The 72,089-nt window shown below is 45.2% G+C and overlaps 1 protein-coding gene across 1 annotated transcript; it reads right to left on the bottom strand.

The window, feature by feature from the left end:
- Nucleotides 1–12,364: 12,364 nt before the first annotated feature.
- Nucleotides 12,365–66,136, bottom strand: Cmtm7 (CKLF like MARVEL transmembrane domain containing 7). The gene is made up of 5 exons (XM_026406189.2): nt 65,771–66,136; nt 22,260–22,433; nt 18,185–18,283; nt 14,913–14,994; nt 12,365–13,005 (listed from the first exon to the last, which is right to left on the bottom strand). Exons 1-5 carry the CDS (start codon nt 65,915–65,917, stop codon nt 12,992–12,994), a joined length of 516 nt encoding a protein of 171 aa, XP_026261974.1. The 5' UTR covers nt 65,918–66,136; the 3' UTR covers nt 12,365–12,991.
- Nucleotides 66,137–72,089: the final 5,953 nt, after the last annotated feature.

Below are 72,089 nucleotides of genomic sequence, written 5' to 3'. Positions count from 1 at the left end.
TGTCAAGTTAAACTGTTTAGATTTGGACTCAGTATTGTTAGCAGTTGCCTGTCAGAACAGGAGAGGCAATGGCTCAAGGACCCAGAAAGACCTTCTGCCAGACCCTGATGAGCTATGCAACCAGTCACAGACACCTGAAGGAAATAGAAGGTCTAGAGCAAGGCTGTTTATGCTGCCTGGACTACTGATAAGATAATTTGTGATTATGGCCCTCACTCAGATTGACCATGTCTGATTAGTTGGGGTGGAGGCTGTATGGATAGTCCCAGGTTTGGGGTATACTGTGTTCAGTAAGCAGCTAGTTTTGCTGTGGGACCACGTTTTCTATAGTTGATGGTACTACCAAGTTTTACCTCATTTGATTATGAAATATCTCTTTGAGCTGTGACATAGCTCCCAAGATGGTCACTTGGAAGGCAGAACACTTAGATTTTGTCCTTGTTCAGGGTCATCTGTCATTAGCTATGCTTGAGTGACAAGTAACACAGTAGAGGCCTGCATTCTCTGTGCAACCTTTGTGTAAATGCCTGAACTTCCACCAATAGTTCACCTTGTGCTAGGTTTGCCCTGCCCATTGATGCTGTTGTCACTGGAGAATTTAGGATAATAAGAGTGTACTTAGTAGGCTGTGCCAAACTAATTTCTCATCCCTAGGGTAATTAAAAAAAGGGGGGGGGGCACAAAGATATTACAGCAATATCTTAGACTTCAAACCCGGTACCAGATATGATTTGTGTAGCCATCATATGTTTTGTAGAATTGAAGCCAGACCAGCAGATAGACAAGGGTCAGATCCAGAGAATGGAAGAAGTGCAATATTAATTCCTTCGGAGCCTTTTCTCCACCCTTATCAGGATAACCTGTCCCTGCTCCAATCTGTTGCTAAGGTAACCTGTCCCAGGGATTGTCCCTCCCTACCGGGAGTTGTTAGTCCCGGTGTGGATCACTCCTCCCAGGGCCCCTCCAATCTACTTGTTTCCCACCTTTTGGCCATCCCACTGAGCATTTCCTGGGCAGGAAGGAGAGAGAAGGGGGAAGAGAGCAAGAGAACAGAGAAAGCCTAGGACATATAAAAAGGCAGAACACCTTCACCTTCCTGGGATATCAGGATATCAACAATGGCCCCCTTCTCCCTCCCAGGAGAAGCCTATATTACCCCTTTTTAAATAAACCCTGCTTTATATGCTTGCCTCAGCGAGTTTCTCTAATGTTATATTTCAACATGTGAGGGAACAGGACACATGACCTGCTGTATCACATTCATTCCTTTGCAGAAACATTCATTCACTTTTATGATGTCAGTCACTATCAAAATGTAGCTAAAAGTTTGGTCCCTGTCCCCAATGCCAATTTAATAATGAGGACACAGTTTTGAGAAAAAAGAAAAAGAAGGTTTATTGCTTTGCTAGCAAAGGAGAAACACAGGGGACTCCTGTCCCAAAGACTGTGACTCTCCCCATCAAGGGGGGGGGGTGGCAGGAGGGAGTAGGGTGTTGTGGCGTGGCGTTAAAGGAACTGTTCAAGGGTTACATGCCAGGTGTGTTCCAGTGGGGGATTCACTTATTAATTTGGGAAGTGAATTTGTTAATTCACTTCCTAGATTCTCAGCAGGCATCTGCTTCCTGTAGTGGGTGTGTTCCAGGGCAATTAACTAGGGAAAGAAAAGATAACACTGGCTCCATAAGCTTGTTAGGGAGGGTGAGAGGGGAGAAGAGAGAAAAAAACATTAAAAAAAAAAAATTCTGGGGATGTGGCTCAAGCGGTAGCGCGCTCGCCTGGCATGCGTGCGGCCCGGGTTCGATCCTCAGCACCACATACCAACAAAGATGTTGTGTCTGCCGAAAACTAAAAAATAAATATTAAAAAATTAATCTCTCTCTCACACACACACACTCTCTCTAAAAAAAATTTTAAAAAAAAGAGCAATGAGGGCTTATATTCAGAAGATGAAGGGACCCCTGTAACAAAAACAAAGGTCACCGTGTTATTTATGCTTCTACAATGGACAGTAGAACTCCCAGAATCCATTGGCCAGACAGGATGTTCAACTTAAAGGAAGTTTTGCAGAGCGTCTGTGTCAGTTTAATGCCTCACCAGTACTTGTTTTTCTCCCAGGAAGAGGCATTGTTTAAATCTTTACGCTTGGCAAGCTTTATGGGTAAACACAAGCCTTGTCTATGCATCTGACCCCTATATAGAGAGCCACCAATAAGGGGCACGACGAATGTGAACAGATTCTGTTCAGTGAGCAGATTCTTGTCAAACAGCAGCAAGTACAACCCAGGCGACAAAACCCTCACAAAATCACAGCCTGTATCTGGTGAGTTTAGGAATGTTTGGGACTTCCTCCTGTGTGGGACTGAATTCAGGATCCAGTCCCATACCTAGTTCCTTTTTTGGGAGGGGAGGGAAACTAGGGATTGAACTCAGGGGCACTCAATCACTGAGCCACATCCCCAGCCCTATTTTGTATTAGTTGCTTAGCCCCTTACTTTTGCTGAGGCTGGCTTTGAACCCACAATCCTCTGGTCTCAGCTTCAGGAGCTGCTGGGATTACAGACTTGTGCTACCACGCCCAGCCCATACCTAGTTCTTATTCTTCTGCTGTAATTTGTCCTAGTCTGCATTGTGTCATTTCAGATTCAGGTCTTTGCTCCAGTAGGGCTGTGGAATCCTGTCCAGGTTTTGCATCAGCTCCATTCAGAGCTCCTCCTCTTAGAGTGTAGTCTGCCCTCCATATCTACCTCCACATCTGCAGCTTCTGCATCCATGGGTTCAGCCAATTGTGAAGGGAAATCATTTGAGGAAAAAAAAACAAAACACTTGTGTCTGTACAGAAGGTGTGTGGATTTTTCGTTCTTATTTTTCCTGGAGCAATACAGCATGATAACTATTTGTGTAATATTTACACATTGTATTAGGTAGTATAAGTAATCTAGAAATGATTTAAAGAATACAGGAGAGCTGCTTTAGCTATACATAAATACCACAGCATTTTACATAAGGGACTTGAGCATCTGTGGGCTTGGGGACATTACAGGGGGGTCATGGAACCAATTCCTTATAGATGTAACCAAAAGCTCAGTCCTTGTCCCTAATGCTAATTAATGCCAACATAATAATGAGGAAACAGTTTTGAGAAAAAGGAAAACGAAGTCTTATTGCTTTGCTAGCAAAGGAGAAACACGGGACTCCTGTGACTTTCCCCATCAGGAGGGACAGGGGGGTTTTAAAGGAACTCTTCAAGGGTTACATTCCACGTGAGCCTTGGTTAGGAGGTCCCAACTTGGGAGATATTCACTTCCTAGATCCTTAGAGGGCACCTCCTTCCTGTAGTGGGCATGTGTAAGGGCAGTTAACTAGGGGAAGGAAATGAACACTGTCTCCCTAATCTTGTTAGGGAGGGGGAGAGGAGAATAGAGAAAAATTATGTTCTTTTAAACAATAGCCTTAGAGGGCTGGGATATAGCTCAGTTGGTAAAGTGCTTGGCTCTCACGCACAGGCCCCAGGATCAATCCCCAGCACCAAAAAAAAAAAAAAAAAAAAAAAAAAAAAAAGCTTTCAGAAGGTGAAGGGACCACTGTCCACTGTTCTGTGGATGCTGAGGGGATGCTGTTGTCAGGGACAAGTCCTGCTTCCCCACATGTTGAAGTTTGAACATTAGAGAAGCAGGCTGAGGCAAGCATATAAAGTAGGGTTTATTTAATAGGATAAACACAGACTTCTCAGTGGGGAGGAGGAGTGAAGGGGGTCATAACTGGTATCATGGTGTCCCATGATACCAGTTTTTTATATGTCCTCGGCTTCCTTTGTTCTCCTGCTCTCTTCCCCTCATCTTTTGCCTTCCTGCTTATATGACTAGGCCCAGGAATGCTTGGTGGGACGGCATTTCTCACTCAAAGGTGAGAAACAGGTGGGCTGAAGGGGGAAGGGCAAGATGGTGCAACCCAGGGCACAATAACAATCTTCTGGCTCTCTATAGGGAGGGGCAAGTCCAGCAACTGGTTGGAGCAGGGGCAGGTTCTTGTTAAGGGTGGAGGAAGGGCTCTGGAGGAATTAACATTTCATTCCCTCAAGAGACAGTCTCCAACTTGTGGACCTACTCAAAATTGGCCTCCTGGATTCGACCTGACTCGATTTACCTATCTATACTGACTGCCTATCTAATTCTGGCTTCAAGGGGACACAAAATTCTGCCTGGGAGATAACTCTCAAACTCCAGAAACATTCAAATTAGTAGGAAAACAGGTTTTGTTCAAAGCAAGCTTTGAAGGAAAATGGAAAAAACTTCAGCCATAGATGTTATAACTACAAAATTCCATCTTTGAAATCCCTGAATGGAAGCAGAACTTTTAAAGGAGGAAAAGGCCAGGAAGTGAAATACACGTAGCTTTAGCTGACCTGTGGAAGGCCTGAGGCCCTGGGCCATCTCTTCCCAGCTGTTTCCGCACCTCTGGGTGGGGGTTTGCAGGCCTTTAGCTTCCCTCTGAGTCTGTATACCCCAAAGGAATTTTTACAGGTTCAGCCTCTTCCTGGACCCTCCTTATCATTCTCAAAGAAGCCTGGACTTCTGGAGCCAGAATCTGCATCAACCTATTTTTAGATGTGCTATGCTTTCAAATTCATTCTGTTTCCGTGACTCTGTATTTCTCTTCCTTACTGTCTTTGAAGGCCACTCCTGAGTAAGACTCTCAGTGCAGCCACTATTTTCAGCTTGTACCCTTGCATCCAATTGAACCTTCCTTGTCAGGAGTGAAAGCAGGGAAGAGGGGAGAGCTGATGAGAGGATGTGCTACTGAGTTGGTTGCCTCTGAGTGACTGCCCTCCAAGAAGCTGTGTAAAATGTGCCTCCATGCGTCAGTCCCAGGACAGAAGGAGGAAAACTACATCTGATGACTTCTGGGTCTCATTGGCCAATATTCTCCCACAGGACCTGCAGGCTGCCGGGTATAGTTCCCTAAACAGTCCACAGGAAGCTCCCAGATGATAGCTGAAAGGGATAACCATACCAGAAGCACAGCTCTCAGGTTACACCAGCATGAAATGGTCATCACCCTTGCAGGGCTGGCACTGCAGTGGTGGCTGAGACCAAGAGGATGGGGAGGGAAAAAAAAAAAAAGTGTGCATAATGGCAAGGGAAGAAAGCCCCCAAAGATTACATACAGGGTGGTACCCTCATTTAAATATAAACTGTCATAATTATTGCATTGTTTTTGTTTTGCAGTGCCGGCAATCAAATCCAGGGCCTGCAAGTGCTCTACCATTGAGCTATATCTCAATCTTAATTATATGAACTCAGGGGTGCTTAACCTCTGAGCTACATGCCCGCTGAGCTGCTCAGGGCCTTACTAAATTGCTGAGGCTGGCTTTGAACTCCGGAGTCTCCTGCCTCGGCCTCCAGAGCCACTGGGATTACAAGCCTGCACCACCATACCCGGCTCTAATTATATGTACATTTAAAGCAACAGATGTTATAACTACAATGAAACTGTAAGAAGAGCAAGCCGCTTGTAATTCCAGCTACTTAGAGGCTGAGGCAGGAGATTGGCCTCAGTAACTTTGAGAAACTGTCTTGGAAAAAAAAAAAAAAAAGGTCTGGGGATGTTGCTGAGTGATAGAGCCTCCCTTGTGTTCAATATCCAGTACCAGGAGGAGGAGGACAGGATAGGATGGGGGTGGGGAGAAAGGAAGGAAAAAAGCAAAAGCAGATACGCTGTGAATGGTGGATTGGGGAGGGGAGAAATGGGGGTGAGGATGGTGAGATGGGGAAGCATATAATTACAGTTAACTGCAGATTATTGTTGTTACTGTAGATTATTGTTATGATTCTTGCTTCAGTGTTAACTACATTATAACAAACTAATCGGAAGAAGGAGGTCATACATCGATCGACCAATAATCAAAGAGTATAAAAATATCATGACCGGAGGATGGCGATTAATTTGTGCACAATTTGTATATAAAACATACAAATTGGTGCTTCTAATCTGAACCCTGGAATCAGAAGAATTTGGCTTTCCAGAGGCGTTTGCTAGACCAAGATCCGGGACGCGGTGCCCCCAGATGGCCGTTAGAGGGCGTGCGCCGCTAGGCGTGGGCGCGTGGCACCGTCTGGGGCTGCCACCTGCGCGGTGGGTTTTTGTTTTTGCAACAGAAGAGTTGTGCCCAGCTGGGAGGTGTGGCCGCGCAGTGAATGGGTGCAGCTGTTGGCAGGGGACCCGAGGGCGGGGCTCCCCGGGGAGAGCCTGTGCCCTTTGCTGCCCCCAGGTTTCTGGAGGAAGCAGCTGGCAGTCAGCCGGGCCTCTGTGGGCCTCTGAGCCTCAGCCCTGACTTTTTTTCTGCCACACTCCCCCAACTTCCCCCAGAACTGCCAGCACTTTGAAGACAAGGGCTTCATGTCCCTCTGGGGCAGGGTCTCAAACTGATGACCCACTGGCTGCTTCTAGGCCCCCCCCACCCCAGACAGGTTTTGTTTGGCCTGAAATGTATCTTTAAAACGTTTCTTTTACAACATTTACAAATCAGAAGATATTTAGCCTGAAAATCCATATTTCCATTTCTCTGGGTCACTAGGGCATCTGGCAAGACCGAGCGGTCGGCCTGGCAGCTCTCCCCAGATGTACCCCACCACGTGCACCACGCCCAGCTGAGTGGTCAAATCAGTATTCAGTGTGACAATTATTCTGGCTGTTATCTCTGTTCAGAGCAGAGCCAAGCAGCAAGTTTTTTTTTTTTTTTTTCCTTTTTTGCACAACTTTATATGGAGTTTTTTTTTTTTCTGCATATATAGAAAATGACAATAAAACTCTACCAATCCACTTTGTCTCAATTTCCTTGCAAGGGCTGGGGCACTTGTTCTCTGGTAATCTTCATAAGAATGCCCCTCTGGGGTTCTGCCTGGTATCAAGTGGTATCCTGGCATCTCCCTACAATTACAGTGGTTTCCAAACTTTTTTTTAAAAAAAATTGTTTTTAAGCAGGATAATCCTCTTTTCAATATAAATCATTCCTGAAACTCTGTTATAGAAAATTCATAACGTTTACTTATTATAAAGTGTGTCCATAAGAACGGTGAGATCATTGTGAAAATCCCACAGTGGAGTAAGAGGTAGAACAGCTGTAGCCCGTCTCTGGATTCCTTCCAGTGCTGTTGGCTGTGTGGCCTGGAGGACTCTGGGCTCACCCAGAGTGGAAGCAGCAGGTTTTCAGGGGTTGGCCTCACACTCTTGGTCAGGGTCCCCTGAAGCCCGCAAGAGGGGAGTGATGGTGTGTGCTTTAAGATGTTAACATCTTTCGCACATGCAGTCTGATTTCTGTGAGCCCTTGGAGCAGCTCTGAGAGTTCACAGGAATCAGTACAGAAACCCTCAGAAGAGGGGAAGTGGTGGTTACCGAGGGGGCCCCAAGAACTTGCTATGTTTCCATGGCTTAGAGGTTTACTCTTCAAGCTAGAAAAAAGGCCTGGGAGTTCTGGGTCTCTCTGCTCCTCCACCTTGGGCCTGTCTGTGGACCTTAAGGCCACTCACTGCTCCTGAAGGAAGACAGCTGGCGCAGTCTAGGTCAAGTCCTGCTTTGTGTCCCAGAGGCTCTAAGTAGGACAGTTCCAGGTCAGGTCCAAGGGACAGCCCAAACTGGGCTCACCCCCGGCTCACCTCCAGTCAGCTAGCTTCTTGGGCCTTTCTGCCACACGGTAGTGCATCAGGGTAGGTGGTTCCCTCACAAGACCCTCTAAGATAGGGGCCACATCCCTCTAGAGAGAGCGTCACAGCCCCCATGTTCCAGCACTGGCCTTGGCAGCAGTCTTTCTGTCCATCTTTCAGGTGGTGAGAAAATAGCTGTGGCAGAGGCTTGCCAGTAATGGCACCACCCTCCACCTCCCATCCCTTTCTTCCAAGGACCAGGCCAGGCTCAGGGAGGCCCTGCTGGCCAGAAGAGGCTGCTTGTGGTGAGGAATGTGGGCAGACAGGTTGTGGCCTCATGTCTCAGTGCCTCTTGTTGCCACAGAAGCCAACACCCTTTCTTTAGACCTCAGGCCGCCATGATAAGCCAGGGAGGGCTCTTGGTCTTTGGGGATGGCTGGCTTCAGACCCCCTACCCCTCTTCCATGGGCCCAACCCTGCCTCTCACATCCTCACAGATCTGCCTGGGAGCTGGGTATAGAGTTTGTGTTCCACAGGGCACCCCAGAGGGTGCAGCTCCAAGAGGGCCTGGTTTACAGACGACAAATGCACCAAGAAGGTCCTATATCACTTTTTTAAGAAACCATGGGCTGGGTGCAGTGGAGCACACCTGTAATCCCATCAGCTTGGGATGCTGAGGCAGGCAGGTCACAAGTTTGAGGACAGCCTTGGCAATTTAGCAAGACCCTGTCTTAAAATAAAAAACAAAAAGGACTGCAGATATAGCTCAGTGGTAAAGTGCCCCTGGGTTTAATCCCAAGTACCATAAATAAATAAATAAATAAATAAATAAATAAATAGGGTTGGCAATGTGGCTCAGTGGGTTTAATCCCCAGAATTGAAAAAAAAGAAAAAAAGAAAAAAAGACACAGTAAAACACATGTGACATAAAATTTGGCATCTTAACCACTTTGGGGTGTACAGTTCAGTGTCCTGAATACATTCACACTGTTGTGCAGACATTGCCATCACCCACCTCCGGAACTCTTAGATCTTCCCAAATTGAAACGGTACCCAGAAGACACTAACTCTCTGTTCCTACTTCCCATAGCTCCTGGTCACCACCCTTTCTTTTGGTGTGTCTGGCTTATTTAAGTTACCATAATAGAGCACACCAGTTTCTTTTTGAAGACTGTATGGCTTTTTTTTTTTTTTTTTCAGTTCCAGGGGTTGAACCCAGGGGTGCTTAACCATTGCACCTTATCCCAGCCCTTTTTAATTTTTATTTTGAGACAGGATCCCACTAGGTTGTTTACAGCCTCGATAAGTTGCTGAGGCTGGCTTCTCACCCATGATCCTCCCGCCTCAGCCTCCTGAGCCGGTGCACCGCCATGCCTGGCTCCCTGGCTTTTGAGTATGGCTTTATGTCTTGTGTGAACAGCACTGGCTTCCACTTTAATGTCGTTCATCTTCTGCTTCCTTTACTCTTCAAACCTTCAGTGGGGTACACAAACTCAGTGGCCCCAGATTGCATCAAGCAGCTCCTTGGCAGCTGGAGCACAGCTGCCCTCTTGCCCACACACTCTTTCTGGTTCACAAAGCTCTGTGACATGTGGCCTCTCATGTGAGGTGGGTGGAACTGGTTAGAATCTCACCTGTCTCCTGGGGCTGGGTGCAGTTGTGCGATTTGCCCTGGGACAGGGCTCCTTGCTCAGCCTGCACAGCAGGCTCCCAGCATCACGGACAGTGCTGCTCCTCACAAGCTTCACCCTATCTTTGCATCCTTACAAGGAACACTGGGGTTCAGAAATGCCAAGGCAAGAAGCAGTAGAATCACCCTTAAAAGAAGTCTTTTTCCTAACATAGCCTTGGATCCAGCAAGCAGAAGTAGATTTTGCTTTAGACATCTGCCAACTGATACCACTTTATCTCTCCCTCCACCAAATCTGCCCCAGCCCAGGGCAGCTGGTTCCAACAGTGCTTCAAAAAGCAGGGACCCAGCTACAATGCAGATGATGATCCTGCTTTGGTGGGCCTCTGTGGGACCTGGAACCTGGGGCCTGCATTTCTAATCTGCTCTAATATCAGCAGATAGACTGCTTTGTGGACAAGGCTGAGAAGATATCTGGCTCCCAGTGCAGAACCATTAGATCTCAATTTCTTGGATGGAGGCATGTCGGCACTTTCAAGTCATGGGGCACAGTGATGAGTCAACATTTGGGTCCAGGGGTTGCATCTCCATGGGACAGCTGAATGTCACTGCCCCGTTGGCTTACACATCCTGGGGTGTGGTCCAGGGACAGTGAGTCACTGCTGGGTTTGTTTCTCCCTACTGTCAATAGCGTCCTCAGTTGCCAACTGAGAGCCAGATACGTACGCAGATTGCCAAGATGTCAAGAACTCTTAAGGCACTGGCTCTGCTGCTAGAATATTCCTGAGTGGTTGGGGAGCCACCAGGGCTCAAAGAACCAGAGGGCAGAATGTCTGAAAATCCCTGCTATCTGTGCTAAGTGAGAGCCAACATTCCTTCACTAGGCTAGGAGGGAGTCAGTGGGCTTTGGGTAGGAGATGACCACAGGACATGCCGAGAGCCTAGCTCCATCACTACCCGTTTTTTTCACCCCCATTCCCACTGCCAGTGCCTCCATGTGCTGAGGACGTGTTAACCCTCTTGGATTCCTGCAAGGGTTTCATTGCTCCCCTCTGTCCACCATGTATTCCAGAGTCCTGCTGAAAATTGCCATAGGCCCCTGGCCCTGACTTTAAAAGAGTTTAAGGTCCAGAAAACTAAAAGTCAGGATGTTTTCCTCTCTCCTCCCTGCACCCCTCCACTCAGTCATTTCTGCAATATCAACCTACTCAGTTTCCTGCCACTCTGGTACCTCTTTGGGGATCAGCATTAGAAGATCACTGTCATATGAGCACACTGCTATGTTGCTGAATTCCCAGAGGGTCACAAGGCAGATGGCACGGGCTTATTCTCTCCATTACACCAACATGGAACTAAGGCTCAGAGAGACTGTCTATGCACTGTCATGGGGCTAGTAAATGGCAGAGGGGACACAAACAGCTCTGACTCCGATCTGTTTTTCTTTCCCTTTACTGTTTGCTTAGACATTTATTCCTTGGTGATTGTGGTGTGGCCACCTTTCAAAGAGTTTATCAGACAGTTTATTGGGTGGCCTTGGAAGCCTGAGTTTCCACAAAGGCCCCATGACCTAAAACCCACCCCTCCTGCCCCTCCAGCCAACACTTGGGGCAGTTTCTTCTCAGCCAAGTCAGGGCCAAATGCACTCACTGCTCTCCTGGTCTGTGGAGATCTCACCCAGCTCTGAGCTTCTCTTTGTGTCTGAGCAGACTCTGGCTCTTGCTGCTTCCCATTCTGACCATCCCTCACCTTCCCTCAGTCTCCCTAAGAGGAGACCCACATGGTCAAACCTGGGTCCTTATTTCTCGGGGAGGCCTGCATTGTCACAACACAGGCAGGAGCTTCCAGGCCCCCCTGCCCCACCCGGACAGTGCCCTCTTGGACCAAGTCACCTCCATCCTGTTGCTCTCGAGGAGCTGACCAATCCAGGGTCGTGAGCTATGACCCTGTTCCAGTCCACCTGAGCCATCGGATGCCCTCTCACGAGCAGCACTGGGCCTAGGGGGAGCTGTTTCCCTTGAAAATCCCAGACAGATCTCAGCGTCCCCAGCTGACCAGCACCGATGAGAGCAGCCCCAGGAGCTGCCTCTGCTTCATCAACACTTTGCACAGGACAGGATGGGGGCCGGGAGGGAGCCAGGCAGAGCTGGAGTGTGAGCCTAGCTCCCTGCTGACTTGCCCTGTGCCATGGGAGAGGAGCGCCACTTTCCTCATCTCTAAAAAGTGGGTGCTCTCGTCATCTCTCGCCTGCATCCTGCATGGGCAGTAGAAATGGGGTTCCCCTCAGTGGAATGGGCTGGTTGAGAATAAAAGCTAGGGAAAAAAAAAACCCACAGAACACAGGAAGGAGTTTCAAAAGCCAGGGCAGGACGGGCAAGCCGATCAGATGGATGGAGCTTCTAGACTCTGGCAAAATGGAGCCCACACCTGCTTTATTTATATCGGGAAACATCAAAGGCCTTCCATAGAATGTTCTTCACCAAAAAAGGTTACAGTTGGGCTGTCCAGTTCCCAACAGGGAGCTACTGTGAGGTATCTTCCTAGCAGAGCAGAGATAAAGGTCATGTGCAATCTATTGCCGAGAGAGAGCTGTGGATAGTTCCCACTGCCAAACCTAAATCTCCCTGGCTACCATACCGAGAGAAGACTCTCAAGTAATTCATGATGGCTTCCTGCGGTAACCTGCCCAGCAGTACTGTAATCGCTCTTCACGATGGCCACCCATGTTCTCTCCTTGCACATAGCACCATTCAACAACTCCCGGGTCCTCTTTCTAGCCAATCAAGCAGCCCAAGCCCAGGGGAGTGGCAAGTTTAGGATCAGTGTCAAGTGTAAACTGGACCCTTAGCTTCCTCCAAAACCCCTTCCAAAATGAGCAGGTGCATGTCACAGAGAAGGAAGCAAATATGAATTTAGAACTGCATATACTTACCTAAAACCCAACTTTATTGCCATTGCCCCACCTCAAAAAAAAAAAAAAACAGTAGAAAATAGAAAAAAAAGATTCTCCTTTTTTTTTTTATGAGAATTTGAGTATATACACAGCACTGGGTTTAGGGTCATGTGCCAGACATAAACTCAAAGGCAAAGGCCTAGCTTTACAGGCTTCTTCTAGTTCAATAAGAAAGTCTTCTGCACTTGGCTAATATTTTATTTAAAAACACACAAGCGCACACACACACACACACACACACACACACAACCGTAACAAAGGCAGAGAGAGGGGAGGGAGGGAGACAACAGGCTGGCCACCTAGTGTTTGTGCAGGCATGTCACCTTAAGAAGGAGGGCATCTTCAAGATCAGATTGACAGGCTAGATAAATTAGGAGGTGGCTTTATTTTTATGAGGATTGAGGCATCTTCGCTCCCCCCCAAGGAATGTGAAGGAGAAGCAGACCTGGGAGCCCACCGTCGTGTTCAGTACCTGAGGTGCTGCTAAAAGCAGGCAGGAGAGACAGGCTGCCCTTGGAGCTGCTTCCTTTCCCAGAGGGGGAGGAAAGTTCTCCAGGGAAGACTGGAGACAGAGGCTCTGGCCAGCCCAGGCGCTGAGTCCTGGTGTCTTGGGGAAGCTGGAGGCCAGGGGGGCCGTCCTGGTGCCTATTAGCCTGCTTGCGACTTTGGCATAGGAACAGTCCAGAAGCCGTGCCTGGGGTCACTGGTCCTCCTGTCTGCCAGGCCCACGTCCTGCAGTTCCTTTTGAGGCACCCAGAGGCTGAGGCCTTGTCAAACAGCTGCATCTTGGGAAGGAAATGGCAAAGTTAGATCAGTTTGTGGGGAGACGGAACTGACCCAAGGGCTTCAACCAGAAGCCACAGCTTGACTCCCCAAGTTTTTCTCTGCGCATTTCTTTCTTCCACCCAGCACCAACTTTCATTGGAATTATTTTATTCTTTTTAAATACATTTTTTTAGAGACAAAAAAAATTACATAGTGTGGAGGGGCCTCTTATTCCTACATCTCCCTCCTCAGTCCTATTCCCTAGAGATAGTAACCCCCTTCGACTCCATTAATGATTTCTTTCAGCAATTCCTCCATGAGCTTTTTTTGTGTGTGTGCATGCTGGTCTTGAGCTCCCAGCCTCAAACAATCCTCCTGCCTCAGCCTCCTGAGAGCAGGGACTACAAGTGCATACCATGATAGCTGTCTCTCCCTGATTTTAAATTATGTATTTATACAAATATTTATAGTTTATGGTTTTAAGGTATCACTTTTCTTATTTATTTTTTATTTACCACATTCGCCACTGTGTTTTTTATTTCTTTAATTCCCCATTCATTTTTTCCCAAACAGCTGTCCTGGGATATAATTCACATGCCACACAATTCACCCATCTAAAGTGAACTACTTCAATAATGGTTTTCAGAATATTCACCGAATTGTGCAACCTCCTCTACAATTTTAGAGCATCTCCATCAGATAGAAACCCCAAGCCATGAGCAGTCACCCTCAAATGCCCCTCCCCTGCATTTCCAGGCACCGACTGGCCTACTCTGCGTCTCTGGATTTGCCTGTTCTGGGCAGCTCTGCACGAGCCCTGCACTGCGTGGGCTTCCATGCCTGGCTCCTTTCACTGGGCGTCCTGTGAACTTCCTGCCAGTGAAGGCTGCAGCAGGTTAAGCTGTGCCATGGCCCCCTTTCTGTAAGGTGCAGGCTTTGATACTTCTAATGTGATTTTTGAAGACGAAAGAAAAAGCATACAGAAAGGAAGGGATGGCTCAAAGAAAGAAGTGTATTAACCAAAAGTTGGGTCAGGTTTATAGTCATCTGTTACTAAGAACTTATTCTAAAGATAAAAAATATTAGGGCTGGGTGTGGTGGTGCACGCCTGTAATTCCAGTGGCTCAGGAGGCTGAGGCAGGAGGTTGGCAAGTTCAAAGCCAGTTTCAGCAACTCAGCGAGACCCTGTCTCAAAATAAAAAAAAAAAAATGGAAAAGGGCAGGATGTAGCTCAGTGGTTGAGAGCCCCTGGATACAATGTGGTGCTAAGGATCGAACCCAGTGCCTTCTACTCTACCACTGAGCTAGAATCCCAGCCCGACAGATAATTTTTATTAAAAAAGAATTCTCACTCAGTGTGGTGGTGCACACCTGTAATCCCAGCTCCTTGAGAGGCTAAGGCAGCTTAGCAAGACCCTATCTCTAAATAAAAAATAAAAAGGGCTGGGGATGTAGCTTGGTGGTATAGCACTCTTGGGTTCAAACAGGAGTACCAAAACAAAAACAAAAACACTTTCATTTGTACTTTCTTTTTTTTTTCTTTTTTAATATATATATTTTAGTTGCGCATGGACTCAATGCCTTTGTTTTTATGTGGTGCTAGGATCGGATCCAGTGCCTCTCATTTGCAAGGCAAGTGCTTTATTTCTGCCATTAGGAAACTTATTTTTAAGAAAATGCTTGCCATCAGAAGCTGAAATGTCAGGGCGCCCCTGGGTGATGGACATGGGAATGACAGCAGGGTCTCTTGGGTTCCCCCCTTCCTTCTGCCAGGCCCTGGGCTCTGATACCACTTCTGAGCTGACATGGGTCATGCATGGCCTCCTCAGCACTGGGGCATTCCCGACTGCCAAAGCCAAGGACAAGCTGTCCTGTTCCTGAGCGGGGGTCTTTCGGAGACCTCTGCATACAGATAATGGGAGCTCACCTGTTGACTGGGTTACACACGAGATCTTGTAGGACAGCCACACGCTTGCCAAGCACAGAAAGGTAGCCAGGAAACCAAATATCTGCAAAGGAGAGAGAGGAAGTTCACAGGCCACAGGCCCATCCCTTGGGCATTCCTGTTTCTTATCTTCCTGCTTGTTCTCCGAACTGTCCACCACTGAAAGGAAGCTTGGGTTATCCTCTGACCTGACCACTTCAGATACAGAGATGAAGCCTGCAGGGGCCAGTCCCTGGCTTTAGTCCTCCTGGGTTCAGCCCCGGTCAGGCCTGACAGCCAGGCCTCTGGGTCTCCACCCTTGGCCCTAAGCAACTCCAGTTCCCAGGCTGGCATTCATATGAACAACCAAGTTGGGGGTCAACCACTGGATTTTGATTACCCTGGACTAATAAAGAAGAAAAAAGTGGAAATTTAATTATTTAAATGTATTATTAATAATTAAATCATTTAAATTTAATTTGGGTTTTACAATTTTTAATGTTCAAATGGATTTGATTGATGTGTTGGCATCGTTTGCCTTTCACTCATACTAGCTTTCTGCTCTGTTGTGGCTTTATTGCTGTGTGTGAGCCAGAAGCTGAGGCCTGTGTACCTGGTTTCACGTGTGCACATATTTAGATAACATTAGATTAAAATAGCTTACGGCAGTCCTCTGTTCTTTTCAGGGACCAGCCAGTGCTCAGGTATGAGCAGGGCAGACCTAGGCCCAGGCTCCTCATTTGCAGGGGGGGAACAGGGTGCCCGGACAGGAAGAGGACCTTGAAAAGGGCTCATGGAATGGTCTAGAGGGTGCAGGCCCCGCCCTGATGTCTTGGACACCACTAGGTCTGCAGTCATGTTCCTGGCTTGTGACCAACCTTGGCAGCTGTGGCAGCTGAAATCCACTGAGCACTAACTATGCAGCTGCTTGGATTTAAGCTCTTAAGCTGAGCAGATTCCTTGCACCTCACAATCCTTCGAGGTGGAGGGTGATATCACATCTCTCATCATTTCACAGCTAAACAAATGGAAGAACGGGGGAGTCAAGGGTTTGCCTAAGGTGTTGCAGAGCAGCCAGAGTCAGGGACAGGGTCTGAGACTTGAGGTCTGACTCTAGAACCCACGCTCTGCCAGTCGGTGGTCTGGGTGTTCTCAGATGCATATTGAGGCCTCCGGGATGCCATGCTACCACTAGTTCACTGCTGAGGTCACCGGCTGATGTCCCACAGGTACTGTCCATGAGCAGCCAGATGAAAGGTAGGCTTTTCAACAAGGTTTGCTTTTCTTTTCTGGACAGCTGCTGGTTGACATAAACAGCTGCCCCCACCAGCCCACTCCCACTTGCACTCCCAGTGCCTTTTCCTTGGCTCCCTTTGTACCAATTGTCTGCACCATATAATTAGCTTATTAGAGCCTGTCCTGGCCTCTCATTGTCTGTTCTGCACAATTAGCACATTATATAGCATCCCGGTCCCCAACTGTCTGCACTGCATAATTGAACAGTTTATTATTATGTCACTACAGAATGCTATTCTAGACGACAATGCCTTGTTTGCTAATTGTTTCATGGGCCCTGTCCCCATCTCTGAAGCTTGATGACCATTTTCTCCTAAGCAGGGACCATATTTTTTACATTTTTTTTTTTTTCTGATTTCTCCATGGTCCAGATTTGGACTTAGGTACAAAGCCAGTGTATGATAAGTATTAGCTCTTGGGACTCCTGAGCTAATGTGGTTCTTTGTGATCTGCTTATAAAGCCCAGCGGGACTGTCCCTGGGTGCACCCTGGAGCACAGTGTGCCTCTCCCACCAGCCTGCACTTGTCGGGCAAATGCTGACCTGCAATGGATGCTGCTCCTCTCCTCAGAGACAGCACAGAAAGGGGCGTGTGGAGGTGTATTAGGGGGCATAGGTGTTTAGGATCTTGGCCACTGTATGCAGTGATGTTGGGTCCCTGTGCTAACCTTCAGAGGAGACCCTCCCTCTCTAGAGTAATTCAGGAACAAACCCAGCCCCGGGCCAGACTCCAGAGAGCCTGGTGATGTGCATAAGTGAAACTCACACACAGAACTTATCTTAGAACTCATTTTTAAAAATTTGCCTTCTTTTTAAAAAAAAAAAAACAAAAAAATGGTGGACACAATATCTTAATTTTATTTTTACGTGGTGCCGAGGATGGAACCCATTGCCTCATGCATGCCAGGTGAGTGCACTACCACTTGAGCCACATCCCCAGCCCCTAAAATATTTGCCTTCTTGCTGAGGGTGGTGATGCATGCCTGTAATCCTAGCAGTTAGGGAGGCTGAGGCAGGAGGATCAAAAGTTCAAAGCCAGCTTCAGTAACTTAGTGAGGCTCTAAACAACTTAGTGAGACCCTATCTCTAAATAAAATATTTAAAAAAGGGGCTGGGGATGTGGCTCAGTAGTTAAGCACTCCGGGGTTCAATCCCCAGTACCCCCTGTGCCTCCCCGAAAAAATTACCTTTTTCATTAGGGAAACACATCTGGTGTTTTTGTCTTTGTTTTTGTTTTTTTGGTAGTGCTGGGGATTGAATTCAGGGCCTTAAGCATGCAAGGCCAGCACTCTACCAAACTGAGCTATATCCCCAGCCCTAGGAAAGCAAATCTATACTGGCCCCTAAGCCACTGAACTATAAAGTTAGTGAAATCATAAGTCAGATGACAGAAATCTATGAATCTTAAAAAAAATCATACCTCCCTATGTATATATCTTCCACTGCACTATAGTTTTTTTTTTTTAACATTTCCAGCTACTTCTACTTAAGGGTATCAGGTGGATCAATTTTTGACTCCAAAAGGTACAGGAGTATTATTTCCTGGCCTGAACGGTGTTAAAAATACAAAATGGCAAAGTTAAGACTCAAGGCAGATATCACTGATGGATCATAGTACTCTTCCTCCTGGATCCAAAAAAGGCCACCAAATCTTTCTCTGCACAGGCAGCCAAAGCAAATGTTCAGAGTGGGCTTGTGAATTAAAACCCTGCCCCTCCATTTAAGTAGTGGCTGTGAGAAAGAGGCCAGGAGTACTGGGGCCATTAGAATTTGCTAACAGCCCTGACAGTCCACTGTCGAGGACCGTGTGCTGTGAGTCCAAGTGTCAGGCTCTTTGGAGACAGCTGCTGGCTGGCTGGAGGCAGTTATCAAGCCTATGAAGGTGGGTCCCAGGAAACCAACTCCTTCTCTGCCCCCATGGGGAAGAAAGGAGCGACTAAGCTATGACTTCATTCCTAAAGGTTCCAAGAGCATCCTCACCGCTCCGGCTACCAGTCCGCTCTGGCTGTAACTCCTGGAGGCCGCCACGATGGAGGCGATGAGGAGGAGCAGGGTACCGATGACATAGTGCAGAAGTTCCTGGGGGCGAAACAGAGGCAAACAGGTGGGTGATGTGCACCACTCCTGGTTCCTGGGGAGCAGCTGGGCCTCAGAAGAGATGACAAGAAGAAGAGAGAGCCATGCTCCCTCTATTCGCTTGCCCTGGCAGGAGTAGTAGCATAGCATGCCAGCAGCCAGCGGGAGGCTGGCCAGGAAGAGGCCAAGTACCAGAGCAACGATGCCCGGCAGGCAGGAGGGGAACAGGACAGAGGAAGGAAGCTTCTCCAGAAAGCAAAGGTATGCACTAAGGATGGTTCCACTCCCGGGGTCCTTTCACAGACAGTACCTTGACCTCTGGCTCAGGCTATTAAAAAGCAAAATGAGTAATCCTGCAACTCCCAGGCTTCAGAGTCTAAACAAAACTCCAGCTCTGAGAAGCAAAGCCCCTTAAAGAGACTTGAGCCTTTCTCTTCTGCTTTGGAGACGTTCTGGGCTAACAATGTGTTGACTTTGTGTGGCTGACCACAGCACTTTCCCACTCTGGATGCTTCCAGGTGTGGACTTGAGGGGTGCTTGTTCCTGGGGATCCCTCAGACTCTGAGTCAAAGGCCAGCATGAGGTCGGCAGCTCTTCTGTGAAGTGTCTGTGGGGGTGTGGTGGCCGCTGGCTTTCTCCCAAGTCCTGCTGGTCTCTCCAGTGTCCCTCTAGCTGAACTCTACCAGGGGGGTCTACTAGAGGGTCTGACTCCACCTTCCCTTCTTGCCTCAGCCCAGGAGGGTCCATTCCATTTCTATTTAAATCAGCACCTTTGCAGGCCCTGGCAGGGGCTGGACCTCTGTCATTCATCAGCACAGGATGAATGACACCTCACCCTTCCTTCCTCCTCCTCATCCAACACCAGCTCAGAGGAGAACGTAAGCATGGGGCCATTTATAGTACTCCTCGAAATCCAGAGTGCCTCCACATTCAGTTCTCTTTGATGAAAATTTAGAAATTATTCCTCAATGAAATTCTGCCCATCAGGGTGACAGTTATTGAATTTTGGAAAACCTTTTCCCCCAATCCACTTTTAAGCTGCAGATCCTCTCAAAATTGTGTAAAATCAAAGACCTGGGTTTCTCCTTAGTGGAGATCCTCCTTAGGAGGATCACAAGGGAGACCACAGAGAATCTACCTAAGAGCAGATGAACAACTGGAAGTTCCCCACCTCCAGGGTTCTCACCCACAGAGGAAGAGGAAGATGGTAAGGGACAGAGAAAATGGACTGGAGAGAATCCTAAGTGCAAGGGACCTCAAAGAGTACGCAGCCAAAAAAGTGTGGTTGAGCCTGTCCTTTCAACATTCCCCTCTCAGCCTTTCTTTGTTCCTGTCCTCTAGCATTTCTTCTCTGCTTTGCTTGTTCACTGTCAGCATCCAGATGCCCGGATAAGCTTGTTCTCAAAAGAAGTGAGAGGGTATCATCACTTGAAAGGGGCTTTATAACGTTTGAGCACAAAGGACTTTCTCTCAAAATAACAGAGTGAATAATCAAGAGGCAGAGGCTGTCAGACTGGATATTTTTTTTTTTTAAAAAAAAGCATGATCTGATACCCTTTCATGATAAAAACACTTAACCAAGTAGAACTAAAAGGGAACTTCCTCAATCTGATAAAGGGCATCTATAAAAACTCACACCTAACATTACATTTAATGATGAAAGATGAAGTCCTTCTCTCCTCAGACCAGGGAAAAGAGAGCGGATGTCTGTTTTTTGCCGCTTCTATCTGACAGTCAATAATTTGTTCGACTACTTTCTTACAAGAAGGCAAGACCATGGAGTAAAAGGCAACTAGTTAGCCAGCAAGCAGTGAAACCGTCTCTATTTGTAGAGGGCATGATCTTGTATAAAGAAAGTCCTAAGGAATCCACTAGAAATCCATTAGAACTAATAAAGGAGTTCAGTTAAGGTTCAGGTTACAAATCAACAGACAAAAAAGTATTTATATACTTGCAACGAACCATCTAAAAATGAAAGTAAGGACATTTGAAATAGCATCAAAAAGAATAAAATACTCAGAAAACTACAAAAACAGTGTTGAAAGAAATGAAGAAGGGAGATCTAAATAAATGAAAAGATCATCCATGTTCTTGGATCCTAAAATTTAGTATTGTTCGGATGGTTGTACTCCCCAAATTGATCTACAGATTCAATGCAATCCCTGTTAGAGTCTCAGCTGATGTCTCTGTAGAAATTGAAAAGCTGATTGTAAAGTTCATATGGAATTACAATGATCCAAAATAATCCTGGAAAAAGAAGAAACTGGGAACACTACATTTCCTAATTTCACAACTTACTACAAAGCTGCAATAATCAAGATAGTGTAATTATGATATAAAGATAGACATACAGACCAACAGAATAGAACTGAGAGTTCAGAAATAAATCCATGAATTTATGGTCAACGGATTTTCAACAAAGGTGGCAAGGCCATTTAATGGGAAAAGAACAATCTTTCTGCCACATAGTTCTGGGAAACTGGATATCTACGGGCAAAATGATGAAGTTGAACATTTACCTCTTGCTAAATGCAAAAATTAACCTAGGGCTGGGGATGTGGCTCAGCAGTACAGCGCTTGCCTAGTGTATGTGAGCCCTGGTTTCGATTTCAAGTACCACACACACACACACACACTCACACAGACACCAAACCAAACCAAACTAAAAAAACCCACTCAAAGTGTAAAAACTAAAACTATAAAAACTTAGAAGAAAACACAGAGGCAAATCTTCATGATCTTGGATTTAGTAACAGTTTCTTTAATATGGTACCAAAACATGAGAAAAAAAAAGACAAATTAGACTAACCAAATTTAAAAACTTGTTCTTTAAAGGACACCAACCAGTAAGTTAAAAAAACAAGCAACAGGATGGGAGGAAATATTTGCAAATAATATATGTATAATAAGGGACTTTTCTCTAGAAATAGAAAAAAAATTCAACTCAATAATAAAAAGATAAATAATTAGAAAATTGACAAATTTTCATGCTTGACAATCAACAAGCATGAAAAAATTGCTGACTTTGTTAGTCAAGAGAAATGCAAATCAAGACTACATGAGGGCTAGGGATATAGCATGCACAAGGTTCAATCCCCAGCACCACACACACACACACACACACACAAAAAAAAAGACTACATGAGGTACCACTTCATACCCATTAGAATGGCTAGAAGCAGAAAATCACAAAAGTTGGCATCAGCAAGGAGAAATTGCTGCACTCACACACTGCTAACAGGAATGTCCAGCAACACAGAGTCTGGCAGTTTGCCAAACTGCCAAACTATTAGCAGCATGACTCCTAATAGCCAAATGGTAAATCTGACCTACCACCAGATGAATGAAAAACAAGATGGTGTATCTAGATGGTGGAAAAAGAATTGATTACAAAGAGAAATGAAATCCTGATAATACTACAATATGGATGGACCCAGAAAACATTCTGCCAAGTGAAAGCAGCCAGCCACATACATTATTCCATGCATGAGAAACATCCAGAATAGGAAAATTGTAGAGACAGAAAGATTAGGGCTGGAGGAGCTGAGAGGTAAGGAGATGGTAGCTAAAGAGGAAGGAATTTCTTTTTGAGACTAAATGTTCTAAAATTGACCATGGTGATGGGTTGCACAACTCTGGAAATATACCCAAGAGCTACAGACTTCTTGTAGCTGGAAAGTTAGTTCTAGAAACCACTAGGACATCAGAGATGTGCATCAAATGGTTGGAAAATCAGGGCTGAAGCAGCAAAGGATGATTCAAGAGGTGGACTAGGACTAGTTACCTACAAAGATAGTGACTCACACCTTATGACGTACTGGTCGGCAGGCACTAAGGGATCATTTACTGATGTGTGACAAACGTGATCGCATTGAGGCTTTGTAGGATCTGCCAGATTGACAAAATCTTGGGTCCCAACGCCCTAGCCGATACCTTGACTGGTGCATGCTGAGGACAGCGCTAGGTCTCTAGCTCTTACCGACAGGGGCCAGCTGATGCAGGTGAGCACACGGTAGAAGCGGAAGAGGTGGACCAGGTAAAAGGCCAGGATCATGATCAAGTCACAAATGGTGACGACTTCAAAGTAGCTGAAGGCACCGTAGTCAATCCACACGGAGCTCCGCACACAGATGAAGGCGATCAGCAGAGTGACCTGAGACACAAACACAGCAAGTGACATCAGAGAAATGCCTGCCCAAGATGGGTACCTGGGGAACAAACAGCAGAACAGCCACCCAAGGCTCCCCTGACAGCCAGAACTGACAGGCTGTTCCAATTCAGGTTATTTCTGCACAATTTGGTGGGAAGGTCAGAAAAGTGCCCTTTCATGTAGTACAATCTTTTAAAAACACATGCTGGTTGTGAGCAAGGATGGCTGCTGCGACAGACTCCGGCCTCTCTGAAGTTTATTATGTTGTGCTGGCAGGATGCCTTCTTCTCAGAAAGAGGAGTATAAGAAAATAAAATAGCAGAATTGTTTCATTCATTTGCTGGACCTTCTCATAAAGCAAAGACTAGAGTGATGTTAGACCTAGGGTTACATGTTGGGTTGAGCTGTACCAAGCTGCCCACATTTGATTGTTTCAGACCTACAAAGATGGTGACTCACACCTTATGACGTACTGGTTGGCAGGTACTAAGGGACCATTTACTGATGTGTGACAAACGTGATCGCATTGAGGCTTTGTAGAATCTGCCAGATTGACAAAATCATTCCTATTTTCATATGGGGGGAAAGGAGGCATGCAAATTCAGTAACCAGTCCAGGTCTACCCAGCTTGTAAGCAGTGGAGCTGGATTTGAATCCAGGTCTGATTCTAGGGGCCATGTTCCTCCATGTTGGATGCTGTTCTGCCTACCCACATCACAAAAGAGGCGTAGCATCAAACAGATGGGAATCCTGTTTAGGAGGCAGTGCTTGCTCAGTCCTAAGTAATAGTGTTGCGTAAATGAATAAGTTATTGTGCAGAATTATTAATGACCTGTTACTGAATTAACAGGTCAGGTAAACGTTGTTACCAGCAACATCTGAACATGTTAGGAGAGTAGACTGGGATGAGGGAAGAGGAGATTCTGAGTTTTTGTGAAGACCAAAGAGATTAAAACCTTGTCCACTCCACACAGGGAACAAACCAAACCACAGATATTAAGTGTACATAAACTGTTAGGTTCTATCTGAAGAGCACAATCAACTTAGTACAGATTCTTTTATACTACCTCTTTCCTATAAAGATGGTGATTCTCAAAGGCTGTGTACACATGTATGTTTGTGGGCCCGTGTGTGATCTCTGTGTCCTCTGAGACATCTGGCAATGTCTGGACACATTTTGGGTTGCTGTAGCAGGTGTGCAGGAGGTTGCTGCTGGTATTTAAAGGGCATGATTTAAAGATGCCAGAGGTTCTGCTAAAAAAAAAACATCACCATGGGTAGGATGGCCCCTATAATCGACAATGGTCTGGCCCCAAATGTGACCCCTTAACTATTGAACTGCTGTTGAAAAACCCTAGTGTAGAAAATGATAGTCTGCAATGAGAATTAGGCCACGAGAATGGATCTAACTCCAGTTCCAGTGGTCAGCACTGCAATCACTTTTATTTTCTAAAGTCCTCGTTCAAAGCACTCCATCAAGATCCTCGGTAATAAGTACAAAGAGGACTCTTGGCTTGAAGCTTGGAGTGGGGCTGAGGAATGCTCTGCTTTAACAGATGAAAAAAAGCAGAGTGTGGCCCTGACATGAAGGCACCCTCAACATTTGCATATTGCAGTTTGCTAATGAGCAACGTGAGTATTTTCATTTTCTCAGTTCCTCTGCAGCCACCCAGCCATGGTAATAGAATGATTCACACCTGGAGGCTGTTTCAAGACTTCGAAGGGAGCCTCTGCTGGATTCGGGTGTGCAGGATTGCCAGGGCTTTGCTGCCTCATCAGTGCCAGTTCCAGGCCTCCCTTACTTGGGGATGTCTATGGGCCTCCCCAGACCTACACTGAGATCCTCATGCGCTGGGTGATTTTTATTCCAAGCCTGCCTTAAAATGCAGATAATCTGGGATGAGGCAGTAAGATGCCTAGATGGAAAGGCAATTTTTGTAACTAATTTCATGCAAAGATTTTTTTTCCAGCTCTTCATGGGAGTAACAGAGTCAGCACTTTTTCATGGAAATACAGGGATGCAGAAGTTTCCCCAAAGACAAAAGAGGCCTGGGAAGGTCTTACTCCTCTAAGCTCCCAGGATCAGAACTGGCAGCACCTTTGGCCTCCTTAATAGATTTTGATTCAAGAGTGTGAGAAATTATTGAAGGGTTTTATGTCTTAGGCCTTTAAGGTGCTTTAAAGTTGATGATTGCTTTGTAGACAGTAGATTGATACAAGCTGGTGTTCACATCAGTAGGGGAAAGGTTGGGTTGTCCAATAAATAATGTTGGTGCAGTTGACTGACTAATTGGATTCAGTTAGAAACCTATTGTGTTCCCCGGGTCATGCCTTCTACAGAAGGAAATCCCAGATGCTTAAGGACTAGAAATGATATATTCAGTTGGCCATCCTGTCTGCTGGTTCTGTATTTGTGGATTCAACCAAAATGGATTGAAATACTTGGAAAAAAAATTGTATCTGTACCAAAAATGTACAGTCTTTCTTAACATTATTCACTAAGAAATACAGTGTAGCGACTATTTACATAGCATTTACATTGTGTTAGGTATGATGAGTCATCTAGAGATGATTTCAAGTATATGGGAAGGGGCTGGAGGTGTAGCTCAGTGGGAGAGCACTTGCCTAGCATGGATTCCATGCCTAGCACTGTGTATTGGGAGGATCTGTGCAGGCCATATGCAAACACTACACCCTTTTGTATAAGCCACTTGAGCATTTTGTGCAGCAGGAAGTACTGACTTCTCTGTAACAAACCATCTCAAGTCTCTCTGGGAAATGTGGTTGTAAAGGGAGACTTCCTGAATTCCGTCCACTTGGCCAAAGGCCACCTACCATGCACCCTTCTCTGGGAAAGCCCACTTTAAGAAAATCTCACTGGCTTTGCACATGATGTGTGCTTACGCATACTCCTAAAAGCTTCCTTTTGGCCAAGGATTTATTTATTTATTTAATTTTTATAGTACTGGGAATTGAACCCAGGTACACTCTACCCCTTAGCTATATCCCCAGCCCTTTTTAAACAATTTTTAAAAATTTGATAAAAAGGTCTCACTAAATTGTCCAGGCTGGCCTCAAACTTGTGATCCTTCTGCCTCATCCTCCTGCGTCACTGGGATTACTGAGGTGTGCCCATTATGCCTGGCCCAAGGATTTATTGATCCCAGCTTTAAGCAGCCAGTGGCTTAGCTAGTGCACTAAAGCAAAAACAAACAAACCCCAAAATGATTTGATTGACATCAAACTTTTTAGAAATTCTAAGGCCAGTAACTTCTGTAAATGCAGGGGACCCTGAATCATTTAGATCAACAGTCAGGATCCAACCAGAAAGATGAAAGAAAAAGACAGTGGTGGAGAAAAGGCTGTTAAATTTCCCCCTCCTTCTCAGCCCTCTCAGGATTCCTGTTTCCAGATAGAAAAGGGAATCAACAAACACACTGAAGTGGGAGATGGCTGAGGCAGGAGTTCTGCACAGGACTGGTGCAGAGGCAGGTGCTCTGGAAGACAGATATGCTTCTGATGGAGCAGCTTCACATGATACTGCCACAGGACTAACTAGTTTCTTCTTTTTTTTTTTTTTTTTTTAAAGAGAGAGTGAGAGAGGAGAGAGAGAGAGAATTTTTAATATTTATTTTTTAGTTCTCGGCGGACACAACATCTTTGTTGGTATGTGGTGCTGAGGATCGAACCCGGGCCGCACGCATGCCACGCGAGCGCGCTACCGCTTGAGCCCCATCCCCAGCCCACTAACTAGTTTCTTAACGAGCTGCCTAGCTCCCCTCATAAAGGTTTGTACTTGTATACTGAACTGTCATGAGAGTTGAAAGTAAAATATCGAACATAGATGTCCAGGGGGTTAATATGCAAAAGCCCTCAAATCAAAGCAAGGTACCAGTGATTTACTTTGATTACTCCTGTAATCCCAGCAACTCGGATGGAGGCAGGAGGATCACAAGTTCAAGGCCAGCATCAGTTTAGTGAGACCCTTAGCAACTGAGTGAGGCCCTGTCTCAAAAAAAAAAAAAAAAAAAATTTAAAAAGGGCTGGGAATTTAGCTTAGTGGTTCAATCCCCAGTCCAAAAAAAAAAAAAAAAAAAAAAAAAATCAAAGCCAGGGTTCCTCAGGCTGGCTGTGACATTGTGTGGAGTCAATAGAGTCACCTCAGATTAGATACATCCATTCTCCTGAACTAATGTCCTTTCCGACTCCATCTTATCTGAATTCTTACTCACGGAAGAGAAGATTTTGTGATGGCACCATGGGTTTCCAATTCACAAGAAAAGGAGGAAATTGACTTTACCTGAGAGACTTCAGAGCCAAGCCAGTCTTTGCCACACTCAGGTGAGCACGTACTGCTGGATGCCGTGCTCTCGCTCAGGCCCTCAGCCTGGGTATCTCTCTCCAGGAAGAAATGGCATTTTGAGGTCTATGGTAAGACATTTCTGGAGAGTTCAGGAAGAAGTGGTCAGATGCCCTATTCTGAGCCGGGCAGAGGAGATGTGGGATGGTCTCGGGGGCCCTGTTCCACACTGACGCATTGACTGCAGCCCTCCCATCCTGGCCAGGCCTGCTCACTGCACCTACCTGTGTCTGGCTGAAGATGGCACCAGATGTCTTTATTTGGGGAGCCACAGGCTAGATGCCAGCAGGTCACCCAACTCCACCCTCCCTGGCCTGACCTTAGAATGATGTTTTAGTGAGACAGACAAACAGGCGTAAGGGGAGGTGGGTGGAACAGATGAAAGCCAGCATCAGAAACTCTCAGACTCGACTCTGAGAGGCTTTTCTAGAAAAGCCCAGGAGATGAAAGCCAGGTTTGTTCCCCAAGTCAGAATGCGGATGATGATTTGGGGACTGGAAACTGCATTCTAATGCAGATAGGCTCACAAATGACTTGCCTTGGCAGTGGGCAGGCACAAGAGGAATTTGATACCTTCCTGACTTTGGCTGAATTTTGCCCTGGTTCCAAGGAAACTAACTGATGCCTCCCTGTTAAGCCCTCCACTGTATCAGCATCTTAGAATAGTTTTAGTTCACGCTCATGAACAGTCATGTAGCTGGGAGCCTCACCCCAAACTCTCAAGGGTTAGTCCCGCCCCACCCCTCCCTCATGCATAATTTAATTTTGTAGCTATAAATTAAAATGCCATAGAGATGCAAGAGAGGAATGGGGTGTGGTGGTGCACATCTGTAATCCCAGCAACTTGGTTTCTGAATCTAATCATGCAGTAAGGTCATGGGTCAGCATAATAAAAGCTAGAGTCTATGTTTGTCCATGCTGGGAGTAGTTCTAGAAGAATTTATAAGAAGCTGGTTACAGTGGTTGCCTCTGGGCAAGGGAAATGATATTTAGCATTTTTAAAAATTCACTTGTTTTCTTTCATTATAAGGATTACATAGTAAGCTTCATAAAAGCAATTTCTTAACGACACATCTTGGAGTTCTTTAGTGTCATATACATAGATCTAACCTTTTCTTTCAATTGGCTGCACGGTATTCCTCAGTATGGTATTCCTCAGTACGTCTGCAGCTTTATTTAACCCCTTCTCCACCTCGGCTCTGTGGACATTGTGAGCTGGTTATTCTCTGTGGTGGCCAGTTGTCCTGCAGGTGGCCTCGTGACAGCATCCTGGCCTACTAGATGCCGTCTCTACCCACTTCTTTTGCCACAATCTAAACTGTCTCCAGCTATTGCCCAAAGCCAGCTGGAGAGAAGACTGCCTCTGGTTGAGATCTGCTACTGACACCATCTTTTCTTGGTGGGCATTTAGTGCATCCCCAGATTTTTTACTAATGCAAATAATCCTGCAAAGAATTGGACGTACTTGTTAGTAGATGTATGATTACTGAGCAGAAGCATATACACGTTTAAGATTTTGTTGTTTGGTGCCAAAATGCTATCCCCCAAATACTTGAGTTTCCCTACACTGGGAAGCTTGCCAACACGGATTATCAGTATTATTGGTATTTGAAAAGGATAGAAATATCTTGTTGCTTTAATTTTCATTTCCCCAATTACTAGTGGGTTGGATATCTCTTCATGTTTTATTGGTTCTGCTTGTTTGTGTTGTTGGTCTATTTTTCTATTGCCTATATTTTTATTGAAAATTTGAAGAATTCTTTGTAGTCTGAACATTAACTTATTGTCTATTACAGATTTGCAAATATATCTCTCCATCTCTAATTTCCCTTATGTTAGACTTTTAACTAAATTTAATTTTTTTATATATTCCAATCTGCATCACTTAAAAATATACTTCTGGGTTTTATTTCTTATTCTCTACCTCAAGATTAATTTCTTTAAAAAAGTCTCCTACAGAAATAAATGTGTTTCCTTTAAAAAACAAAACAAAACAAAACAAAAAAGCAGTTGTCCCTTGGTACCCACAAAGAACAGGATGCCCCATGCATACCAAATTTCGAGGATGCTCAAGTGGCTTACACAAAAGGGTGTAGTGCTTGCATATGGCCTGCACACGTTCTCCCACACACAATGCTAGGGATGGAACCTAGGGCCTCATGCGTGCTAGGCAAGTGCTCTCCCACTGAGCTACACCTCCAACCCCTTCCCATATACTTTGAGTCACCTCTAGATGACTTATCATATCTAACACAATATAAATCCTATGTAAATAGTCGTTATACTGTATTGCTTAGTAAATAATGTCAAGAAAGTCTGTACATATTTGGTACAGATACAATTTTTTTTCCAATTATTTCAATCCATTGTTGGTTGAATCCACAAATGCAGAACCAGCAGACAGGATGGCCAACTGAACGTATCACTTCTAGCTCTTAAGCAACTGGGATTTCCTTTTGTAGAAGGCATGACCTGGGGAACACAATAGGTTTCTAACTGAATCCAATTAGTCAGTCAACTGCAACAACATTATTTATTGGACAACCCAACCTTTCCCCTACTGATGTGAACACAAACTTGTATCAATCTGCTGTCTACAAAGCAATCATCCATTTTGGAGCTCCTTAAAGGCCTAAGACATAAAACCCCTCAATAGTTTCTCATATTCTTGACCTAGAATTTATTCAGAAGGCCCAAGGGAGCTGCAAGCTCTGATCTGATTCCTTTTGCTTCTCTGGGTATACGGGGATCTGGGGTTCCTCACTTAGCCACCTCCCAGCAGGGTCCAATATTCTCTTGGGGCACCTTTCTCACCCACACTGTATCTATATGCGTGTTGCTTAACTCGTTTACCACTGTCCTCTCCAACTGAAATGCAAACTGCCCAGGGACAGGGACCCTTGGGTGTACCTTCCCTGTGCCCTGCACATAACAGGTGCTCGATTCAACACGGGGTGAATGAAGTCACCTGGGTCCTCCTGCCATCCTCTGTGACACTTTCGTGGCACTCTACCATACTTTAAAAACATTTGTCCTTCCCTGACTGGCCTCTATAGCCCTTTGAGGAGAGGACAGTGATATCTGCTGTTGAGCATCACTTTGGGACGGGCATGAAGAAAGGGAGAATGATTTGAAGATGCCTCTGGAAACACCTCCAATCTGGCAGAGTCCTCATCAACCCCCTCTGGAGGCCTGGTGTTGAGGCTGTCCAGGCAGAACATCGTGGTGGGCCTGCGATGGAGCCAGAACACTCTGCTTGGTCCTCAGGTCAGGCCAAACTCCCCGGGTCTCTAGCCATCTTCCCACCCCAGTTGTGGTCCAGAGGATCCATGCAATGATTGTGTCACCTGTTTCAAGACTGCTTCACTGCCAAAAGTCATCAGGATCACATGTAGACAGGCTGGGCTAGAACGCCCAACTTACCAAAAATGTCATCACACCCTCAAGAGCAAGAAACCCCACTGACATTTCATATATAGTTGGTGGTTTCGGGTTTTATGTTGGACCAAACTCAAGTCAAAAGTTTTTATTTGCAAGGAGCAGTGGTTTCTCTCTAGCTTACTTCTCTTTTAGCATCTGACCCAGTTTCTCACTCTTTAGTGGTAACTGAAGTTCAAGGCAATACAACAAAGCATCCTCTGCCTCGCAGTCTTGCTGTACCGTGGTGGGTGGATATTTTTGTATTTGTGCAGAGTGAATGAACAGGGTAAGGACAGTCACCTCTACAAGGAGGCCCTTGGAGGAATGGGTCATCAGAGAGGACCAGGGGCAGCTGGTGCAATGTGGAGACACCCCAGGAGATACTAGGGTAAACCTCATAAAGAGAAGGACATCTGCCATGGATATCAGCATGGCTCCTGGGACGACCCAAAGAGCAAAGGTAGTCTCCACGATCCCTCGAGTGCTCACTGTGCACCAAGCTCTGCTCCTCAGCATTGCACTCTTATTCTGTCCTCACAAGAACCTACGAAATAGGTACTGTCATTTACGCTTTGCAAAAAGGAAGCTGGGGTACAGAGAGATTAAGCGATTTGCACCAAGCACACTAGTGTTGCCAGGGTTGGGACCCTGGTAGCCCGGCGCTAGCAGACTCTCACTTCAGCTGCAGCATCTTGTTGCCATGGTAATGATGGTTCCCCCAAAGGGTTCCACAGTCTCCACACTGGCTACCTGGTGTGTGTGTCAGCAAAAATGGACGGGACTGAGAGGAACAAAGAAAGATGTCTGAGGTCAACCCGTGAGCGGTGAAGGAACTGGCTGGGTAGAGGCTCAAAGAGCAATGTGGGAGCCCATGGGGCGAGGGAGCGAGAAAGGCAGTGGTGAGAACCCTCTACTGAGCACCCACTAGGTCTCGGGCAGCTTGATGCTGGCTCAGTGATTCCTTCCTTCAGCCCTGAGAAAGTGGGGACCCGGATGGGCCATCTGCCCAAAGCAGCTCACACAGATGGTAGACAGAACCTGGAGGCAAAGCCAAGGTCGGACCCTAAGACTCTGGGCAGAGTGAGCATATTCCCACCCAGCTCACCCAGGGCAGGGGCGTCTCCTCCAAAGTCAGCAACAAGAAGAGTCCCACAGGGGCGTGTCAGAAGGTGTGACTAAGGGGCAGCAAGGAACCAGACCCGGGCCTCCAGAACTCCCTTTCTTCTTCCATGGTTCGTATCTGCCCAGCATTTGCCTAGGGGAATCCAAATTGCATTGATGCTTAGCAGGGGGACCCGCCAAAGTGGTGACATCCAGGGAGAAGGGACAAATCCCTGGAGCTTAAGGGGAAGAGGAGAAGGATGTTGCCCAACCAAAGGCTGTGAGGGCTTGCCAGAGGTATGCTGGGTGGCTGCTGCCTCTCCCCTTCTCATTTCCTGGGGGAGTTGCTTTCTTCCATGTTTTCTTTGTTCGGTCACTGATGTCCCACTGGCTCTCCCTGACCCTACGCTCCACCACAGATGGCCGCTTCCTTTTCTGAGCACTGACTAGCTCCCAGGGCCTAGGGTTTGACAGTTTCTAACCAGGTTCATCCTCACAATGGTCCTGGGGACGTAAGTACTACCATCATCTTCCTTTTACGAGGAAACAAAGGCACAGAGAGGTTACATAACTTGCTCAGAGTCACACGCAGCCAGGCTTTGGAGCCAGGCCTGGGACTCTGGATCACTGCCAAGGCTGTAGTCTCAGCTCCTAATCCCTGTGCTACCACTTGTTTCTCTTTAGAGCCCTCTCCCAGCTCTGCTCTTATTTTCGACTAAGGATGGAAATTTCTCTGTCCTGTCCATCCTGGGAATGAGTACTGAGCAGCCCTGAGACTTTGGATGATAGAAGGAGTGTCTGTGGTTTAACCCTGACTCATATTCCCTCCTGCTGGGAAATAGGCTCGGGGTCTCCAACTCAGAAAGGTAGGCCTGATAGAAAAGTGGTTCAGTCTCTTGCTTAAAAAAAAAAAAAAAAGAAAAAGTGTTATTCTAATTATGCAATAAACACTTGTTCATTAAAGAAAACTCATAAGCTCATCCATGCGAGTGTGTCTTTCTATGAAAACAAAAATTACCCATAGTGGTAACCCCACGCCTGGCATCTGGGACATTTCTTTTCATATATATATATATATATATATATATATATATATATATATATATATATGTTTTAAGCAAATATGTATTATTTTTCCTTTTCAAAAATCAGATCACACTGTACATGTAGTTTCATATTCTTTTTAAAAAGCTAAATATTTTATACCTTATAGATGCCACTCATTCAATCATTCTGCTTCAGAGCCCTTATCACTGCCCAGCAAGCTGTATATCACACTTATCTATTTGTTTACTGTCTGAAGCTTCCCGAGTGTGAGGCTCATGATCACGGGGTTTTATCTGTTCTGTTCACTGTTCTTTTCTCAGTGCTGGGATTCCTGAATAGAATCTGGGCTCTCTATAACATTTGTTGAATAAATGAATAGGCAGATGAATGCAGGAATGCAATTTCATATATTTTTTTCTGAGGGCCTTTTACATGCCAGGCCTGAGAGTTTGGATGATCTAGTCCCAGCCCTTGATTAATGCATTCTCCCAATTGTGCACGCAGTTGGCCCTTGTTGTACACACACACAGGGTCCACAATGACTTAAAGGTTGTATCCCTGTGCCCAGTACATAGTAGGCCTTCAATAATCTATGTAAAAGATAATTTGGGGTTAGACTGAATTATCAACAGCTCTCTGACATAAAACTGGCTGGCAGGCCAAGTGCCGGCTCTTTCCTGTGATAATTTCCCCGGGCTATAGCTATGAATACAGGACTGGGTTTTTAGGCATAAGTGGAAGAGGTGGTTCTTGAGAAGAAACCACATGACAAGCCAGCACGATGCCCAGCAATTCGCACACACATGGAAATGTTTGTAGATGAGCTGGAGTACGTATAGGGTCTGCTTCCTAGTACTATAATGGCAAATGGGCACAATGGATTTGGGGGAATGATGGAAATGTCTTACAGCAGCTTGGATTACAGTGATGCGCACAACCATCGATTTACCAAAAATAAAGTTCTGAAAAAATAATATGGTGGCAAGGACCGGAAGTGTGGCAGACAGTTGCAGCAGGGTGACAGGTCAGAAGGCTTGCTGTGTCATGCTCAATAGTATTATCTATGTTTGAAATTTTCCACTAATAAAATACACTGCCCAATAGGTTCAGGGGAAAGAATGGAGACCAGGGAAAAATTAATTGAGTTTTGCAGTCATCGCTCTTCCCCGAAGGGCATGAGAGGAAGATCGGAAACTGTTCTTATTTGTAAAACTAGAAGTAATAATTCCATTTAATAAGCAAACCGGGCAGCATGACAGCGTGGGCCTTCATCCAAGAGTACGTAACGATTTTTGGTTCCCTCTGATAGACTGAAAGTGCAGTAGTTCCCATTCTGACCACAGCCAGACTGAGCGACAAGGTGCTCCATTCACAAAAGTCATCAGTGCAAAGACCGAGGCTCCCGCAGAGCCTTGGCAGGCATGTGTCTGACGCAGTCAAGCAAACCTTGACTGAGGCCAGGTGGGGCGCAGGTGGAATACAGGTGGGCAGCTGGTGTCTGTCGCTTCCCACGGTTCTCAGAAGCAAGGTGGGCTGACACAACTTGTCTGTATCTCTGCAAAGAACAGAAGGAATATTCTGGGGCAATGGAGACCAAGACTGACAGGGAAAACACTGAGCTCTTGGATCATCCTGGCAGGGGGTATGGAGATCATCTCTAAGGAGCCCAGATGTCTAACATGCTATAATTTTATAAGGCAAACAAAGAGCTTATGTGTGCAGAAGGAGCAAGAAACCCCACACTAAGCTGAGATGGAATCGTTACAGCCAAAACCCAAGGCCTCACAGGGTGGCTGCCCCCCAATACCTGCACTTCCCTCCTTTTTAACCCTTCCCTGCCTGCGTCTCAGACACCCTTGACTTCCTGGTCTTTCAAGACTCAGGGCTCATTTAAATCCCTTCCTGACAATTCATCAAAACTCCTGTTTATTTGTTTTGCTCCTCCTCTTTGAGGCACCCAAGGTCAGGCAGTTGAACTCTGGGGTGGCAAACAGCAGGTCACCCCCTTGGGCACCTCAGGTAGTGGGGTAAAGGGCACTTCTCAGGCAGACCATGGGGAGATTGGTGGCCTTTCCTCATAACACAAGGGTACAACCCCTAAGCAGGCATATTTGGGTTATTGGTGCTATAGGAGGCACCAAGGAATAGCTCCAAGAGCCCTTTCCAATATCCTTTGTACACCCCATGTCCAAATTAAAGTGGATTTCTAGCCATTCTTTACCCTTTTCTTCCATTTCCCCTGGCCACACTCCTGCTTCTAGATCAGGTGTCCAATAGACCTCTCTATGATAATAAGCATTCCTCACCCATGTAGTCCATTATGGTGACCAATGGTCACCTGTGGCTATTGAGCACTTGAAACCTGCTGGGTTAACTGAGGGGCTAAATTCTTAATTTAATTTTAATTACTTTAAATTTAAATAGCCACAGGGGTCCAGTGACTGCATTATAGCCACTAGTTAGACCCTCCCTAAAGCACTCTGCCCTCTTGGTCCCCAGACTGCAGAGATATCTCTCTCCAACGCCCATCTTAGCATCTGCCACATCTCCTTCCAGGTCTCATGTTCTTCACTGCAGGTACAAACAGGATCTGGGCTCTGGATTTCCCAAAACAAACCTCTCAGAGAGAGAACTCACTACATGCTTGTCCTATGTAGTTGGACCAGACCCTCATCCCTCCTAGGTTTAAGTACCAGGCTTCTGAGAATGGTCAGAGAGGTGCTGGGTGCAGTGGTGCAAGCCTATAATCCCAGCAACTGGGAAGAGTGAGGCCAGGCTGGGCAACTTAGTGAGACCCTGTCTCAAAATAAGAAATAAAAAAGGGCTGGGAATGTGGCTCAGTAGTAGAGCACCCTTGGATTCCATCCCTCGTACTGCCAAAGAAAGAAAGAATGGCCAGAGAGATTGGCATCTGTCTACAGATACTGGCCAACAGAAGGTTGTTCCATGCCCTGGTTTCCCTTCCACTTCAATGGAGTTTTATTTCGAAATGCAACCAGCTCGGTTCAAAGACTGGTGCCACCTTGGGGTGGCCTTGGTTTTTCATGCCTCAGTTTCTTCATCCGTATCATAATGATGATAATATACCCCACAAGGATGTTATGAGGATAAAAATCACTTAACACATGTAAAGTATTGTGCAGTGAAATAATATTAATGGCAAACTAGCACATAAGCATTGACTGTTGAGTTTGGGTCTAGAAGGTGCCTTTAACTTAACACTAAGCTATCAAATGTCTAAAAAAAACTGAAGGGACTGGGGATGTGGCTCAAGTGGTAGTGTGCTCGCCTGGCATGCGTGCGGCCCGGGTTCGATCCTCAGCACCACATACAAACAAAGATGTTGTGTCTGCCAAAAACTAAAAAATAAATATTAAAAATTCTCTCTCTCTCTTAAAAAAATATAAATAAATAAATAAACCCGAAAACCATGTATCCTTGGACACAATGACATCACCTGTAATAATTCATCCTAGCAAAATTATTCATGGATATAGGCCAAGATTTATTTTAAAAATTAGTCATCCCAAAGTGTTCTAAATGTGGAAAAATTAGAAAACGATAAATATCCAATAGTACACATTGATTAAATAAATTGTAGTTTATCCTTATAACATTATTATCAAAGAAAAAAGTATCAGGCACAAAGTTATAATTCCATCCCCCCTTCCCACCACCCTAATAAGCACAATAGACAATGTATTTCAAGAAAAATACTGCTGGGCTGGGGTTATGGCTCAGCGGTGGAGCACTCGCCTCGCACTTGTGAGGCACTGGGTTCGATCCTCAGCATGGCATAAAAATAAATAAATAAAATAAAGTCATGTGTGGGGCTGGGGTTGTGGTGGCTCAGCGGTAGAGCACTCGCCTCCTATGTGCAAGACCCTGGGTTCGATCCTCAGCACCACAAAAAAAAATAAAATAAAATAAATAAATAAACAAGTGAAATAAAGGTGTTGTGTCCAATTACAACTAAAAAATAAATATTAAAAAAAAATAAAGTCATGTGTCCATCTACAAATAAAGAAAAATATTTAAAAGAAAAATACCGTAGATGAAATGTTAACTATGAATATTTTGTAGTGATGGCATTAAGGTGATTTCTCCCCTTTTTGGGGGGATTTAAAAAACTTTTACATTGAAAATATTTTTACTTTAAAAATCATAGACCACAGCTTTAAACACTCTTGTTGCTATTGGTTACTTGGGAAGATATTCACAACATAGTAATGTATATAAACAAGGCTCCATGGGGCTAGGATTGTGGCTCAGTGGCAAAGCACTTGCCCTGCATGTATGGGGCACTGAGTTCGATCCTCAGCACCACATAAAAATAAAATTAAAAAAAAATTAAAATAAAGGTAAAAAAAATTTAAAAAGCTCCAAAGAAGATTTACAGTGTGAAAATGCCCTTGCATGTATACTGACAGAAAAAATAGAAGCCAAGTCCCCACCAGGGTAACAGGGGTTAAATCTGGTTTAACTCTTTAACTCATGGTTTTAGCTTATGTTCCAGTTTGTTTGGGATAATCCCAAACAAATAATCATGTTTTACCTACATGAACAGCAGGCAGACCTCTGTCCCCCTTGATCTCAAAAGTATCCTACACGTAGCTGGGTGTGGTGGTGCACGCCTATAATCCTAGCAGCTTGGGAGGCTGGGACAGGAGGATCGTGGGTTCAAAGCCAGGCTCCACAATTTAGTAAGGCCCTAAGCAACTCAGTGAGACCCTGTTTCTAAATAAAATACAAAATAGGGCTGGGGATGTGGCTTAGTGGTCAAGTGTGCCTGAGTTCAATTCTTGGTATCTCCCCACAGCCAAAAAAGAAAAAGTATCCTATTCCTGACCTAACCGTAAGAAGCTGTAATTTCCCCATTTGTTTTCTGTATTTCGAAATTCTAACGAACACAACGGGCTTCCTTAATTTTGACTTGTACTCTTCTCTCCTCATGTTTTAATGTTGAGATGAGTTTTAAAGTCAATGGTTACATATAATTGGTGGCATCTTAAAACAGAGGAAACACAGTGTATCAATTTAGAAATGGTGAAAATGTAAACACTAAAATTTTTTGGATAAGATTCTAAGGCCTAGCACACTGGATAAAATCAGACAGATGAGACTCCTACATGCAGCTAGGGTCTTAGTGGGATTAGAGCTAATGCTTCCCAGCAGTTCCCTGATGAGGTGATTAATACAATTAAAGTGTGACTGCAGAGGAATCTTCCAGACGCAGGAGCAAGGCAGGATTTACAGAACATGCTGAGGTGTGAGCTTGAGATTACACTGATAACTGTTTTCATGAATGACTGATATTTATTAGACACTTTCTTTTTTCTTTTTCTTTTTTTTTTTTTTTTGGTACTGGGTATTGAACCCTGGAGTGCTTAATCACTGAGCTACATCACCAGTCCTTTCCATTTTATATTTTGAGACAGGGTCTCACTAAGTTGCTGAGGCTGGCTTTGAACTCCAGATCCTCCTGCCTCTGTCTCTGAAGTCACTGGTATGACAGGCATATGCCACTGTACCAGGCTCTTTTTTTAAAAAAAACAATTAATTAATTATTTCTAATTTGTTATACATGACAGTAGAATGCATTTTGATTCATAGTACACAAATGGAGCACAATCTTTCATTTCTTTGGTTGTACACAAAATACAGTCACACCATTCGTGTCTTCATACATGTACCTAGGGTAATGATGTCCATCTCATTCCACCTCTTTCCTACCCCCATACCCCCCCTTCCCCTTTACCCAATCCAAAGTTCCTTCATTCCTCCTTGCCCCCCAACCCCTGTTATGGATCAGCATCCACTTATCATGGAAAACATTCTGCCTTTGTTTTGGGGGGATTGGCTTACTTCACTTAGCATGATATTCTCCAACTCCATCCATTTACCTGCAAATGCCATGATTTTATTCTCTTTTAAGCTGAGTAATACTCCACTGTGTATTTATAACACAGTTTCTTTATCCATTTATCTATTGGACACCTAGGTCCCACAATTTAGCTATTGTGAATTGTGCAGCTATAAACATTGATGTGGCTGCCTCACTGTAGTATGATGTTTTTAAGTCCTTTGGGTATAAACTGAGAAGTGGGATAGCTGAGTCAAATGGTGGTTCCATTCTAAGTTTTCTAAGGAATCTCCATACTGCTTTCCAAATTGGCTACACCAGTTTGCAGTCCCACCAGCAATGAATGAGTGTGCCTTTTCTCCCACATCCTCGCCAACACTTATTGTTGCTTGTATTCTTAATAACTCCCTTCTGACTGGAGTGAGATGAAATCTTAGAGTAGTTTTTGCATCTCTCTGATTGCTAGAGATGTTGAACATTTTTTTCATATATTGGTTGATTGATTATTTTCTGAGAAGTGACTGTTCAGGTCCTTAGCTCATCTATGGATTGGGTTATTTTTTTAGTTTATGTGTTTTGAACTCTTTATATATCCTGGAGATTAGTGCTCTATCTGATGTGCATGTGGTAAAAATTTGTTTGTACCAGGCTCTTAATGGACACGTCCCATGTGAATCATTGAATCATTACAGCCTTAGGGACTAAATGCTATTATTCTTCTCATTCTACAGATGAGGAAACTGAGGCACAGCCCTAGGCCATTGGGCTGCATGTATAGTGATGGGCTCAGTCCCCTTCATCCACCTCTAGAGTCTGCTTCTTGACCTATGCTTCTGGTCTCTCTTGTGTTTTCTCCAGGTTGTGAACTTGGGCAGATGTGCAAAGCCCTAGCTGGAAAGCCTTCCTGAGGACTCAATGGGATGAGGGGCAATAGGTTAAAACAAGCTTTCTTCAGCCAGGTATTCTGGTTCCTTTGGCCTTGGTAATGAGGCATAAAAAGAACCCCACAGTCTGCTAATGCACTGTGGTTGACCGCGTTTTCCAGAAATGGCCACAGAGACATTTCTAGACTCATATGCTCTTGCAAAACAGTGCTGCTCCCCATCAGGAAGCAGAATCTATTTCCTGTCCTCTTGAACTTGGGCAGGACTTTGTGCCCACTGACCATGTGGCATGACAATGATAAGACTAGGTCAGAGACAGAGACACAAATTCCTTCTGGTCCCCTCTTTTGGGATGCTCACCTTAGGAACCCTGCCACCAAGCGGAGAGGAGGCTTAGATAACTTGGAGAGGCCGCGTGCAGGTGTTCTGACTAACAGCCCCAAGGCCAAGACTCCAGCCAGCATCCGCTGCCACAGGTGAAAGAGCCTGCAGATATTCTGACCCCACCTTTTACATCTTCCCAGCTGAGGCCTCAGCATTGCAGAGCAGAGACAAGCTGTGCCTTCTGAGCCCTGCCCAAACTCCTGCTGCAGAATTTGTGAGAATTTAAGTAGTTGTTTTACACTATTATATTGATCAGTTGTGTACAAAAGTAGCTGGAATAGCCACTTTTAAGAAAGTTCCTGTGTGGCCTGTTTTTTTCGGTACTGGGGATTGAACCCAGGGGTGCTTAAACATGGAGCCACGGTGCTTATACCATTCTATTTTCTATTTTATTTAGAGACAGGGTTTCACTGAGTTGCTTAGTGCCTCATTGTTGCTGAGGCTGGCTTTGACCTCTCGATCCTCCAGCCTCAGCCTCCCTAGCTGCTGGGATTATAGGCGTGCACCACCACACCCAGCATGTATGACCTGTTTTGAAAGTAACATATGAATTGTGCTGGGTTTCATGGTTTGATTCTTTACACAGGGAAGTTGAGAACTGTCCAGAGGACAGTAATGGGCAACAGGTGAGGGAGACCCAACATCTGTGAACTGCACCTGTGTCTCTGGCTTAAAATATCCCCGTAGCAGAGATGCTCTTGGGACAGGCTCAGCTGATAGGCAGCTGTAGCGTCTGAGAACTGTGTCACTGACTATCATACAACAAAACCATGGTGGCTGAGATGATTTGAGAATGGCTTGATAAATCCTCACCTCTGAGCTACGCCACTGAGTGGATGATTATTCTGAATCACCTGCAGACTAGAGGCTCTGATGGGGTCAATACTGCAGGGCCTGGAGGAGCCAAGCTGTGCTCTAGGTAAATGAGGAATGCCAGTGACAGTCAGAGGCAGCTTCTGAAACTCTTGGTGTTGCTCCTTGGTAGCTATGGAAGCCAAGAGGAAGCAGGAGGAAGACACAGAACACCTGTTCCCACCATCCACTTGGACCCCACCCCTGAGAATCATTGATTTATGCTTCCTGCAAGATTCCACTGAAAAGAGGTGTCTACTTCAAATATGTCTACATATTGGTTTTCTTTCATTTAAATATGGTCATTATGGGCTGGGACTGTGACTCAGTGGTATGGTGCTTCCTTTCCATGCCTGAGGCACCAGGTTTGATCTTTAGCACCACATAAAAAAATAAATCGATAAATGTGCCACAGCAGAGACTGACCCTCTTGAGCTTTCGGCTTACACCACCCGAGGTGTGCTTTGTGACAGACAGTGCACTTCTCTTTCACTTTCCTCTCCTCAGGCTACCATCCTGCTGGGCCCAGAAGGATGAAAGACACATGCACAGTGTTGAGCTACTCCAGCTACCCCAGCTGATGCCAGCCAGGGGCAGATGACAGCAGCAACCACTAGACATGGCAGCCATCCTGTTATGATTGGCAGAACCAGCCCTTAGCTAAACCCCGTCACGTGAGCAGTAAAAATATATTGGATAACATCAGGGTTTTGCAACTATTTGTTATGCAGCAAAAGCTAACTGATATACCTGTTTACAGAATATCCCTGGCTTCCTGGTCGGACAACCCCAGTTTAAAAAAAAAAAAAAAACAAGAACAGCTGGGTGTGGTGGTACACACCTGTAACCCCAGTGACTGAGGAGGCTGAGACAGGAGGATTGCAAGTTTAAGGTCAGCCTGGGCAACTTAGCAAGACAATCTCAAAGTAAAAAATGAACTGGGGATAGAATTCAGTGGTAAAGCACTACTGAGTTCAATCTCCATTACTTTCCTGAAAAAAAATTTATTTATGTGATGATTATTTGTTGATAATATTATTATTATTTATACCCATTCCTGTGCTTGTCACTAGGGATACAAGACCACACTGGTTTCCATTTTGCCAAAGAGAATCCTAAAGAAACCTTGACACAGAGGAAATAGTTCTGCCGCTCAGTACTTTGGCCACTATCCTGAGGAAATAACTACTTGAAGAAGCTCTGAGGCCAGACAGTCCCAGCAAGGGGGCTGGCATCCAGCCTTGGGCATGCGCCAGAACCAAGTGCCAGCAGAGTTCCACAATGTGGCCGCAGGATGCCTTGATTAAAAACCCAGGCTGTCTAATGCCAAATCAGCGCCAGCCTGGGGAGAAAGAAATTAGTCTGGGATAAAAAATGTCAAAGCAAGTACACAAGAACCAGCAGGGGACGGTAAGCCTGCCACAGATGGAGACTCACTCTTGTTTAGGATGTGGGATCATCCAGCGAGGAGTGGAGAAGGAGTCTGGGGATTGGAGGAAGGCTGATCGCCCATCAGAATACCTAGAGCACACGGGAGGCCATTAAGCCAGCAACCCCACCGGTGGGACGGTCATCTGACAAGCATCATTACCAATGGGCCAGTAAACCTCCCTGGGCCTCAGTTTCCTTACCTTTTGAATGGGGACAATAATAAAACCTACACACCAGTTAATACAAGGATTAAATGAACTAATTCAGGCAAAAGATTTAGGGCTGAGGTGGTGGCTCGGTGGTGGAGCACTTGCTTAGCGTGTGTGAGGCCCTGGGTTCGACTCAGCACTATATATAAATAAATAAAATAAAGGTCCATGGACAACTAAAAAAATAAAATAAAGAAGATTTAGAATAGCCTGGTACTGCTCAAATAAATGCTCAACAGATCACAAATGCCAGGTGTCAAAACTCCCGTGTGAGGTTTATTGGGAGGAATAGAGGGGATGATGTTTGAGATGCTCTTAGCACAGAACAGCACATAAATGGCAATTCTTCTCAGTGCCATGTGTTGTCACCAGATGAGCACAACAGGGCAGCTTAAACACAGGCTCTGTCCTGAAGGTAGGAGCCTTAAGATGCCAGACCCAAGAAACTACAAGGAATCAGGACACCAGAGGGGTTCCCTTTGTAAGGAAGGAAGCTTGGAGGAGGGAGGTCAGGCTTGTCCTTACGATGAGCAGATTTGGTCACACGAAGAGCAGGTGTGGAATCCACATGAGGATTCAAATGCAGAGAAGGGAGACCGGAAGCTTCTAAGAGGGAGACCAGCAAGGGGCCCTGGAATGGAAAAGCACGAGGCCTGTCCAAGTTAGACAAGCTGCACACTGTGTGTGAAGGAATGTGACCGGAAGCAAAGCTCAGAGGGAAGAGCAGAGCATCAGATTCTAGGCCAAGGAGGCAGACATACCAGTGGGCCTCGTGGAGCCAGTGGAGGTCACAGAGCAGAGGAGAGCCACAGGCAGAAGTGAACTTTAGGAAAACCGACCAAGTGGCAGGTGGACCGGTGGGGAAGAAGAGACACAGATGTCAGCTAGAAGGGGACCCTGCCAGTCCTAGCAAGGTCCTAAGGTTGAGGTCAGTGTGCCCACTAGAGGAAACAGGTGGGAGGAGGGCAGCAGGTGGCCCCTGTGCTGCTGCCCATGGAGACCGCAGGGGGCCATGCTGCGTGGTGATGCAGGGAGCAGCCCCTCACACACACACACAAATGACAGACAGCTGGTGGCCACCCCCGGGAAACTCCCCTGCCAGCTCAGCTGCCTCCATTCCTCAGATTCGGGTGACTGCATCTGTCCACATGCTTCCACATACCAAAACACTGATTAAAGAAAGGAAGCACCAGGCCTCACTCCTGCAGGCCACTAGTTGTTCTCCTCTCCGGCTCCCAGCCCTGCTCTGACGCACAGCTGGGCAGAGGGGGCTCTCCCGGGAGAGCCATGTGGTGGACCGCCCTTCTCACAGGCGGATGGAGGGCCGTGGAGGGGCCCCTCACCCTTTCTTCCTCCCTCTTCTGGCCTTCTTGACCCCAGTCCACAGGCACGATGGTTCAAACCTGCAGCCCAGGTCCCACAGAAGTCATTTCAGGAGGTGACACAGGATGCCAGTGTTCTCCTTTGCTCTCTCATCTGTCACCTGAGTGCCAGGTGAAAACAAAGACCTCCCTTCACAAGTTCTGCACCTCCTGGCCCTCCACTTGCTAAAGACAATCCGGCTCTGAGGTCTCCTTGTCACTGTAAAAGTCACCTGGTAGTTGGACAAAAGGGTCTTTCAGTTCCCAGAGGCAACTCTGCCTGTGTCCTGGGCTTATACCTTAGTGGGCCACAAAGAGACCCAACAAAAGGTTTGTCCTCAACAATACCTCCGCTTGCTCACTTGTTAAGGTGAAACTGGAGTCAAATGAATCAAACATAAACTGTCCTTCTAGGGTGACAAGGGAGGGGGTGGCCATTCAGTAGGAACTCAGTAACTTGAGGCAACTTTAGGTGGACTTGAATCTAGTTTTTGGACTCAAAGCTTCTTCCTAGATTCTGTTTCGGAATTGAGTTGCATAACTTCATGCTTTCCTAACATGTGGACAGAATTGAGAAACAGGCAAAGCCAAAAAGAACAGCCACAGAAAGAAGTAAGCGAGACAAGGATTCAGAATACACTGCACTGGGCTATTAGTATGTGGATGTCTCAATTGGAAGGACTGAACGTGGGTTGAGTTGTTAATGAGCTTATGGATAAAGTGCCCAGTCTTTCAGCCCTCCTCAATGGCCAGGCGTGGTGGTGCACATCTGTAATCCCAGCGACTTGGGAGGCCAAGGCAGGAGGATCCCAAGTTCCCTGCCAGCCTAGGCAACTTAGCAAGACCCTGTTTCAAATAAATAAATAAATAAATAAAAGTGCTGGGGAGTACAGCTCAATGGTAGAGCAGAATAGATTAAAAAAAAAAAGATAGTATGTTTTTGATGAAAGCAAAGACACATAGATCAATGAGTATTGTATAAAAAGATATCCAGGGGAATACCGCAAAGTTCTGGAGCAACTGGACACTCAGAATGGAAACCACAAACCATGAACCATTCTTCACTCCTTATATAAAAATTAATTCAAAATGGATTACAAACCTACTTGAGACTATAAAAATTCTATAAGCAAACAAAGGAGACCCTCTTTGAGACTTGGGTTAGGCAAAAAAATTTTAGAAAAGATACCAAAAGCCCAATCCATAAAAGAAAAAAAAAAAAGATAAATTAGACTTCATCACAATTAACAACTTTTGTCCTGTGAAAGAGATCGTTAAGAGAAAAAAATGAGAAGCCAGGGCATTGGGAAAATTTTGCCAATCACGTTTCTGACAAAGGACCTTTATCCTGCATATATTAAGAATACCCAAAATCCAACAACAAGAAATTCAAAAGCCCATTAAAAAAATCTGAATAGATACTTCATCAAAGAGGCTACACGACTATCACATAAGCACATGAAAAAGATACTCAGGGATATGTAAGTTAAAACCACAATAAGATATCACTCCATAACTGTTTGAATGGCTAAAATTAAACAAAACCCAAACCAAAAATATACAGATAATACTGAATGTTGGTAAGTATGGTGAGCAACTACAACTCTCATACATTGCTGTGGGAATGCAAAATGGTACAGCCACTGTAAATCAAGTTTTTGCAGTCTCTTTATTTTATTTTTTAAAATTTTTTTTGTAGTTGAAGATGGACAGGATGCCTTTATTTGTTTATTTTTATGTAGTGCTGAGGATCAAACCCAGTACCTCACACATGCTAGGCAAGCACTCTACCACTGAGCCACAGCCACAGGCCCTGCAGTCTCTTTTAAATGTGAACATATGCTTAGCATGTGACCCAGTGAAACCACTGCTAGACATTCAAGAGAATAACAATTTACACTTACACACAAGAAGCTGAAGGTGAATGTTTATAGCAGTTTTATTTATAATTGTCGAAGCCTAGAAATAAACATCCTTTCCTTGGTGAATAGATGATCCCATATGACGGAATACTACTCAGTAATAAATAGGAAAAAATTGATTAATTCACGTGACAACGTGGATGAAGAACCCATGTTGCTAAGTGCAAGAAGCCAGTCTGAAGACTGAACACTGTATGAATGATTCTGTTTACAGAACATTCTGGAAACAGCAAAACTATAGGGATGGGACAGTGGTGCCAGAGGTTATGGGGGAGAGAAGAATAACTACAAAGTGGCAGTACAGGGGAATCTGGGGGTGATGGGTGCATTCTGCATCACACTGGGGGATGAATACATGAGTCTGCTTTGCTTAAGGCACAAAGTGAGGGAAGCTAAGCAGGGGACATGTGGTCTGCACGGTAGTGAAGTCCATACCTGCCATTCTCACCCACAGAGAGTGGCCTCTCAGGAGTTTCTGATCTAGTGGGCCTGACCAGGAGCCCAGGAATCTGCATTTCAAATAGGTTCGGTTCCACCTCCAGCCAAAGGGCTGTATCTGTCTCTGGACCCTGGACTACACTGTGGGCAGTTCTGGTCCCCATAGAAGGGAGGCAGAATAATGTGAATTAAGATGTTGGCTTTGGTGTCAAACAAATCCAAGGTCATATTTCCATTGACTTTACTAGCCATGTGACTTAGAAAGGTTATATAACCTCCCAGAGCCTCAGTTTCCCAACTGGGAAGACAGCTCCTCTAAGACCATACCTGAAAGGCCCTCAGCAGAGCACCTGGCCCCTGTTACACATGAAGTCGAAATGCTACACAAACCCCTCACTGGCCCACAGAAGACTCACCTTGAAGTAGACAATCTGCAGGATCCCTATCATAACACTCTGGGGTTATCATTTCCTTTTACTGAATTTTCTGGAAGGAGTGTCCTTTTCACATGAGAACTCAAAATTTAATAGAAGCTATCACTTCCCCGGCCCACGTCCCCTCCCTGTGGAGGGCCTTTCCATTTCTTCACCTCTCCCGGTGCCCCGAGGAAAACAGATTGATATTGACTTGAAGTGGACATCTGTTCGGGGGCAGATGGTCTGTGCAGTTTGAATATTTATTATCTCCCTGATTTGTACTTCACCTCTTCCTAGAGCAGTGAGGCAATAAAAGGAAGTTTAATCAGAAATGTCAGAAATGAAAGGAAGAGCAGAGGCTTGTGCCAAACAGGAACTGGGAGTTCAGGGCTGAAATGTCATTTTGAAGGGCAACGTTCAAAATCAATGGAAAGTTAAGAAAGAAAACTAAACCAACCAAGAAGGCTCAGGTTGGCCATTTGGGGTGGGAGGAGGTGAGAGTTCCTTGGAAATGTACTCTGAGAAAGAGACTGGCTTACAGAAAGTCTTCTGAGAGGTATTCAGTCCTCTCCTGAAAATAACTGCGGGGGCATGAGCAAGGCAGGATGGGACACAGGGAGGAGCTGAGCCCAAAATAGAACAGTCATAGAAGTTGTGGAATCTGTTTTTTTTTTTTTTTTTTTTGGGGGGGGGGGGGTACTAGGGATTAAACTCAGGGGCCCTCAACCACTGAGCCACATCCCCAGCCCTATTTTGTATTTTATTTAGAGATAGGGTCTTAATGAGTTCCTTAGCACCTCGCTTTTGCTGAGGCTGGCTTTGAACTCTCGATCCTCCCGCCTTAGCCTCCCAAGCCGCTGAGATTACAGGCGTGCACCACTGCGCCTGGCTAAAGCTGTGGAATCTTAAGAACTTCTCGACTTAGTTATATTATTGTTTATCTAGTCATATCTGTGGAATAACATTGCAAAAATAAAAATGCTACACCTAAAATTTCCTTCGGTGGAAGACCCAGGTGAGACAGCAGTGAACTTAACCTGCTCATCACTGCATCCCTCATTTCTCCAGCAGTTTCGATGAGACAGAAGCTGACAGCGATGAAGAAATTAAATTAACAATGGAGCTGGGCTGGGGATTCAGCTTGGTGGTAGAGAGCTTGCCTGGCATATGTGAGGCCTTGTGTTCAATCCCTAGCAACACACACACACACACATGCATGCACAGACAGACACACACACACACATACACACCCCAGTGAAGAAGATGGCATCATCTAAGAGAACCACTCCTGGCCTATTTTCACGGCTAGCAGCTCTACCCTCCTTTATCACTTGAAAAGCCCATTTTGTAAACTGATCAAGATTTCAAACCCTGAACCTTCTCTCAACTCTGGGCGTTGGCAAAGGCTATTCTCTCCTCCTTCCCATCTCTTCTTCCTGCCTCGCCCCTTTCCAGGCACTAGGTCTCAGTCTGGCTTTTCCTTCCCCAGGAAAGTCTGACTACCAACTGGGGGCCCTGTTAGCTGAGATCACAGCATCAACTACTTCCCCCTTAGTGGTGTTTCGCACCCCATACTAACCACACTTCACAGATGCTCTTTTCTTTCACATATTTACTTCCCTTGTCAAGTCAGGGGTGTATCTGACAGTTACTGCTGGCCAAAAGCAGTTGTGCAGAAGTTGGCTTTGCCTGTGCACATGCCAATGTCCAATGCGCAGGCATCAAAACTTGTAGAATAGATGCCAGTGGCATGGAAGGAAGTCCCTGAGACAAGAGCAGAGCTCTCGTAACCCCTGGGAACCCAAGGGTTATGGGGCTCAGATGACAGGGATGGTGAATCAGACATATTTTGGACCATTTCCAAAGCGGCAATCAAAAGTCAACTTAGGAACCCAGCACCAATGGCTTCTAGGTCTTTCATGAATTCTAAGAAATGCTGTGTGGTGCTGGGCATGGTGGTGCACACCTTAGATTCAAGCTACTTGGTGGCTGAGGTAGGAGGATTGCAAGTTCGAGGTCAGCCTGGGCAACTTGGACCCTGTCTCAAAATAAAAAATAAGGGGCTGGGAATGTGGCTCAGAGGTCAAGTGAGTGCTTGCCTAGTCTGTACAAGGCTCTGGGTTTGATCCTTAGCACCCAAAAGAAACAACAACAAAAATAAATCAAAATTTAAAAAACAGAAAGGTTTGGGGATGTAGCTCAGTGGCAGAGTGTCCCTGGGTTCAATCCCCAGTACTAAAAAAAAAAAAAAAAAAAAAAAAAAGGAAAGAAAGAAAGAAATACTTCATGGCTCATCTTTTTGGTGGCACAGAGGACAACAGGTCAACAGTGTGGATGAAAATATTCTATAAAAGGGCTTTAGAAGGGGCTGGGGCTGGGGCTCTGTGGTAGAGCGCATGCCTTGTAGGTGTGAGGCCCTGGGTTCCATCCTCAGCACCACATAAAATAAATAAACAAATAAAGATATTGTGTCCATCAACAACTAAAACAATATTTTTGAAAAAGGGGAGGGGGGGCTTTAGAAGAGGAAGGCTCTGACTGCAAAAGCATTTTAGGAATATCTTAACCAATTTATTTTCCTTCACCAATTTTTCTTATTCCCAGGAATATATACAGTTCATATTTAATTTCTAAATGCTTTCAATAGCATAAAATGAAGATGATCTAAATGATATGAAAGATTTGTACCTTTATATAATTCACATTTTGGGGGGGCTGGGGTTGTGGCTCAGTGGTAGCGTGCTTGCCTAGCACATGTGAGGCACTGGGTTCGATCCTCAGCACCACATTAAAAAAAAAATGAAATAAAGATTGTGTGTCTACCTACAACTAAAAAAATAAATTAAAAATAATAATAGTTAGCATTTTAAAAATATCTTAGCTGTGCCTGAAACAATGGTGCATCAGCTGTGCTGAAATACCATAGCTGATTAGTGTCTGGATTTTTAGTCCACAGGGGAAGGGCCAGATTTGCTTCCTTCACCCCTGGGTCCCCAGCAGCTGGCACCCAACTGAGCTAGTGTAGGCATTAAATAAATGTCTACAAAGTAACTTGAAGAGGAGCCCCTGGCAGGCAGAGAGCCACGATGAGGACCATGCCACCGGGCTAAGGCCTGAGCCAGACCTGCAAATTTGAAAGCCAGCTTGCCACTTCCAGCGTTTGACTCTTTTGGCCTTCATGTGACAGCACTGCCACTACTCAGTGTTTCCTCTTATTGCTTCAAATTAGGAAGCCTACTCTGACAAACACACAGGTCCTTTTCTCCCTCCTCTGCCTGTCTCTGCCTCGGTGTAGGGACCCACTGTTTGACGAGGTGAGTCAGTGGAAACCTGTCAAGTCAAAGTCAACTAAATAAGAAAGAAAGGTGTTATCCTAGAAGCCTACAGAAACGGCATGTGTTAGCTTTTCCTCACTGTGACCAAAATACTTGGCATAAACAACTTAATGGAGAAAAGATTTATTTTGGTTCCCGGTTCCAGAGGTCCCACTTGATGATTAGCTGGCTGCACGGCTCTGGGCTGGAGGTAAGACAGAACACCCCAGTGGAAGGGTGTGGCAGAAGACAGCTGCTCAGCTCACAGCAGCCAGGAAGCAGAGACAGTCACAGAGAGAGAAGAGAGGGGAGAGAGGTGAGGGGAGAGGGGCTGGGGACAAGAAACACCCTTCCAGGCATGTCCCCAGTGACCTACTTCCTCCAGCCATATCCCACCTTCAACAGTTTCCACAGCCTAACAGGAGTCCTTTCAGCTGATGAGGTCAGACAGAAACTTCATGATTCAATCATTCCCCCAAATTTCCACCTCTGAGCACCACCTTCAACATATCAGCCTTTGGGTGACACTTTGCACCCAAACCACAACACTGCATCTATCAGAGACCTGGGAGGCTGCTCTAAGACAGGCGTCCAAGCCTCTCCTTACTGGAGTCCCCCTGTGCCTTCTACTTGCTGCAATCCTCAAATTATATGTCCCTGCCCCATGGCCTGGTCTGGGCCCTCAGAGGGGTGCTTCCCACAGCTGGGCCCATTACCCAGCCCTCTCTCTCTGCAGGCTCCCAAAGACATGCATTATTTCATCTCAAGCACTTCTTCTTTTTTTTTTTTTTTGTGCTGGGGATTGAACCAGGGCCTTGTGCATGCAAAGCAAGCACTCTACCAACTGAGCTATATCCCCAGCCCTCATATTTATTTTTGAAAGGAGTTATATTACCAAAACTTTTGTCAAAGAAAATATGCATTTAGTCTCCGGGAAAGAGAGATTGGGAGCACCTTCTAGTTTCAAGTATCACCTTGCAGTTCAGGTCCTGGTGGAGAAAATTCACCATGATGGAGGAGCAAGACGAGAACAAGAGGATTTCAACTGGCAAAGTGCCATGATGAGACCAGAACCAGGCCATGGGATGGGGTGGTGGCTGCAGGGTGGAGTGTTTAGAAGTGGGTCAAGAAAGGCCCTTATGAAGCAGGACAGGATAGAAGCAGCCATGCCCTAGACGTGGGCTTGATGCTCTTTCCTCATCTATAAGGTAATAATACCAAAATGGTCCTAAATGTTTGAAGATTAAATGTAATTCATAGAAGAGGACTTGTTTGGGGATAAGACTTTGATACATTTTAGTCACTATCCCAAGGTCCTAATAGGGTATCTCTCTCTCTCCCCCAGCTCTCTCCTCCATTGTAGTTATAAAATGCTGAGAATGAGAATCAGAAGGTCCCTCCAAGTAGGCTTTAATATCCAACGATGGGGCTGCTGTGTCCTGGACTCTTCACACTTTTCAAGGTCATGAAAGACAACAAACGGTTTCAGATGGAAGGAGATTACAGAGACTTGACCGCTGAATGTACCGCGTGATCCAGGATGGGATCCTAGACCTGAATAGTTAGTGGGTCAATGGTGAAATCCAAGTCAGACCTGTAGATAATAGCACTGGTGTCACTAATTTCCTGATTTAGGTAACTGTTTTGCAGTGATGCAAGAGAAGGTCCTTCTTAGGAAAGACACACTAAAGTACTGATAGACAAATGCATGATGTCAGTCAGGTGGGGTGGTGCACACCTGTAATTCCAGCGTCCTTTATGAGGCTGAGGCAGGAGGGTCACAAATCTGGGGTCTGCCTCAGCAACTTAGTGAGATCCTGTCTCAAAATAAAAAAATAAAAATGTAGTTCAGTGCTACCGTGCCCCTGGGTTCAATCCTCAATGACCCATACCCTCCAAAAAAGAGCATGCATGGTTCAAGCAAAAAACAATATTACATACATAAATTTAAAAGGATTACCCAAATGCAGTAACATGCTAATTAGAGAATCAAGGGAAGAAACTATGGGAAGTTCTTTTTTTTTTTTTTTTTTTTTTTTTTTTTTTAAAGAGAGAGTGAGAGAGGAGAGAGAGAGAGAGAGAATTTTTTTTTTTAATATTTATTTTTTAGTTCTCAGCGGACACAACATCTTTGTTGGTATGTGGTGCTGAGGATCGAACCCGGGCCGCACGCATGCCAGACATGGCGCGTTACCGCTTGAGCCACATCCCCAGCCCCTATGGGAAGTTCTATGTACTTGATTTTTGTAAAATTTCTGGGTATCTAGAATAATTTGTAGATAAAAATTACAGAAGTGGGAGGCTAAGGCAGGAAGATCTCAAGTTCAAAGCCAGCTTCAGCAACTTAAGGAGGCGCTAAGCCACTTATTGAAACCCTGTCTCAAAGTATAAAATAGAAAAGGCTGGATGTGGCTCGGTGGTAAAACACCCCTGGTACCACTGGTACCAAAAAAAAAAAAAAAAAGGAAAGAAAAAAAATCATACACAAATCATCCAGCATGTCTACAAACATTTTTTTTTTAATAGCAAGCATCTCATATATAGTTGATTAAACAGCACTAACTTGACCACCTTCAGACATATGTTTTTGAGCTGTAGTAGCTTATCTTGAAAGATTCCACTAGAATGCTGTGAGATTTATTTGGCATCCTGATGTGTGGAGAATCTGAGGAAACTTCTTTATTCAATGTCTGTGGAAAGCCAGAGCAACACTACTTTGGAATATACTTCTTATCTTTTGCCTTCAGCCTGCTACCTGAGAATCGCTCTCTGATGTTCCATCTTTCTTGTTCTGTTTTTCTCAGCAGAAATTCAAGGACTGCTTCTGTCTTTGAATGAGCTATCAAAGAGAACGATGGACTCAAAGAGTGCTGAGATTTAATTACCACTCAGGGGCAGAGAGGGCGGCCATCACCTCTTTGAAGGTTTATTCCTGGAAATGAGCAAAGGGTATCAAAAAGGAGAAAAATATTAAATGCCTACAGTTTGCACTGCTGAAGATACTTAGACTCTGACCACAATGGAAAGTCTTTAATTGGTTGTATTAGTTTCCTGTGGCTGCTATAACAAATTACCACAAATATGGTGGCTTCGAACAATAGTTATTATTCTCTCACAGTTCTGGAGACCAGAGTCTAATATCAGTGAAGGTGTCAGCAGGATCATGCTTGCTCCAGACCCTACAGCAGCAGAACTTGCTTCTCTTAGTGTCTGGTGGCTGCCTTGGAAAGTCTGGGCTTGTCACAGCCCCTAACTCTTCTCCACATACCTATCACCTTCTCCTCCTCTGTGTGTCTCTTACAAGGACACTTTCATTGGCTCTAGGGCCCACTTAGCTAACACAGGGTAATCTCCTTATTCCAAGATTCTTTTTTTAAAAAAAAACATTTATTTTTTTAGTTGTAGGTGGGCACAATACCTTCATTTTATTTTTATGTGGTGCTGAGGATCCAACCCAGTGCCTCATGCATGCTAGGCCAGCGCTCTTCCTCTGAGCCACAACCCCAGCCCCCCCCCCCCCCCGCAAGATTCTTTTTTTTTTTAATTTTTATTTTTTTAGTTGTAGATGGACACAATAGCTTTATGAATTTATTTTTATATGGTGCTGAGGCTCGAACCCAGTGCCTCACACCTTCGAGGCAAGCGCTCTACCACTGAGCCCCAGCCCCAGCCCCAGCCCCCAAGATTCTTAACTACATGTGAGAAGGCCCTTTTTCCCAACAACGCATCATTCATAGGTTCCAGGATTGGGATGTGGAGGTATATTCTGAGAGCCATTATATCACCTACTGCATCTGGAAAGTGATTTTTCATTCTTTAACCAGAGTAAGTTAAAGTAGCAATCAGCTCTCTCAAAACAGGAATTGATGTCATAATGAACTGGGTGTGAACTGGGTCGGTAGACCAACTGTCAGCAAGGAGACCCCCTTTGGGCCTAGGGGATGTGTGCTATGTTAGAGTTCTTTCCTCTGCCCAGAGTGGCAGCCAGAAAACAGGATGTACTGTTCGATAATAGGAGGAGCCCTTGTAAAACCAACACCACGTTATCAATATGGGAGTCTGTGGTGCCTCTTTTACCTTTGCAAGTGAAACCCACAAGAGTAGGTGTCAATAAGGTCCCCATGCCGGAAATCAAATATCTGCTTTCCAGGAAAATTTGTCTGTGGCTACACACTTAGATCCTTCCAAGGAGTTAAAACTGATACAGTTATTTATATTACCATGTCATTGCTTGCATTTCTCCTTTAAAGGGTAACGGAAATAACTTTCCTACCTATTGAATGGTATTTTTCATTCAGTAAACATTGATGTTTTTCTCTTCCTGTTTCAGATTAAAGTTGAAAAAAAAATAACACAACTCTTTAAGTAGACAGCAAAAAGTAATACCAAAAAAAGTCCTGAAAGGTCTATCAGGCAGCTGCCTGGGACTGAAGATCCAGAGGGACACTTAGGGAGAATATAGACGGGTCAGGATTGCAGGTAGGAGGAAAATGCAGTCAGGTTTGCATGCCTACAAAGAGTATCAGCTTAGAGGCTCAGCAGAGATCAGTTTGATTGGAGATGATTCCAACACACAAGCTGTGACTGCTGCCCAGATCCCCAGGGCTGTCTTTGCCAGGTCAGAGCATCTATCCCCAGCTGCTGAGGTGCTGTGCTAACTCTTCCCCCTGCATCCTTCTGCAAACGATTTCCCTTGGATGATAGGAGCTGTCTGGCTCATGGGTTCTTGGGAAGTTCATCCACCCTCATTCCTGACCTATGGCCAATGAAGAGAGTCTAAAGGCCCAGCTTCTTGCTTCAAATGACAATCTCGGTGGTGCACCTAATTCTCCAGAGTTCCCAGTAAGATCTAGCTGAGGCTAGGTTTCAGAAACTCACCTCTGTCTAGCTACTCTGCCCTGGCTTCCTTTCCTCACTCAATAAACTAGCTGCTCATTCTCCTCCTCCACTCTGTTCTTCCAACTCTCATTGTGATGGAGAAATTCTAAGAAAAACGCTGGCCACACAGGTCTCCTTGTCCCCTACATTTTTCTGGTTCTAATATCTTAAATAAAAGTGGCATTATTAGAAAAATGGATCTCCAAACACATTGGAACGCAAACTAGAGTCCTTTGCAATGACAAAGGACATGGAAGACCCCTGAAACCCTCAGGGGGAAGATCAAAAGGTGATGTTCTAGAATCTGAGTTTCAGGGCAGATGCAAAAAGTTTCTAAGGGCACGTAGCATTTGGTCCAGGAATTTTCCTTTAAGAAGTTTCTTGTATACACACAAAACTATGATATGTACAAAAGCAGCCACTATAGCTCCATTAGATGACAAAAATGGGAATAACCAAATGTCTGCCAATAGGAGACTGGTTAAACTTATCATAGTAAACCCATTCTCTGGAACACAATGCAGCTTCAATGCAGGGAAAGAAGAAAGAGGACACTCTTTATGAATAACTTCTGATAGTCATATAAGAAACCAGCATCACAGGGAGCCTCCAGCAGCCTCCAGGGAGGGAAAATGGGAATTGGGGGATTTGGGTTACTTTCTGAATCTTGGTCACGTAAATGTTATCTATTTCAAAAGATCAAATATAACCTCAACAATGCAAAATCATGGTTACTGTTTGGTTCAGAAATTTTAACACTTTTTAGACTGGACCCACGCGAGGAGAGACTGACAGCTGGGAAATGGAATCAGATTTTACAGCTGAGTGACTGCAGACAAGATATTTAAGCTCCACTCATCAGTTTCCTCATCTATAAAATGGAAATATATACTAACACTTCATAGGGTTGTTACGATGATGGATGAGCTCTTGCATTAAAGTATTCCACACAATGCCCAGATCAAAACTCAAGAAATGGATCTACTCCACAGAAATCCAATGCCATGACCACAGCCCAGTTATACAGATAGCCACTGTAGCTTCTTGCCTCCTGCACTAGTGTTGCTCCCATCTTCCTTTGGTAGGGAACACCCACAGGCACTCTGATGTGGGATACACAGGCTTCTGTGAATGGGTCAGTTATCTACAGAAGCAGTCGATAAATGACCACAAACTTAGGAGCTAAAACAACAGACATCTCAGAGGGGCAAAAGTTCTCTGCTACAGGATCTTGAAGGCTGCAGTCAAGATGCTGGCTGGGCTGCGGTCTCATCGGATGCTTGGAATTCTCTTCCAAGTTCACATGGGTATTGGCAGAATTCAGCTCTTTGCAGCTGTAGCCAAGGTCCTTGCTTTCTTGCTGGCTGTGAGCTGGTGGCTGCTTTTAGCTCCTAGTCACCACCCATTAGTGCTCACTATGAGGACTCTGTACCAGCACCTCCTAATAAGGCAGTTTCCTTCTTCAGAGCCCTCCCTTGGAGAGGACACAGTATTTTAAAAAACTTTTGCCTGATGAAGTCAGGCCCACTTGGGGGAAAAAGCAGCTTTGGATTAACTCAGAATCAACTGATTGGGAATCTTAATTACATCTGTAACAAGGCTTCACCTTGGCATCTGATGTAACATATGAGAGATTGACATCCCATCACCTTTGCCATCTTACATGGTTTAGAATAAAGTAAGAGATTCCAGCCACAATCAAGAGAATGGACTTACATCATGGGGGACGCACAGGGCATCACCCTGGGGTGCTTGCCACAATGGGCTAGGCTGGGAGTCTGTTCACTACACATGGAGAAGTAGCATGCCCTGTGGGAGAAGGTGACCTGACTGGCCCTGGATTCAAAGGCACAGACAGAGTTTAACAGATTTTTTTTTTTTTTTTAACTTTGGGCAAGTTACAAAGTTACTTTGCAGCTTCTGGTCAACCAAAAGAATGGGAAAATAATACACACACACACACACACACACACACACACACACAGAGAGAGAGAGAGAGAGAGAGAGAGACAGAGACAGAGAGAGACAGAGAGAGACAGAGAGAGACAGAGAGAGAGAGATTAGAAGGGTTAAAGAGGAAAACTTCAAGTGACGATGCCTGACATAGAACAGGAACTTAAATCTTTTCTACCCTTCTGGACTCTCTCTCTCTTCCCAACCCTTCCTGGAGGAACTTACAACTCAAAAAGCAAGAATGATAATGGCGGGTATCCTGTGAAAATGCTTTCTAAAACACAAGGCACATTCTGTCTGTTCAGCACCCCAGGGAGGGTTTTTCCACATTCCAGATGACTTCATCTCTGGCCAAAGGCCAGGCCATCATAGCACCTGCTGCCATGTCTCATAGCACCTCCTGCTAGATGGACCACAGCTTGCCCATTTCTGTGGACCACAGTCAGTTATGGTAGACTTGAATGCAGTATCATGACATCATTTTCTCTTTTTTTTAATATTTATTTTTTATTTGTACACAATACATTTATTTTGCTTATTTACTTTTATGTGGTACTGAGGATTGAACCCAGGGCCTCGAACGTGCTAGGCAAGTGCTCTACTGCTGAGCCACAACCTCAGTCCCACGACATCATTTTTCTAATGTTTAATGATTTGGCAAATTTCACAGAGCAATTCATCATGGGGTGGAGGGGAAGACCCTACTTGACCTTTTAAGAGCTCAAGTTCTAAGGCCAGGCAGATAGCCCTGGGTTTAATCTCTAGTGCTGCAAAACAGAAACAAAAAGAGCTCAAGTTCTAGACCCCAACCATCTGGTTCAAAACCAAGTTTTGAACCAAGATTTGCCTTGGATAAATCACCTAAGCTCTCTGTGCCTCAAATTCCTAGTCTGTAAATTAGGGGTTTGGTAGGACCCATCGTGTAATATCATGAAAATCAACCCATGTAAAATATAGTGCCCAACCCTGTTTCAAAAAAAAAAGTGGGTGGTCTGAGGATGTGGTTCAGTGGTTAAGCGCGCCTAGACTCAATCCCTGGTATCAAAAAAAAAAAGAAAGAAAGAAAGAAAGAAAAAGGGTGGAAGGAGTGGGGATAGCTATTATTTAGTTTCTATTTTTTTTAAGATTTGTTTTTTAGTTGTAGTTGGACACAACACCTTTATTTCACTTGATTATTTTTGTATATGGTGCTGAGGATGGAACCCAGGGTCTCGCACGTGGGAGACGAGCGCTCTACCGCTGAGCCACAACCCCAGCCCTAGTTTCTAATTTAAAAGAGAAATATTTTTTTTTAAAAAAAAAAAAGACCATCATGAATAATATTTAGAGTTGTGATTGCCTTCTGGGGGAGGGAGAGATAAAGAAAATATAAATGAAAGAAGGGAATACAAATAAATTGAGGTTATGCTATAGCTAGTATTTCTCTCTGCTGTCCAGAAAGTTCCAATTTACTCCGTACCCAAAACTGATTTAAATAGTCTCTTTTTCCTGTTACCTTTGGAAGAAACTTTATTTTCTCCATGTTAAAAAAAAAAAAAAAGAAAAAAAGAAAAAAAAAAACACTTTCAGAGTAATTCCTGTTTCAGGGACAATTGCTTTCTCTTTATCCATCCATCTATCCTAACTATCCCGCAGGAGTCGCCGTGGTTTCCGCTGGGAGCAGGGCGTGGGGAGCGGGAGCTATTCCGTCCCATCCTTTCCGCTCAGACGCCCCCGGGCGGCAGAGCAGCCAGCCAGCGCCCTCCCGGCTCGGAGCCAGGCCCCCCGCGGCGCCCCGGAGTCACAACAGGCCCCAGGGAGGAATGCCAGGGAGTGAGCCGCCAGCGAGGAAACCTCTGAGCCAAACTGGTGACAATGAAAGCCGGCATGTGGCGGCCGGCGGGTCACCGGGAGACTTCCAGGGATGCAGGCTGGGGCAGCGCTGCACAGCATGGCGGGGCAGATGGCAGGGGAGGAAACAGATGGATGTCCAGTGGGCTGAACTGGAAGCGCCAGGGCTGGGAGGAGGGGGAGAAAGGAGGCCTTCCCTGAAACAAGAATTTAAATAAATATTAGCTCACACACAGAATCCCCCATGCCAGGCACGGGAGAGTCTCTCTGGTGCCCATTACAGTGCCAGAAAACCTGTGGAACTCTCCAGGCTCACAGGGGGTCTCCCCCTCGCCTCCACTTAGGATCCTGCAACCTGGTGGACCCTCCCGGACTGTATTCATCAGTATCAAATCACCTCTGGCCAGTGGTTCCCAACTGGTGGTCATTTGCAGCAGGTGGTCATTTGCGGTGCCCAGGAGGGTAATTCTCACCAGTGATAACAAAAGCCTTTTTGATCTGTAGCCTGCCTATCTAAGGTCTTCCGCCTGTGTGGTACCATCATCCTTCAAATATCTGCAGATGCTATTGACATTACATAATACAAAATGTATTTAAAAACCGGACTGAATTTTCTAGTCTCTGTCTTTATTCTTTTCCCAAATCATCAGACACCAAAAATACTATTATAATTTAAAATTATTATTACTATCACACTTGGCTCCTTGAGTTTCCTGGATGATAAAGGAACATCCACTGATTTGTAGACATTATAGCCTAGAAAATTGTTTAATGCCAACCACCTCAGAAAGGCAAGAAGCACTTCATTTTTCTCTCAGCAAAAAGGTCAATGCCATTTATCCAGAGGAAGTATTTACAGGTTTGTACACCAGAACTTCTCAATGAGGAAATTCATCACAGCCTTGTTTGTACATGAGCTGAACTGGCTGCTCCTGAGCCACAGAGGCTGGGGTGTCGCATAAACCATGGAACCCACATGATTGTACAGACAATATTGCTAAAAATCAAACTGCAGGTGAACACCATGTAATAGGAGAAAATACTCATTACACATCAAGCAAAAATAAACATCTTATAAAACATGTATAGCATCATCCTAATTAAAAACAAGATTACATGTATCCAATATAAAATACTATAGTTACTTTATTTTTTTTTAAATTTTTTTAGTTGTAGATGGACACAATACCTTTGTCTTATCTATTTATTTTTAGATGGTGCTGAGGATCGAACCCAGTGCCTTACACATGCCAGGCAAGCACTCTAGTACTGAGCCATAATTACAGCCCCTAAAGTTACTTTAAATATTAATTTGGGGTTGGGGAAGTAAGGTACTGTGTCCATATTTTTAGTTGTAGATGGACACAATACCTTTATGTATTTATTCATCTACTTTTTTTTATGCGGTGCTGAGGATTGAACCCACTGCCTCACATGTGCGAGGCAACCATTCCACCACTAAGCTACAACCCCAGCTTCTATTTTTATTTTTTATTTGGCCATTGGCAGAAAGTGTTTCTTGTTTTTGGATTCAGGATTGGGTTGGGGGCCAAAGAACCTTGGCAGTGAGGTTCTTTTCTTCAATGAACGCTCTATATTCCAGGAGGTAGGACATGGATGTGCAGATCACACTTAGGAACTATATTAGTGCATTTTTCATTACTATAATAAAATACTGAAGGCAGGCTAACTTTAAAAAGAAGAGGCTTAATTAGTTTTTGGAGGATGAAAGTCCAAACAACATAGTGCAGGCTCTGGCAAGGGCCCCAAGGTGCATAGTAGAGTGTGTGCAAGAGGAAGAAGTCACATCTCAATAAAGGAAACTGAGGCTGGGACCCCATAAACCTTCTGAGGACATGACCCCTCATATCTAAGGCCCACCACCTCCCATTGCCAAACTGAGGACCAAACTTCCAGCACATGAATCTTTGGGGGAAAAATGACAGCCAAACCATAGCCTAAACCAAGCCAGAGCCCCTCCACCCTCTACCATATAGAGTTAAGTCAGAACACAAAGGGGTGGGCCCATTCTGGGTTATATTAGGCCATTTTCCACTCGCAGGTCTATTCACAGCTACACCAGAGGCTGAGATCCCTCATGATATAATTCCATTTGGTACCTGTACTGTGAATTCCTAAAATGAAGACCAGAATTGCCCTGACTTCAGTGTCTTTAGGACTCACCTTTCTGTCAGAAAACTTTGTATACTCTCTCCCCAGACTCACATCCAAGGTGCCATCCAAACTGAGTAATTTCTTTTAATCTTATTTCAGACAAAAGAAATTTTTAGAAAACAAAATATTTTGCAGTATTCAACTACTCTCCTGAAATTAATAACATGTATATGTAACATGACCCTAATATTCCTGTGACAACCAAAAAGTTTCCATAGAATTCCACAATGACCTCTAGGGGGCAGTACAACCACTGATTGAGAACTACATCAAGATTTTCATAGAGTAAGAACAGTATCTTCACCATGATCTGGCAGACCCAGGGTCTGATCTCTGCATACTTCTCCAGGTTCATCCAATCTGACACCATACTCCTTCCTCCAGACTCAGGACCACTGTCCACGCTTTCTTCTTCTTGTAATGCTGTTTCCTCAAATTCACATCAAATATCCCTTCCTCAGAAAAGTATTTCCTGGACTCCTAGAAATACTCTCTACCCACTGAGTAGAGAGCAGCTCTCCTCTCCAACTTTTGTCCCAGCTTGTAATTACAAGGGGTACCTGGTCTCAACTATACTGAACATGAACTAATTTTTTTCTTGTCATTATTCCCTAGACAATACCTAGAACTATTTACATAGCATTTGCATTGTATTAGATATTATAAGTAAGATTTAAAATATCTGAGAGGATGTGTGGAAATTCCTAGTAATTATGTCACTATTTTAATCAAGGGTCTTGAGCATCTGTGTATTTTAGTATCAGAGGTGGGTCCTGGAATCCACCCCCACAGATACCAAGGGATGAATGCATTTGCCTATAGTCATTTGATTAATGTTTGCTTCCTCCATTGCAGTATAAGGAGGGCAGGGGATGATCTGTTTTGTGTAGTCTTCTTTCTATAGCACACAGTAGGTGCTGAATAAATATTTGCTGAATAAATAGATGAACTTCCTAGAAGATACTGAGCTTTTTATCTTTGCTACCTATGAACTACATCCTCATTCTCCTTCCATATTATGATTGTGCAAAAATTGTGCAAAAAAAAAAAAGGCTTTGTTTTCCTACAGAGGTCTACCTTGCTAACAGATATACTGTGCACAATTTGAATAGAGTTAAAGTATAGCAGATGCTCAATGAAATAAAACCAATTTCAAAATGTCTGCAGTGGGAAGATTAAAAATTGTCTCTCAGAAAGAAATGATAGCCAGGCATGGGAGTGCACACCTGTAATTCCACTGGCTTGGGAGGCTGAGGCAAGAGGATTGCAAGTTCAAAGCCAGCCTCAGCAACTTAGGGAGGCCCTAAACAACGTAGCAAGACCCTGTTTCAATCAATCAATCAATCAATTAAAAAAAAAGGCTGGGGATGTTGCTCAGTGGTTAAGCACCCTGGGTTCTAGCCTTGGTACAAAAAAAAAAAAAAGATAAATGTTTGAGGTGATGGATATGCTGATTTGATCAATACACATATGTGTGTATTAAAATATCACTCTATGCCCCACAAATAGGTACAATTATCATGCATCAATTAATAAAAAAAGAATTGACCCAACACTGGCTTGTTTCTTCCTACATTTTTTTCCTTCTCACCACCTCCAACATATCAGAAATCTCCAAATCAAACATACTGTATAAAGAAGTGAATGGGAACTCCCAACATGATCATCTGTCAAGATTTGCCTCTGACCTTCTTCCCTTAGGTGACCAACTATTAAATTTTATCTTCCTGGCCAGCCAAGGGGGTCTCTTCCAGCCCAGGCCTCTTGGTGATAACAGGAGACCTGGTCCTTCAGCCCAGACTCTGTGAGGCCTGCAGTGAACACTCCTTCCTCTAGTGGTAGGTGTAGTGGGGATTCAAAGGGGGTTTCCTCTAATATAGTTGTGCTCCCCACATCTTGTGGTTGCATGTAGAGCACTATGCCCCCCTCAATCTCCTCTCTAGATCTCTTTTTAGTGGCTAAGTAGGACATAATTCAATTACTATACAATTTACCCATTTAAAGTATAAAGTTCAATGATTGTGCAACCATGACTATAATCAATCTTTGAAAATTTTTCATTTTGCCCCTGCAAAATCCTACCTATTAGCAATCACTTCTGCTTTCCTATCACCAACCATGTCCAGCCCTAAGCAACCTCTAATTCATTTTTTTGTGTCTATAAATTTGCCTATTCTCAATCGTTTATACAAGTAGAACCATATAATATGTGGGTTTTTGTGACTGACTTTTTTTTACCTGCACACAATGTTGTCAAAGGTCATCCATTCAATTGCATGTGTTGGTACTTCAGTCTCCACTGTTTGGGGCTCTATAATTTTCCACTGTATGAATGTATCACTTGCCTTATTGTTGGTATTATACATTCATCATTTGATGGACATTGGTGTTGTTTCCACTTTCTGACTATAATGAATAATACTACCGCAAACATATATGAACATATGTCTTTGGGCGTGTGTTCACATCTCCTGGATGTAGCTCACTTTACCTTCCCATCAGCAATATCCCAGAGTTCCAATTTCTTCACATCCTCCCCATTCTTCCCATTTGTTATTATCTGTCTTTTTCAGTTAATGTCATTTTTGTGAGTGTAAAGTTATCTCACTGTGGTTTTGATTTCACTGGATCCCTTAACAAGCAACAAGGCCTGGGTAGGCTCTACTGCTGTTGCTGACTGCTGTGTGGCTTTAGTAAGTCTTAGCCTCCGTTTCCTCATCTGTCAAAGAGGTGACTCCACAGGTTTCTTAAAAACATTTAATGAGAAGATATATACGTGGTGTATAGTACACAATCCCTTGGGCTTTATCAAGAACAATAGTAGGGCTCAAAAAACAGCTATTTTTTTTAAGGTTCCTTTAAGTCAAGAACTGTGACTATGTCTCTGATCTCCTAAGGAAGATGAAAGAAATGAAGCCCTCATGGCCACAGAATTGTAAGAATTATACATGGACAAAGGACATGACAAGTACCACAGTCATTTAGAGAACTGCTTTCTTCCTATTTTCTTCTCTTTTCACTTTCTGGTAGTGGAGGATTCAGAAGAGGCCCACCCAAGGTAGAGGAAGCTGTTCTCTGAAGACCCAGCCTCTGCAATTCCTTCTTCAGGAAACACATGGAAAGGCTGTTGATCATCCCATGATGAAACGACTTCTAGAGAAGCCAAGGACAAAAGGGCCTGCATGCCATTGAGACATCTGCAGTCAAAATGAGAGACCCACCTGGAGTGGTGGTGCATGCCTGTAATCCCAGCAGCTCTGGAGATTGAGGCAGGAAGATTGTGAGTTCAAAGCCAGCCTCGGCAACTTAGGGAGGCTCTAAGCAACTCAGGGAGACCCTATCTTTAAATTAAATATATAAATATTTTAAAAATGGGCTGGAGATGTGGCTCAGTGGTAAGGTCTCTGGGTTCAAGCCCTAGTACAAAGAGAGAGAGAGAGAGAGAGAGAGAGAGAGAGAGAGAGAGAGAGAGAGGGAGAGAGATATCCAGGGATAGAATGTACAAAGGGTGGCACTATTTTAACTGCTTCTGTCTTTCCTCAAAGTTAAAACTTGGCTAATTGAGTGCTGTCCAGAAATGAAGACAAATGAATGTCAAATGCCCGAATAGGAACCCCGGAAAAGAGAAGAACAGCAAGGAGTTAGACAGGAGGCCCCAGCAGACAGTCCTAAGTGGTCTATTATATAATATGACCACCCTGGAAGGGCAACTTCACCCCCACAGGGTTTGATCAAACTAGCCTGTAGCTACCTGACAATCCTGCAGGGGTAGCATGGTTTTAAAGAGAGCACACAGAAAAGCAGAAGCCAGATAAAATAATTGTCCAAGTCTTTGTTCTCTTCTTTGAAGAACAGGCTCCATCATCGATGGTCACCTGCAACCTAGCACAAGGGCCACAGGCAAGAGGCATTTGTAATGAGAGATGGAGGTCTCTCATGCCCCAATACCATTGTTCCTCAAACTCATGGGCCAGCATGACAGCTTCTCACCTCCACTACCTTTGTTACCAAAGTCCAGACCAACAAGGAGTCCCCCCCCCCAACATCTTTTTCCACCAAACATATGGGCCAAAGCTGAAGCTTCTGCTCCCCATCCGTGCCCATCAAACTCATCACTTCCAAAGCTCAGGAAGGGTCTACTCACCCCAGCCTCTTTTAAGGATGGAGGAGGTGGGCTGCCTGCTCCATTTAGCTGATCAAATCTCTTATCAGCTCCCCACCTCCATAATAGAAAGAAGGAAGGAAAAATAAAAATGTTCAACACTGCTCAGCACCAGGCCTTTTTTGGCAGTTGCTAAAACGCCTCTACTTCCTAATTTTGGGTTTAGCTAGGCACTGTCTTAGAGAGGAAGGAACGGAGTCCAGGTCCCTCTAGTCTCCCCAGACAGGGAGCCACTTTAAAAAAAAAAAAAAAAAAAAAACCAAAAAAAAAACCAAAAAAACACATTCAGCATTTGCAATAAGAGCTACGGAAGCACAGAGGATTCCCACCCTGTGTCCAGCTCCGGAGAGACCGCTCCACTTTCGCAGGCCCCAGCTTCTGGTTCCATTAGCCTATACCTCTCCCCACACTTCTTTTCCCACATCTCAAAAAGCTACCACTCCCCTCTTTACAGTTTTTGCTGAGCTCCTTACAGTGAGGGACGAGTCGCGAACAGCCCAACCCAGTTTCAAAACGCATCATACAAACGGAAAGGTGTTTAAGATAAAATATTTTCAAAGAAAAACATGGGAGGGAGAAAAGATCAGGGAACTAGAGAACAGATAGGGCAACTTCCTGGTGCTGCGGTGGTCACTCAGAGAGCCCGCAACTTCGTCCCGCCTGGCTCCAGATGGCTCTATCCAGGAGACTGGCTTCCCCAAACAGGACAAGCCCCTCAGAACCGGTCTTTCCCAAAAGATCCTCTGCCTTCCAGGGCCCTGCTTGGAGCTGGAGAGCGCAGGGGACCCGGAGGCGGTCCCAGGGTCCCCATTCTCCCTGGTCATCCTCACCACCTAAGGGAATGCAAAGCCCTGCGCCCTCATCGTGGGTGACAAACTGCTCTCGGAGCGGGGAAGCCCCGCGGCGACGGCCAGGGAAGGGCCGGCTGCGGGTGGGGAGGTGGGGCTTGGCCGGCTCAGCGCCGCTGGCCGGGAGACTTTTCCTCCCTGGCGCGGGTTCGAAGCGGCGCGGCCCAGAGAAGAGGAAGGAAGGCGACAAGGAACTCGGGCCGAGGTTTCTGTCTGCAGGCGGGTCAGGCCCGCAGAGGGGGTTGGGGAGCCCGGGGGCCCCGAGATCGGGCGGGCGGGCGGCGGCAGGGCAGGCACCGCTGGGGGCCGGGCTAGGCGCGGGCTGCGCCGGCAACTTTCCCGGGGACTCGGCTTCGGCGGCGCGGCCCCCACCCTACCCGCCGCTCGAGGCTGGGGACTCTGGCCAGGTCCAGCGGTCGGCGCGTGCGCTCCCCGGCCCAGTCCTCCCCGGGCGATCGCAGTGACCCCGGCCCCGCGTCCGCCCTCTCTTACCATCTGCGCCACTTTGAGCAGGGCCCCCTGGGTGCGGGGGTAGACGGAGTCCAGCAGCCCCTCCGAGGGCTGGCTCGCGCCCACCCCGGGTCCCAGCGCGCCGCCGCTGCTGCACGTGGTGCGGACGAGCCCCGATCCATGCGACATCGCGTGGCCCCAGCCCGCTGGCCGCCTCCCCGGCCCGGGACCCGGGACCAGATAAGGAGGGGCGGGCCAGGCAGGCGAGCGAGCGGGAGGGCGGGCGGGGCGGGGCCCTGGCGGCGGTCTCCGGCGCTGGGAGGGCGGGGCGCACTCGTCCGCCACCCCTGCGCCCGAGACCCCGGCCAGCTGTGGTGGGACCCAGCGCGGGATCAGCTGGCCGGCGCTCTCCAGGGAGGCTGCAGCGGTCCCGGAGCTCAGAGACGCACGGAAGTTGGACTGGCGCGAGGAGGAAACCGGACGCCTGGGGCCGCGGCCTCTCCCAAGTGGGCAAGACCCGGGTCACAGCTGGCACTGAGCCTCCTGGGCTTTTGTGTGGGTTGAGGCTGCGGATGTGTGCTTCGAGACTTTACTGAAGTTTAACTTACACTCGGCGGAATGTCCAGGCCTTACCATGCAGCTCCATTAAGTTTTATGAATGTGTGCACCTGTGTGACCATCACCCAACGACGAATGGAACATGCCCATCATCTCAGAAAGTTTCCCCGTGCTTCTTTTTTTCCTCTTGCTGCCTCTCCTCAGCACCCTCCTCTGACTTCAGGCAACCCAAGTGGTCTGCTTTCTGTCACTGTTAGATTAGTTTTAGCTGAACTTGGACTTCATACACTTGAAACAATGCAGAATGTTCTCATTTGTGTCCAGTTTCTTTCACTCGAGATAACTCACTTGAGATTCATTCTGTTGGGAATACCAGTGATTCAGATCAGTAGTTCCTTCCTTTTTATTGCTGAGTAAACGTTCTACTGTGTTTTAAAATTTTAATTTACCTGTTGATGAGGACCTGGTTATTTCCTCCCTCTCTCCCTCTCTTCCTCCCTTCTCTCCTTTCCTGGATATTATGAATAAAGCATTGATGAATATTCTGGAACTTTTTCTTTTTTGGTGGCTATAAATTCTCATTTCTCTGGGGTAAACATCTACAAAGAGGTTTGCTGGGCCACAAGGTGAGCAAATGTTTACTTCTATTAGAAATTATCAAATAGTTTCCAAGTGGCAGGACTCTAAATGAGTTAGAGTTTTGAGACACATCTCCAACTCTTTTTTATTTTAGAGACAGGGTCTTGCTGAGTTGTTTAGGGCCTCACTATGTTGCTGAGTCTAGGGTCCTCCTGCCTCAGCCAGTGGATCTTGCTGGGTTGCTCATGCTGGCCTCAAACTTCTGGGCATAAGCAATCCTTCTCCCTTAATCTTCTTAGTAGCTGAGACTCCAGGTGTGTACCACTGCACACAGCTCCAAAGAGTTATGTTATTAATGTTCCCTGGGTTATATTTACTCATATAGAGAAAACAGCAAAAATAATGTATCTTCCTGGGTTCAATACTCAGCAACAGACACGCACAAGTGTTCATACACGCATGCACAAACACGGTAAAAAAAAAAAAAAAAAAAAAAAAGCAAACAAAGATTGCTTCCGTGAGCTTATTAGGTACCAGTACTGTCCTGGCATCAGAAGATTTTCCAACATGGCAAAATCTTAATAATTCTAGAGGGTGGATAATACTCTTTCATTCTCTGTTTTGACAGGTCTCCTAGGTGATTCTGAGGCACATTCAAGTTCAAGAACCACTGTCATGATCAGATACACTAGAGTTGAGACATTACATTACTTTTTTTCTACTTTGATATACACTTGTTTATCTTCAGCATCTGTCTTCTCTTTAAATAACATGCACATCTGCTTGATACCTCTATTTCTTTCTCTGTAAAACAGGTATAATTGCAACTAGGGGCTGCTGCGACAATGTGACAGATATGCAGACGTGCCAAAGCATGAAGTTGGTATTGCTCATCACTTTTCATGTAGATTTACATTTTCACTCCTGCACTTGTCCAAGTCTTTGAAACCCACAACAGAGGTGACAGGAGATCTCTGTTAAAGTGAAGGCTTCAAAGAAGCAGAAAACACAAGCGCTGGATAATTTCTCCTTTGAAGAGTCTTCGTGCAAATCTCTAGGAATCGTCTGGTGATTTTTCAGTTTAATGGCTCTCAGTCCAGAAGCACCGTTATCACCTGTGTGAAATACAAATTCTAGGATGCCATTCTGGTCTGCTGGATCAGAAGCTCTTGGTACGGGGCATGGCAGTCTGTGTTTGAATAAGTCCTCGGCGTTCATCCCCACCCTGCATGCTCCAGGTTGAGAGCTGTTATTACCCAGGAGAGCTTGCTGACACATTACTGGGTTTCTCTGCCTGGTGTTGACCATTGTGCAACCCAACCCTGATTGGAAATAATCACCGATGCTGGCCACTGTGCTAATCATTTTATCATAATCATTTAAGATACTTGCAATGCAAGAGACTTTCACTGGCCTGACGTACAAGAAAGGGCTGCAGAGATCAGATCTTGCCAAGTACAAGGAGATGTCTGCACGGTGCACTGCCTGCTGGGTGTTAATGATTGCCACTTTAGGGAGCAAGGGCTTGGACAAAGGACTTCGTAGTCCTCTAAATATGTCACACTATAAGAGGGAGCCAGATGGGTGGTCCTGAGTAGCTGTTGAGAATTCAGGAATTTCCAAGTTCTCCTTTTCTCTACTCTGAGGGTTTCAGGTGCTTATCAACAGTTCCAAGACTTCAAGTGGAATGTCAGTGACTGCAACTCTTATACCAACACAATTAAGATGATATATCTGGATCAGATATAAGGAAAAAATTAATAAAAACAAGAGTTGGCTCTGTATTTGTCATAGTGATTTTTGTTGCAGAAACAGAAACTTAACTTGAGCAAAAAGAATTCATTGGCTTTGTGTAACTACAATATGCAGAGGTGAATTCCTATATCAGGCATGGTTTGATCCAGGAATTCAAATCAGATCTGGTCAGGGCTTCTATTTCTAGCTTAATAAAGAAATAAAAGATTTTTTTTTTCTGGATTTAGGCAATACAAGAAATTGAGGGAGCATCTGGGGGAAATTTCACTTCTTCAGTGTCTGGGAGGCAGGAAAAGGTGGTTCACCTATGCACTCTTCAGACCAAATAATTCCTGGAAGAGGAACTCCTTCCCCAGGGAGTTTGCAATTTTAGTAATGCAGGGAAATGGAGTTAGGTAGCAGGTAGCTGTGATTGTCATCTGCATGGAGTGGAGTCCAGGTCTGGACTAAAAGTTCCCTGTTCATGCAGTGTTTAACAGAATTCTTGGCCCAAAGTAGTACTCAGTATATATCTGTGGAATTAATGTAGAGTTCCAGGGATAGTCCACAGAGGGGAGTAACCAACTTGTCCTGAACCAGGGGGAAGTTTCGTAGAGGAAGTGGTGTTTGAACTGGGTCTTGAAGAGTGATTAAAACTTATAGTGGTGGGGGATGGGGGTGGGGGCATGGATGTAGCTCAGTGCACTTGCCCAGCAAGCAGGAGGTTCTGGTTCATTTCTCAGTACTTCAAAAGCAACAAAAACAAACAAACTTACTGGGTCGGCAAGAGGGAATGGCCCACCCCAAGGAGGCATAAAATAGCAACCTGGTCCCCAGGTATTACCAGTGGTTTGGGGTGGCTAGAGTGTAAGGATACGTGGAAAACTGACAGGGGCTGGACTGAGAGGTAGTCCTGTGGGGATATTGCAGGATGGTGGATGCCAGTTTTAGGATGGGGTTTTATATAGGTAGTGGAAGCTGAAAGGATCTAATGAGAGTTAAAACATGTCAAGTGCTGAGAACCCCCTTATGATGGAGATGATGATGATGAGTTTATTAAGATGAAGAAAGTTTCATGAGTAGTTTTTTTAATATTTATTTTTTAGTTGTAGTTGGACACAATACTTTTATTTCATTTATTTATTTTTATGTGGTGCTGAGGATCATGCATGTGCTAGGCAAGTACTCGACTGCTGAGCTACAACACTAGCCCTCGTGAGTAGTTTCAATGCCCTCATGAGCCTGGTTGAAAACTACCGACCTGGCAAAGTTCCTGGCAATTTAACTAAGTCCCTTGAAATGTCACTACCTCTGTGAGGCCTTCTTTGAGCAAGAGCAATTCTCCATGCCACGTATTAAGCCAATATTTACTGAGCATCTAGAAAGTGCCAGGCTCTATGTTAGGATTGAGAGCTATGTTCTTTTCCCCTGGGGCTTCCTGACATGAAGGGACCAGACTGTAAAAACTATTTTATTTTATATTTTTTTTTGGGTACCAGGGATTGATCAGGGACACTCAACTACTGAGCCACATCCCCAGCCCTATTTTGTATTTTACTTATAGAGACAGTGTCTCACTGAGTTGCTTAGTGCCTCACTTTTTGCTGAGGCTGGTTTTGAACTTGTGATCCTCCTGCCTCGGTCTCTGGGATTACAGGTGATGCTTCACGACTGGCCCCAAAAATGGCAATTTTAATACAGTATGAAAACTAAAAGTAGGGTTAAAGTGAAGTGCTAGGGGGGCCCCAGGGAGCACCTCACCTTGTAAGGGAAGTAATGGGAACGTCTGGGAAGGCTAAAAAGCTATTAATCAGCCTCAGGTGGGTGGAGAAGAATGTTTTAGGCAAGTGATAGATGAGGCTGGAAAGGTGGCAAGACAACATGGCAAATATGGTCCCCTCACTCCTGTATGTGCATCCACCCTGCACCCATGCTGGAAGTATGTGGCCTCTCACACTTTAGCCTTGCTGTCTCTCTTCCCACATTGGGAGTTCACATGGGGAAAAAAATCACCATGCAGCACCATGCTTGCTTGAGTTTATGTGCTAACTCTGTCACCCACCAGCTCTTCAAAGGTAGGAAATTTATTTTTTATTCTTATTTTTTGGGGGTGCTGGGGATTGAACTCAGTGGCAGTCGACCACTGAGCCACATCCCCAGCCCTATTTTGTATTTTAATTTAGAGACAGGGTCTCACTGAGTTGCTTAGCACTTCACTTTTGCTGAGGCTGGCTTTGAACTTGCAATCCTCCTGCCTCAGCCTCCTGAGCTGTTGGGATTCTAGGTGTGCGCCACTGTGCCCAGAAAGTGGGAAATTTCTAACCCCCTTTGGGACTCAGTTTCCATCTGTCGAATGGATGTGAAAAAGCATACCTATACTTCCTAATCTAAATCTCTTCTGCTGCTGGACGTGATGGTGCATGCCTGTAATCCCAACGATTTGGGTAGCTGAGGCAGAAGGATGGCGAATTCAAAGCAAGACTCAGCAAAGGCAAGCTGCTAAGCAACTCAGTGAGACCCTGTCTCTAAATTAAATACACAAATAGGACTGGGGATGTGGCTCAGTGGTTGAGTGCCCCTGAGTTCATTCCCTGGTAATCCAAAATAAATAAATAAATAAACAAACAAATAAACTTCTTCTGCTGCATATCAAATCACCACAAAGTTTAGTGACTTAAAATACTTTATTATTCTCTCTCATGGTTTTGTGATTTGACTTGGCTCAGTTGGGTGGTTCTTATTTGGGGTCTATGACACTGTTATAGTCAGAGGGCAGATAGGGCTAAAGTGGTCCGAAGCTCCCCTGGGGTGGACATCTAAGATGGCTTTCTCACATTGCTGGCAGTTGATGCTGGCAATTGGCTGGAGCTCAACTAGGCCTGGGACTGGGAGGTCTACATGAGGCCTCACCACGGGGCTTGGATTTCTCAGAGCCTTACAGTTGGGTTCTAAGAGGGAGCATTGACAGGGGCACCATTCCAAGAAGCAGCAAGAGGAACTGCAGACAGTTAGGGGTATCCCTGGAACAGGACCATCACTATTTCCTCTATGTTCTAATAGTCAGAACCTTCAAGGCCCCGCCCACATTTAAGGGGGTGCTGAAATAAACTTCACCGATTTAAATTTTTTTTTTTTTTAGTTGTTGATGAAACTTATTTACTTATTTATTTTTTATGTGGCGCTGAGGATCGAACTCAGGGCTTCACACATGCCAGGCAAGTGCTCTACTGGTGAGCCACGAGCCCATCCCTATGACCATTTTTAAAAGTACAATCTGCCATACCTGTGTGAGAATTCAATACAGTAAGGCCTGGAGCGCTCGACACGGAGCCCGCCAGCAGGCTTTCAAGTGTGCCGGCTCTTCTTGGCCTTCATCCCAACATCCTTATCACCATCCAAGGTGCCTGGTACATGGTAGTCCAGATTTATCATGTCCAAATCTGATAGTGGGAAAATTGTTTACCATATATTCATGGTTACTGACCATAGA

This window comes from Urocitellus parryii, chromosome 3 (genome assembly GCF_045843805.1).
Source record: "Urocitellus parryii isolate mUroPar1 chromosome 3, mUroPar1.hap1, whole genome shotgun sequence".
NCBI classification, from domain to species: Eukaryota; Metazoa; Chordata; class Mammalia; order Rodentia; family Sciuridae; genus Urocitellus; species Urocitellus parryii.
The sequence above is the reverse complement of the archived record's forward strand: the minus strand, read 5'-3'. Positions and strand labels throughout refer to the sequence as shown.

Bases quoted from the DNA above. Each gene is read 5' to 3' on its own strand.
- Cmtm7 (XM_026406189.2), bottom strand. From the start codon at position 65,917: ATGTCGCATGGATCGGGGCTCGTCCGCACCACGTGCAGCAGCGGCGGC. The intron at 22,434-65,770 runs GTAAGAGAGGGC...TTTGTGTCTCAG, and splicing joins TGCTCAAAGTGGCGCAGATG to GTCACTCTGCTGATCGCCTT. The intron at 18,284-22,259 runs GTAAGAGCTAGA...TTTCGCCCCCAG, and splicing joins GCATCAGCTGGCCCCTGTCG to GAACTTCTGCACTATGTCAT.